This window comes from Chlorocebus sabaeus, chromosome 12 (genome assembly GCF_047675955.1).
Source record: "Chlorocebus sabaeus isolate Y175 chromosome 12, mChlSab1.0.hap1, whole genome shotgun sequence".
Taxonomy (NCBI): Eukaryota; Metazoa; Chordata; class Mammalia; order Primates; family Cercopithecidae; genus Chlorocebus; species Chlorocebus sabaeus.
The window spans coordinates 73,990,303-74,062,391 of record NC_132915.1 but is presented as its reverse complement, the minus strand read 5'-3'; the positions used below and the strand labels follow the sequence as shown (position 1 = coordinate 74,062,391).

The window sequence follows — 72,089 nt, the reverse complement described above, 5'->3', positions numbered from 1 at the left end:
TTTTTTTACTTTTTTTTAAGACACAGTCCTTCTCTGTTGCCCAGGCTAGAGTGTTAGAGTGCAGTGGCACAATCTTGGCTCACTGCAACCTCTGCCTCCCGGGTTCAAACGATTCTCCTGCCTCAGCCTCCTGAGTAGCTGGGATTACAGGTGCCCACCAGTGCGCCTGGCTAATATTTAAATTTTTAGTAGAGATGGGGTTTCACCATGTTGGCCTGGCTGGTCTCGAGCTCCTAACCTCGTGATCCACCCACCTTGGCCTTCCAAAGTGCTGAGAGTACAGGCATAAGCCACCAAACCTGGCCTTCAAACCTTTTATATAACCTTTTAAAACTCTACATAGTAAAATAAATATATGTAGTATTTTCCCAAAAGCAATCATAAATAATGCAACATGCAGGTTTGTGCTTCACCAAGAAAATTTTTGTAAGGCAGTTGGGGACCAAGAGAGTTTGTTTTCTGCTCGGGGTATAATTTTCTTTCTGTCCAGAGGGAGTGAGATAGGTGAGTGGACCATGCCAAAATTGATTCAACATTGTCTAAACAAAGTCTCATCTACTTTTCAAACTATATAAAACTATGCTGCTGATTGACGAAACTTAAATAACTAGTCACGTGAAAAGCAGCAGAAAATCTTACAAAATGTTGCCTTGAATTCTTTTGTAAAAATAATTGAATGGCATCAGAAACAAGCTAATGTTCTATTACATTGGTGCAAAAGTAATTGTGGTTTATGCCATTGAGGGGAATAGCAAAAACTGGCCAGGTGTGGTGGTTCTTACCTGGAATCCCAACACTTTGGCAAGTTGAGGTGGGCAGATCACTTGAGGTCAGAAGTCGAGACCATCCCTGGTCAACATGATGAAACCCCGTCTCTACTAAAAATACAAAAATTAGCCAGGCATGGCATGCACACCTGTAGTCCCAGCTACTCAGGAGGCTGGGGAATGAGAATCCTTGAACCTGGGAAGTGGCGGTTGCAGTGAGCTGAGATCACGCCACTGCACTCTAGTCCCGGTGACAGAGCGAGACTCCATCTCAAAAAAAGAAAAAAAGCCGGGCGCGGTGGCTCACGCCTGTAATCCCAGCAGTTTGGGAGGCCGAGACGGGTGGATCACGAGGTCAGGAGATTGAGACCATCCTGGCTAACACGGTGAAACCCCGTCTCTACTAAAAACTACAAAAAACTAGTCGGGCGAGGTGGCGGGCGCCTGTAGTCCCAGCTACTCTGCCCATTCTACTGAGACAGGAGAATGGCGAGAACCCGGGAGGTGGAACTTGCAGTGAGCTGAGATCCGACCACTGCACTCCAACCTGGGCGGCAGAGCGAGACTCTGTCTCAAAGAAAAAAAAAAAAGTAATGGCAAAAAATGTAATTACTTTTGCACCACCCTAATATGTTTACAGTAAGAGTTATAGACATAAAAGAACATTACCAATGAGAGAAAAATAAGTGTGGAAAAATGTTATGTCATTCCAATATAAATCTTGTTTGAGGCTAAAGTTGATTTGTCATGAGTGGGTTGTGAGAAGTCTACTAGAGAACTCCACTACATAGCAGGGGTAGGTCTATTACACTCTGCAGGATGCAAATAAGCAGTAGCATGCAGGATGGAATTTCTGCTGAAAGACAATTAAATAGGAAGGTCTCTTCCATAATCTCGATCAAAAATAAATGTACTCAAATACCTTTATGGTACTGACACAATGGAAAGAGAAAATTGATAATATTAATTAGGAAAACTAAAACAGAAATGGTCTAAAAGGGGTATTCTGGAAATTGAAATGTGAGTGGACAGTGGGAGGAATGTTTTTTTATAGGTATAAAATGTAAATTTTGAATTTCTTTTGCCATGCCCATGCACACATTATTTACAAGAGAATTAAAAAATATATAAAATAGGCTGGGCATGGTGGCTCACTCCTGTAATCCCAGCACTTTGGGAAGCTGAGGCGGGGTTGGATCACCTGATGTCAGAAGTTCAAGACCAGCCTGGCCAATATGGAGAAACCTGTCTTTACTAAAAATACAGAAATTAGCTGGGCATGGTGGTGCATGCCTGTAATCCCAGCTATTGGGAGGCTGAGGGGCGAGAATGGCTTGAACTGGGGAGGCAGAGGTTACAGTGAGCTGAGATTGCACCACTGCACGCCATCCTGGACAACAGAACGAGCCTCTGTCTCGAAAAATAAATAAATAAAATAATTATAATGAGGTAATTGAAAGCTTGAAAAGAAAAAGAATACCATAATAACTCTAAAATTTTATCAGTGTTATTAGTACTTTATAACTTTGTTTTATAGGCATGTAAAATACAAAAGCTATATGTTGTTTGGTGCATTTCTTTTGTAAGGAAATGGTGAATAGCAGAAGTAGTCAACATATAGCTTGCCTCATATTACCTAAATAACATGATCTACAAAGTGACAAAGTGATGCCAATGCCTCTCCAAATAACTGCTGTCTATTTATGTTGTATTCTGAATCTCACCAGTCAAAAGTAAGAAAAACTTATATTGAGAACTTTTAACACCAAATTATATATATATAAAATTATATATATACACACAGCCTATTATATATATATAATTGCATATATACAGCCTGTGTGTGTGTGTGTGTGTGTGTATAACATTGGTCCACACTTATTTTTCTCTCATTGGTAATGTTCTTTTATGTCTACACACACACACACACACACACACACACAAGTGCACAGTAAAAAAGAATACCACTTGAAATTCTGTGCTTTCATTGCAGAAAGGACTTTGAATTAAGAATAGCAATTTGGGTGAGAAGTTAAAAATTAGAACTGAAAATCTATGAAATCTATGACCATATGTTTTCAGGGAAAATATATATATGAAAACATGAAGGTTATTAATTGCAGTGTCAGTAGAATTTGTTACAAACTGCACATGGCTCAAACAGGCTTTTGTACCAACACACCGAACTGTTGTTTTTCACTTTAAAAGATTTAGTGCTAAGAAATGCTTTCATTTGTGGCAGTTGCTACGTTTATATACTTACTGTGCAACATATCTTTTTATCTGGATTATTTGATAATGTTTCCTGTGAAATGCTGGAAGTCATCAGTTTTTAAGGGATTTGGAAGTAACTGTGCCTACTTAGTTTGGTATTACTCTTCCGAACTTTTTATTTCCTTTCAGAGAAAGAAAAAAAATTACTTAAGTTGCTCACTAGAATATTTTTAGCTGAAAATATTGTAAGAGTCCAAATTTTCTTCTCTGATTAAGCAGAAGGCCAAAGGCTTAGCCTGGGCTATAGTTCTGGAGAATGAAGGCTGGAACTAGGAGTAGGGTAGAAACAGCGTTTCAGAAAAGAAATACTAACAAAAGATCTACAATAGCATGCAAGTGATTCAAAACCAAAAGAAGCTCACAGTGGTGCAGATTTGTAGTCCCAGTTACTCAGGAGGCTGAGACAAAGATCACTTGAGGTCAGGGGTTCGAGACCAGCCTAAGTAAGATGGTGAGACCATCCCATCTCTAACAAAATGTTTTTTAAAAAGACCATGAGAAAATATGAAAATTAGGTTTGTAGTTAGCTAAGACTTGAGTAGATAGGTTCAAGACAGAAGAAAAGAGGAAAGCACCTGAGGGATGGATAAAAGAATGAGAGGAGCCTCAAACAGAAGTGCTGATTCTGACACAGTTACCCAGACTCTAAGTTCCAAACATGGAATACAGGCCAAATTTTATTCCCATTGGGTTCTCAGTTAGGTCTGTTGTGGTATCCATAGGTTGGACAAAGCAAGAGGCAGCAAAAAGTGTAGTAGATGTTCATAGTATGCCTGCAGTTGAAAAATGAGTGGATTGACAATTTTTACATTTTGAATTTGAGTTTGAATATATCAGTTTGCATATTTAGCTATGGATAATGCTTTGTAACAGAAAGCAAATCAGAAGGCCAAGATAGTTTTCAATATGGTTCCTTTCCTGCTGATTTTGTCTAAAATCCAGGGAACACCTTGGATTTGCCTTAGCAGTATTTTTCTGTTTAGAAAAATTTTAATGATGTCTCTGGTTTTTGCTCTGGCTACAATTGTGCTAAATTCACAAGGTTAGATCATGGGTCCACATCCACATTAAAAAAAATTTTGTCATGCTGCTTTTCTCCTGATTGATCATTGTTTTAGGATCTTTGTTTTAGGATCTTCTAATTTTCCAGTCAAATCAGATTTGTTAGAAAGACAGAGTTTAAAGTCAAATACTTTTCTCAATCCAGTTGTAGAACGGCCTTTCCAGCTTCTTTTCTTGATTCCATTTACATAATCTATAACCCAGGCATATAGAAATATTTTTAGTCCCCAACATTTAATGTTTCATATTTTCATGCCTTATACATGTCCTTCCCTCTCCCCTGGAATGACATTGTCTTTTGCTGCCGGTAAATGTTCATTCATTTCCCACTCTCATCCAGAAGTATTAATCATCAGAGCCTCTATACGTACAGCTGTCTTACAAATAGACTACTTGTGATTTGGTTACAAGTACCGTAATGGATCTCCTGAGAAACCATCTGCTCTACCTCTTGTCCAAGTGCTTGAGATTTCCTCAATTATAAACTCATGAATCTTTAATAAAATGAAAAACTTTTTAACAAGTCTAACACTTTTCATTTAGAAATACTTGTTTAGCTAGAAGAGATAACTTGAAATGTTCCCAAAATATAGACATAATAAGTACTCAAGGCGATGGATTCCCCAAATCCTTTGACTTGATTATTAAGCACTCTATATATGCAACAAAATATCACATGTACTCCAAAAATATGTAAGCCATTGTGTATCAAGTGAAGAAAGAAACGTTTGTTAATCTCTCTGTGTCAGATACTATGTTACATATTAAGGATAAAGAGATATATTAAACATTCTCCCTGTCCTCCTTGCTTTCCAGGGGGTATAACACGGAAATAGAATATAGTAACCATCCTGAGAGGTCTTGACATACTGAAAAAGTATGAAAGAGGCAGTATCTCAAGCTATCTGCAGCAAGGCCTCAGTAGACATAGCATTAAATCTGACACTTGAAAGATAGACAAACAATTTCTAGACAGAGATTGAAATGACTTGTAGGCAGAAGAAACAGACAAGTAAAATAGAATGGAAAATTTGAGTAATGTAAAAAATATATATATATGAAAACTGTAAGTAACCAAGACACAGAGTAGGTAGGGGTAGTAGGCAGCACACATAAGGGAGAAAGTACTGGGTTGGACATTCAGAGACAAAGAAGTTCCTTGACATTCCTAAATTTAAATTGCCTCATAGTGAAAATAATTATGGGGTTGAATCAGATGAGCTCTTGAGATATGTAAGAGTGTGTGTGTGTGTGTGTGTGTGTGTGTGTTTGGGTGGAAGTGTGATTTAATTTATACAATTCTTTCCTACTATGTTTCATGTATTGTGTTAGGTAAAAGGAAGATAATTCAAAAAAAAAAGAAATCTTAAAAAACGTTTTACGACATTGTCTCATGTGAAGGTATTACACATCATATGCGAGGTGACATAAACAAGAATTCACCAATTCAGCAATTCCTTGTAGGAAAACTCCTAAGTGCTAAGCACTAGTTTAGGCACTGAAAATGCTAGAATAAGCCTGCTCTCTGAGTTCGAAGAGTTTGGTTTGTTGGGGTGACAAATTAATCCATAAGAAATGATCAAAATATGAGTGGAAATGTACATTTGGAATAGTATAGGATAATTTTGATTTATGTTAGTGGTGATAGAGTTTAACATTTTTTAGTACCTTGTATGTGTCAAGAAACTGCAAGAACATTTACCATATTCAAATTTGTCTAGCAATCTATCGAGTTGATATTATCAACATCAATTTCACATTATGAAAGGGAAAGGATAATAAATATATTACATTATATTTAGCATTTGTACAGGACTTTGAGAAATTCAGAGCTCGACCTAAATGGGAAGAGCTATTCCAGCTCGCGGTTCTTAGTCCCAAAGTCAAGAAGGGTGTTCTGAAGCTGTCACTCTTCAGGGAGATGGGGAAAAAGCTTTACACAAAGTACAGTAGAACACAGATGAGAAATATTAGTAAAAATCCTCTGAGGAAACTGTTAGTGTGGAAGAAACTTTTGTCAGAGAATAATGATCCTATATAAAAAGGATATACACTTCCATATGCTATAGTGCAGTCCTCCTCAAACTGCAGTTTGAGGATCTCTGGGGAGGGTTCTTAGGATACATTCTCAGGGGTCTGTAACTTCTCAATATTTTAAATTTGTACTTTTTCTTTTGATAAGTTTAAAAATGAATATAGGCATGTGTGAGGCTCATCTTAATAACTTGTATTCTTGATACAAGTGAGTTCATTGCTTGCCTTTATAATTGTATAACAATATCTTTAGCATGAAGTAGGAGTGCTTTAATGCAATTGGGCCATTAAATAAAAGCACAGAGATGTTCTTAGTATGTACATGGTTTTATCCTAGTAGATGATGACAAAATAGCATACTGTATAAGATTACAGTGGTTTACACTGAGAAAAGTGGTGGGAAAAATGAGTCATTACATGGTTCATAATACATGTTACATGCTCTGTATCAGATAATATCTTAGTCTCTATGCAGCAACTTTATTTCAACCCTTTATCTGCATAATGAGATGTTGAGCTACATTTTGTTTTCATGGTTGTTTGTAGTCATTGTGTATTTTTTGCTATTTCAGTTTAAAAGAATGGAAGGCAAGAGTTCATTTTGAAGTTTATGATCCTATATATTTAAGTAAATCTGTGTAGAAAGTCTTTTTTTTCCCCCCTTAAATGGTTTTTACATTATTAAATGGCATTTTAGAAACACATGTTGAAAAATCATGAACCTTGGAATTGGAAGAGATATATTCAAATTCTGATTCTACTATACCTCAGTTGAGGGGAGGTAAATTACGTCTTTGAGCCTGTTTCCTTATCTATGAGAGTAATAATAGCAACTGTGCTGAGTTGTTAAAAGGAGATAATAGATGAAACTTTGTGCAGCCAATGCATCCTTGTTTTCTTCCTTTCTCTTCTCTACCCTGAACCCACATTTTTCAATCTAAATTGTTCAGTAGCAAGGCACCAGGGTAGCATGGGCCATGAAGTAGCAACACAGTACATTTTTGGTTCATTTAGTCCTAACGGAAATTATGTGACAGACAGCGTGGAAGATATGGCTTAAAACATTGGAATTATTTATAAAAGTAAATTACCTGTGTTCTTTCTGGTCCCACAAAGCAGAGGTAATCAGGATATGTTTAATACCTGCTTCCTTATCCTGAGTTAGAAGCAATCTCAGGATAAAATTTTTTTTTCTCCTCCATTAGATTTCTTTTTCCTTTTCTTCAAATTAACATATGCTTTGAATGTTCAATTCTAAGTAATTAGCAATACAGTAGACTTCTATAGCTAAATTACTAAAGGATTTAAAAATTTATCTTTGATTGAAGTTGAAAGATGTGAAAATAAAACCTTTCACACATACAAATATAGAATAGGAAGCAATACGTACAGTACATAAAAGGGCTGATATTATTTTGTGGTTTTTTTTTTTTTTTTTTTTTTTTTTGAGACAGAGTCTCATGCTGTTGCCCAGGCTGGAGTGCAGTGGTGCAATCTCGGTTCACTGCAACCTCTGCCTCCCGGGTTCAAGCGATTCTCCTGCCTCAGCCTCTGAGTAGCTGGGACTATAGGCGCCCACCACTATGCCCAGCTAATTTTTTAAAATTTTTTACTTTTAATAGAGACAGGATTTCACCATGTTGACCAGGCTGGTCTTAAACCCCTGACCTCAGATGATCCACCTGCTTTGGCCTTCCAAAGTGCTGGGATTACAGGCATGAGCCACTGCACCTGGCCAGAATATTGTATTTCTATTCAAGGGGGAACCAAATGTTATCTTAGCTCCAGACATAAATTTAGAAGTATTTCTCACTCATTATAATGGTGCAATATCTAAGGGTATGGGCTTATCAGCTAGACAGTCTGAAATCAAACTTTGGCTTTTCTATTTTCTAGCTGTATAACTTTAGGCAAATTGAGTAACCCAACTAGAATTGAAAACAAATAGGTAGTTGGAAAAGGGAAAAATATTTTAAGTGTCTTCAAATAATGTGAATATTTTTCCTTAATATTAAAAACAAAATGTGACAATAGCTTCTTAAAATTTAGTTGCAATGTGGAGTTTGAAACCATATCAATAAAGTTTTTATACTCTGTAATATTAAAACCATTGATCATTCCTGTACTGTGAATGACTATTTTACCCACATAATGATTTTGTAATATCACATATTGGTCACTGGAAAATGCCATTCACTGAATCATGCATATCTCCTAAATGTTAACACATTTCATAATACAGTATCAAAAAAACTTCATTTGTTAATATTGCCACCATTTGTATTAGAAAAGTCTTGAAATATTAAGATATGTCAAGCTCATAATGAATACAACTTTGCCAAAATTCTAATTTTCATTTGAAAGCTACAGTTTTATTATTGGCAACAAGTATGTCAGGTTTATATGACAGGCTCACTTTGTTTAATTCTGAAAAATGGGTACCTAATACCATAAACTTAGTAACCATAGTTTGTCTGTTAGAAATTTGCTCAAAAAAGCATTTATTTCAGACTCCAAATAAAATGGCTGCATTTCTGTAAAATAACTATCATGTTTTGCTGTGCAGTAGAAGTGCTTTATACATAATTCTCATTTCATCCCACAGATTATTAAAGACATGTACTCAGGAAGTTGAGATATTAAAACTTAGCGATTATTATAGCTTTATTAAAGACAGAAACTGCCATTAAAAAATGCAAATGTGTTGCAGTGAGAAGTACAATCATTAGAAGTCACTGGGTTGCACTGCCTTGCATGGTAAGGTGTCAGCAGTTTAACTCAGTCGGCCGCTCAGTTTACCATTCATACAAATGTCAACAAGTGGGTTGCAAGAGTTCTTTAAACATTTTGGATGCAATTCTGTTAAATTTATACATTGCAAATAATTTATCCTATTCTGTAGCTTGTCTTTTCATTTTCTTAAGTGTCTTTCGAAGAGATTTTTTCAACTTTATTTTGATGAAGTTCAATTGGTCCATTTTTCCCTTGTATCTTCTTTGTCCTAAGAAATCTTTGCATAACATAGGGTCACCATGTTTTCTTCTAAAAGTGTTAGAACTTACTTCTGGGCCTATGACCCATTTGTATTTATGTTTGCATATGTTGTTGAGGGTCAATGTTTACATTTTTTTCATATAAATATCAAGCTGTCGGCACCATCTGTTAAAAACAACTCTGTAATGGCTAATCTTTTATAATATGTCATTAGATTTAATTTGATAATAGTTTAAGAATTTTTGTTCCTATATTCATGAGGGTTGCTTTCCTTTAACTTTTTGGTTTTGTAATGTCTTTGTCAGGTTTTACTATCAGAACAACACTAGTCTAGTTAAAAAAAAAAAAAAAACAGCTGGGAAGTGTCTTCTCCCCTTCTATTTTCTGGAAGACTTCGTATAAGATTGGCGTTATTTCTTCCTTAAATGGTAAAATTTATGAGTGAAACTTGGAGTATTCGTTGTAGGACTGGAGTTTTCTTTGTGGAAAGATGTTTAATAATAATTTCAATTTCATTAGTAGATGTGAGGCTATTCAGATTTTGTCTAGTCTTGCGTCAATTTTGGTTTTATTTTTCAAAGAATTTTTCTATTTTGTCTAAGTTGTCAAATGTATCAGCATAACAGTGGTCATAATTTTGTATCCTTTTAATCCAGGTAAGATCCACAGTGGCAGCTCTTCTTTCATTCCTGATAGTGATTTGTAATTTCTTTGGTTGACAGGGATATATAGATTTTGTTGACAGTTTGAGAACTCGATGTGGGTTTCACTGATTTTCTCCATTGTTTTATATATTATGGATTCCTACCCTTTATTATTTACATCTTTTTACTTGAGTTTACTTCGTTCTTATCTAGAATACAGCTTAGAATAGAACCTTAGACCATTATATTTGTGGCTTTTTGTTTTTTAATAGAAGCATATAAGTCTATCAATTTCTAATTTTTTTTAAATTGAAATGATACAAAGTATGATCCCTGACCAAACAAGAATTAGAACTCAAGAAGAAAAATATACTTGGAAAATCTCAAGAATTTGTAAGTTAAAAAATACACTCCCCAGGGCCAGGCGCGGTGGCTCACGCCTGTAATCCCAACACTTTGGGAGGCCGAGGCGGGTGGATCATGAGGTCAGGAGATCGAGACCATCCTGCTTAACACAGTGAAACCCCGTCTCTACTAAAAATACAAAAAATTAGCCAGGCATGGTGGCGGGCACCTGTTGTCCCAGCTACTAGCGAGGTTGAGGGAGGAGACTCGCTTGAACCCAGGAGGCAGAAGTTGCAGTGAGCTGAGATCGCCCCACTGCGCTCCAGCCTGGGCGATAGAGTGAGATAGATTTCTCAAAAAAACAAAACAAAAACCAAACAAACAAAAAAACACTCCCCCATAAAACCCATGATTTGAAGAAGAAATGTTCAATAAAGTAAATTTAAAAACATTTTGAATTTAAAGAAAATGAAAATGGAAATGACAAAATCTGTGAGATGACACTGAAAGATGACTTAAGAGGGATGTTCGTATCATTACATGCTTATCAGAAAAAAATTAGAGTTCTCAAATTAGTAAGTTAAGCTTCCTTATGAGACACTAGAAAAGGAATATCAAAGTAAGTCCAAAGCAAGCAGAAAAAAGAAAACAAGCTAAGAGCAGAAATCAATGAACCAAAAACAAAAAGAGTAGAGAAAGTTAATGAAATAAAACACTGGTTCTTTGAAAAGATCATAACATTAGACAATAGACAGACAAACCTCTATGTACCAAGGGTGACAAAAGTTAAAAAAAGACACAAATTATCGTATTGGAAATGAAACAAGGGATATCAACGACAAAACCTGAATACATCAAAAGGATAATAATAAGGAAATACCATGATTAACTCCACACACAAATCTGACAATTTAGATGAAAGACAGTAATTCCTCAAAAACAAAAAACTATTGCAATTCATTCTATATAAAATAATAAAAGATATAGAGTAGTCCTATAAGTATTAAGGAAATATTTACTAATAATTATACCACCCACCACCACCCTCAAATCTCAAGGCCCAGATTATTTCACAAAATTCTACCAAATATTTAAAGAATTAACACTAGGTCTACACAATCCTCCAGAAAATAGAGGAGGGAACATTTCCCAATTCAATTTCATGAAGCCAGGATTATCCTGAAACAAAGTAGAAAAAAAGAAAACCATGCCAATGCCTCTCATGAATACAGACATTAAGACCATGACCAAATTATTAGCAAATACAATTCAGCAAAATGCAGAAAGAACTATTCACACCATTCTCAAGTAGAGTTTATTCTAAGGAAAGACTGGTTCAGTATGTAAAAATCAAGCAGTGTAATCCATGATATTAACAGGCTAAGGAAGAAGTTACATGATTATACCGATCAATGCGGACAAAGCGTTGAAAAAATTCAATACTGATTCATGATAAAAAAAAAAAACTGCCATCAAAATAGGAATAGAAGAGAACTTCCTCAATTTGGTAAACAGCATCTACCAAAACCCTACAGCTAACATTATACTTAGAGGTGAAAGAATACTTCCTTCTTGATTTTGGGAACAAGGCAAGTGTAGTGGCTCTCCACCTTTTATTTTTTTTTATTTTTATTTTTTTTTTGAGACAGAGTCTCGCGCTGTTGCTCAGGCTGGAGTGCAGTGGCGCGATCTCAGCTCACTACAACTTCCGCCTCCCGGGTTCCAGCAACTCTCTTGAACTCAGCAGCCTCCTGAGTAGCTGGGACTATAGGTGCCCACCACCATACCTGGCTAATTTTTTGTATTTTTAGTAGAGATGGGGTTTCACCACGTTAGCCAGGATAGTCTGGCTCTCACCATTCTTACACAACACAGTGCTAAGAAGTTCCAGTCAGTGCCATAAGGGAAGAAAGAAAGCTGCCTATGATTGTAGAGGACATAACTGTCTGTGTAGAAAATCCTCCAAAATCTATAAGAAACCTAGAACTAAGAAGTTTAGCAAGGCCAATGGTTACAAGATAGACATATAAAAATGATTTGTATTCACTAACAATGAACATATGGATATTAATGTTACACATACAATACCCTTTATCGTAAACATATGGATATTAATGTTACACATACAATACCCTTTATCATAGCTCAAAAAATGAAATATTTAGGTATAAGTCTAACAAAATGTACAGAATGTTTCAGCGTACACATTTGATTCCTGCTACTTTATTCCTCTTTGTCAAACTTGATTTAGATATTCTAGACTGTTGCCTTTCCATATACGGTGTACTGAAAATTATCAGTATTGAAGTTAAAGATCAAAATAAATGGAGAGAATTCAGTCTGTGTTCCTGGGTTGCCAGGTTCAACACAGTAAAGATATCAATTCTCTTTAAATTAATACCTAGGTTTAATGTAATTCCTATAAAAATCCCAAGGCATTCTGTAGATATAGTTATGATTATTCTAAAACTTGTATGGAAAGGCATCCATCAAGAATATCTAAATCAGTTTTGACAAAGAGCAATAAAGTAGTAAGAATCAATCTAACTGACTTCAAGGCTTATTACGTAGTGACCATAATCAAGACTGTGAGATATTGGAAAAGGGACAGACACATAGATCAATGGAACAGAACAGAGAACCTATAATAAAAATAGACTTAAAAAGATGCCCAAATAATTTTTGACACAGTTGGAAAAGCAAAAAAACAACTCGATGATTTTCTAGGAGGAAAGAGGGTCTTTTTTTTTTTTTTTTTTTTTGAGACAGTCTCTTGCTCTCTTGCCCAGGCTGGAGTGTAGTGGCACAATCTTGGCTCACTGCAACCTCTGTCTCCCAGGTTAAAGTAATTCTGCCTCAGCCTCCCTAGTAGCTGGTATTACAGGCACACACCACCATGCCTGGCGAATTTTGTATTTTTAGTAGAGATGAGGTTTCACCATGTTGGTCTGGCTGGTCTCGAACTCCTGATCTCAAGTGATCCACCTGCCTCTGCCTCCCAAAGTGCTGAGATTACAGGCTTGAGCCACCGTGCCTGGCTAAGATAGCCGTTTCAAAAAATTGTGCTGGAGCAATTGGATATCCAAAGGCAAAAAAAACCCAAAAACCAAAAAACAAAACACACACACACACACACACACACACACACACACACAAACAAAAAACAAGTCACCTCTGGCTCCTTTCCATGCTGGGGGTACATCCTTACTCAGTAACCAGGGCTTAGGCTCAGGTTCTGTTGGTGTACTGGTGTACGTTACAGCGTTAGGAATGCTGGTGCCGTTTTAAATTAATGACCTCTGCCAAAATGTCAGAACCACAACTAACAAAACCTTGAGGGGCTGGCACTTTGACACACCTCTTTTTATTACCTGAGTAAGTATCCCAATGGCAACAACAAAAACAGGGACTGGATTGTTAGCCATCTGTGTAGGGGCTTCATGAATAACATTGCCCAAGAGAATCTGAGCAAATGGAACTATGCCATTAAGAAGACTTGGTCACTGTGGTCTGTGACAGAATGAGGTCCAGAATGGCAGGTTACTTTGCGGCTATGGCCACAGCTTAGGAGAACCTAACAAGGATGTTAGGATTTCAAGCCTTAGATGTCTCATCCCGTGTAAAAAGCATAGTGGCCAGCTAGTACCCTACTCTGCACCTCCCCTGCCAGATCTCTCAGAGTTGACCCTATCTATGGGACAGGGGTCAGGCTGAGTTGGTGCAGCAACCCAGTCTGTCTGTCTCTATCCTGAGGCCACTACCTCTGCAAGCCCCATTGCCCTTGTTACTTCACCCAGACCTTTTGGCCTCAGCGGTCTAGCCCAGGAAGGGAGGTCAGGTCCTAAACAAACTTGACATATCTGATAACATCGCCCATCACAATGGAAGGATCAGATGTCTGTGACCGGTACACAAATGTTTATAGTATTCATACGAGCAAAAAACTAGTCAACATAGATATAAACATACACACAAATATTATTTAGCATTAAAAAGGACATGTTATTTGTGACATGTATTAACATAGAAGGCATAATGCTAAGTGAAATCAAAGAGGCACAAAAAGACAAATACTCTAATGATCTCACTCATATGTAAAATCTGAAAAAGTCAGACTCATAGAACCAGGGAGTAGAATGTGGTTGCCAAGGGCTGGGGAGCAGGGGAAGTGGGGAGATGTTTATCAAAGAGTACAAAGTAATAGTTACGCGTGATGGATAAGTTCTGGAGATCTGCTGTACAGCATGGTGACTATAGCTAATACTTTGCTATATATTTAAAATTTGCCAGAATAGATCTTAAATGTCCTCACCATACACACAAAAAAGGTAATTATGTGAGATATGTTAATTAGCTTAATTGTGGTAATCATTCCATAACATATATGAATATCAAAACATCACACCATACTATAAACATTACCATATCCTGTGGTACTATCCTTGAAATGCCTCAGATATTTCAGCCTCAGTCATCCAGTCCAGGAAGGGAAGTCACTTCTTGAATGACATGTCTGACATTGCCTAGCTAAATGGAAGGATCAGATATCCCTGGCACTACTAGAGGGACTTTAGCACCCTGGTATTTCTTGGTCCTGTTTCCAACCCTGAGGGATCTCTCACAGGTAATGCACCTGAGGGAAACACCGACTCCAGATTAGACTTAGGGGGGCCTTTTGGGGTACTGTAGTAGCCAGAACTGCAAACCACTCACAGGATGTACACTGTAAAAAAAGAAAATGGCTGGGAACACTGGAATTTGGATTTCACAGGCAGAGGCCATTATCTGGTCCACCTGTACCTCCTCCAGGCTCAGTGTTTCTCAACATGTGCTGCAATCATGTGGTTCCTTTGCCATGGAGTGCAGTGTTCAGTGTCCCCATACTGCCCTATTCAGATGGGCTGCTATCACCCCACTAGTAGGTTATCCTGATGTCCTTCCTTCACTCGTTGTGAGCTGGCTTTCCATTGTTCAACAGCTCTATTGGACTGAGGATGACAGGGTGCATGGAAAGCCCATTGTATTCCATAAGTGTGCCTGCTGTCATGTTCCTTGGGCAGTAAAAGAGGTTCCTTGTTGGAGCAAAGTTTTACAGGGTATCCAAAAACATAATTTAAGTTCCCCTAAAAGGTGGCTATGGTATTCCCAGCATCCACAGGTGACATGTATTTGTCCTTTCCAGTTAGCAACCTTTGGCCATACTCCTTGTAACCACACAGATCTTTTTCCACTTGGTTGTCCTTCACCTGACCAGATAGCAAGGCTGTTCTTTTTGACAACCAGTGAGCAGTGGGGAGAAGTGGGTTAGTCCAAGGTCACCTGGAGAATGGTCTTGCCGGTAGCGGTTCAAATCACAATTCAATTTTATTAGGGTAAACTGCAAACTTCTTGTCTGTTTCACAGATTATCTTTGATGAAATTCTAGCCAGGCTCCTCTGAGCCCTTTCTACTTCTAAATAAACCTTTGCCTGTAAAGATGTGAAAAATACATTAGCAGTTTCTAACAGCTCAAAGCCACATCCACAGGTTGACTATCCTCCTCCTGAAAGTGCTTACCTGAGAAAACTCAAGGTTGCTAAGAGTTTACTGTTTCTTCCAACCAACACTTTAAGGTAGAGTCCCAGTCTCTGTGGGAGGGTAAGAGCCTACCTTGGCATTACAGCCAGTTAACAAATCCAAATGGGTTTCACGTTAACCAACTCTTCCTGTTTATATCCCTGATTCTACTAAGCCCCCACTTAATCGTCCTCTCTATTCCCTCATTCTCTAAGACACCCAGTCGCCTCAATACAAATTCAAGTTGACTAGTTCATACTGGACTCTTCTTATTGCAAGAGTATGTTACTGATTTCAATCTATCCTTACTGTTTTAACTAGTATCTGGCTTTATCTTTGATATGTTCTGTATCTGCAGAGTTCAGGGGTTAATTACTTTGGCTAACTTCATCTACTAAGTCTGGGACCACTTTCTCCAGGTCCTCGTTTATCCCTTCTGAGATTTCTCCTTCACTTTCTGGAAGCTGTGGTTAGCCCAGATCCCATCTCTTAGTTCTCCAGACCAGAAAGACCCCAGGCTTTCCACTGCAGCCTTAGCTGTCCTACAGCTGCATCATGACTATAGCTGGTACTTAGGTCAAAAACATTAACCTTAGCTTGTGCCTATCTCTTCCGCCATATCTTATCTCCCATCCAAAATCTTTCTAGTTTTTCTTCAGTTTCCTGAACTCTCAGGTAGTTGTTTCTAGTATTTTGCCCAGGATCTATATTTATTATGTGAGGGAATGTTGGTCTTTAGATTACACCACCATACTGGAAGAGAAAATTTCCTGTCTTTGCTTTGCATTTGCCGTGAGCTCACATGAAATGCCAAAACTGCCACCTCCCCAATGAATCCTCTCTTCATATGGTTGAGGTTTTTCTTTAAGATAACATTCACATTGTACATACTGCTCATACAGGTACTTTTCTTAAATTTATTCTGTACAATAAATACAAATGTTCAAGCTGTCAGTGACATAGTATATCTTAGGTTCTGGAGACTGACAAGATTTGTACATGGGCCCTGACACTCCTAATTGTATTATCACCCTGAGCAAGTTTCCTAACTTTTCTGCTCAACTCAATTCCTCAGTTACACCATGCTGACAACAGTATTTACCTCACTAGGTTACTTTGAGGATTAAATATGACAATATATACAATGTGAAAAATGTAAAGAGCGAGCTTGGTGAATATTAGTTAACTCATATTATTGCAGATGTGTGAAACAAATGTCCCCAATCCCCTTAATGACTTCCCTCTAATGAAAAAAAAATTACAAAAATTTAATACATGTTTGAGGATTGTCAAAGATCAAGATTATACAAGACAAAAATCAGGAAAGCATACATGCAGAAAATTTTTAGCAGAGAAAAGGAAATGAGTACATAAGCCAAGATAGTCAACCTCCCAAATTATTTTTTAAACACTGGCTAAAACAGCAATGAAGTTCAACCTCCCAAATTATTTTTTAAACACTGGCTAAAACAGCAATGAAGTACCACTTAATAACTATTAAATCAGAAATATTAACAGCAAGTACTGACTAATTTGTATACTATGGTATACTTTAATGTTGACTGTGTGAATTGATAACTGTTTTGGCACAGTTTGTGATACATCTGAAAGGAAAACAAAAAAACTATTTGACATTAGACTTTTTGTAACTCAACATTTACAGCATTATTTCCTCTCCCCTCCACAGTGGACAGAACTAATTCCAGATTCAATCCTTTCCAATGTGTCCCATAATATCAATTACTGCATGTTTTCTGACATCTCATATGTATGTAGAATGAAGGGTGAGAAATGTCAAGCCCAGGGCCAGGAAGTACAGCCATATATCAGGGAAAGTATGATAATACTACTAAGGAAATAGACTAAAAAAATCAAGAAGAGATGTGGGGCCAAAATAACACATGGAAGATCAGATTACATCACATCAGAGCTTTTATGATTCAGTTTGGAGTCACTGCTCTACTGATGATGTACCTAAAGATACTAAAAACTGTAGACAGTATTCTCATGGTGTTTGCTAGTGTCATCTTTCAAGTTCTAAAGGAATTTCATCCCTTTGAACTGGAAAGCAGAAGACATAAATAATTATCCAACTTTTGAGTTATTTTGGTGGAACAGATGGATCGATTTATTTATATTTATATATATGTCAGATATAAATATATTTTATATATCAGATATATATCAGATATAAATATATACATTTTATATATATCTCAAATAGATATATCAAATATATATATATGTATCAGACTCAGGGAAAAATAAATTTGGTTTAGTCTACAGGCTCCTACATTCGTGTTTACCAATAGGCTGTTGATGACTGGATTATGAAAAGGCTGACAAAAATCTTGGAAAATATTAACAGACTTCAGATAAACTTGCAGCAGATAGTACCACGCAACACACTTTCTCCTAAGCTTTTATTTAAAAATACTTATAAAGCTTAAAAAAACAAAAACATTAAAGTCACAGAGACCAATTATTAAGCATATAGGAACATGATATTCATGTATCATTAAAATAAGAAATCTTTCAAGATCTGTTTTCTATCTCAGTCTAAATCAGGGGTCTGGAGTTGTGTCGTTAAAAAACTGGCCTCAAACAGCTCTGTGCATGCATAATAGCTTTATATGTGTTCCCATTGTTGGTCCAGTTACCTGATTGATAATTCTTCCTTACCTGAATGACTTTATTAGAATAGAAAACACATTAATATTGCCTTAGGAATTAAATCAATTAAACACTGATGATCAGCTACATTTATCATGTAATTTAATCTGCTTTTTTGTATATTAGCTTTTACATATGGAATTGGGTATCTCAGGATTCCTAATATATAAAAGACCTGTGTAAGAAAAAAACATTTGATGATATGCATAAAATCACAATCACAATAATTGGACCATAATTAGACTGGTTAAGAGATGAGGAATATATGCTCATTTGTAAGTGATAAGTGATTATATAAAGAGAAAATATGGGTTAAGTAACATAGTAACATTAATTTTTTTAAATCAACAAATTACTTATCCCAAGTCCTTAAAAGTTTATGTTTAAAAAAACAGGTCCAGATGAAGAAATAAACTTGTAGTTTAAACTTCCACATGTGCTCCTTTGGGTGGTTTTGCCTTGGATTTTGCTTCCTTTGAAATCTTTCCATTTTGACATTGAGTAAATCTGGCTACTGTAGAAACACCGTCCACAAACTTGGTTTTGAAAAGAACGTTTGCATTGTTGAACATACCTTCTTTTAGTGACACCACGATGAACTTAAGGAAAAAAGAAAAAAGTATAAAAAAACTTTTTGTGATATACTTGAAGTTTACTCCTTTATACTGGGGATAAGAATTGTTTGGAGATAATTTTGATTTTATATCTTTAGTTATATGAGGCACCTAAATAAATACTAGCTGTCCAAATTGTTTTAGAAGTCTCTTAACTATGAGTGGAGTCCCCAGAGTTGTACAATGCATAATTTATGCAAGCATATTTGGCAGCCCCAGGTCCTACAGTAACACTGTAATAGAAACAAACTGTTCTTAGCTTCAGAGGCTTTGTTCGACTTTTTAGCCATGAGAAATTAAATTCCCCCATCAAGTGTCACATGATTTTGTGATACCTGAGTTAAATATCCCTGAGACAGTTTTGATTGTACATCTTTATGGCAGCTAACTAGAGAAAACAATTGTATTAACCCTAAGTTAATTCTGTATTATGACTAAATTGGAATCTCCCTCATGCTACAACCAACATTTTTAATGCCTAGGTCTTTCTTCAAAAGGAGAGTGAACCTTTTTTCCTTCTATACCTATTTAAACATAAGTTTATTTAAACAAATATACAATACTTTAGTATTTATCAACCCTAAATAGCTTACTAACATTGGCTACTACTAAAGAATGGTTTTAGAAAAATAGTCTAATTAAACTATTACTGAGACTTTTTTTTTCTGGTTCTTACCTGAGAATGTGTGAAATGAGTACGCAGCATCTGTCCAATGTTTTGGGTATGAGAAAGATCCAAGGCTGCATCTACCTCATCAAGGATATAAATTGGAGCAGGTTTGAAGAGGAGCATTGACAGTATTAATGACAAGGCCACTAAAGACCTAAGAAAAGGTCAGTAGAAGAAAAACCATAAAAATTTGATTTTACCACTTATCAAAACACTGAAGCAAATATGTGATCTTATTATTGTGAAGAGAACAGATTTATCTGAACGGTAGTCATATAAAAAAAGAATCTTGAGTTTCAAACTTTAACACTTTTGTTGTATTAAAATATTTCTTTTATTTTAGCTTTCCATTTTTCCTCTTTTCAGAAGCAGCTATTTTCAGACAATTTTAATATTGCCATATTACGTTTGGCACCTACTCTTAAGATTATGTTAGTTTTAAAAGTTCTTTTTTTTTCCTTCCCCAGTTGGCTCGTTAGAGCCTAGGTAGCAGGTGAGTAAGGGCTATGGTCATTATTTAAGACAATAACTATTGTCTTGGTAACAGTAACTGGGTGAGATGTCATTTTTCAAACTTTCATAATCTACACACTTACATAAGTATGCATATATACACATAGACACATAATCTCTCTCTATATATTTTTGGTACCATGTGTGAATAAGTTGTATGGATGATGGCCCATTACTCTAAGTACATCACTGTCAAAAGTTCAAACAATTTTATGTAAAATTCATAGTTACACCTAATCTCAGGTTCCACAGCACTATTTTCAGTTCTCTTCTTGCTTACTGCAGCTCATTCTAATCCAGTATGAAGAATCATAATAATTATTATATTTTTTCCTTAAAAATAAATAATTCATAAAATATTTATAATTACTTAATATTAGACTGAACATTAGAGTAGCATTTGTAATATACTTATTCTGTAACTTCAAGTACATCTTGGCATATAGTACTAGGATAGCCAGCTTAATGCTTGCTGCATTCTTTTTTGTTTTTTTGAGAGTCTTGCTCTGTCATCCAGGATGAAGTGCAGCGGCACGATCTCGGTTCACTGCAAACTCTGCCTCCCAGGTTCAAGCAATTCTACTGCCACAGCGTCCCTAGTAGCTGAGATTACAGGTGCATACCACCATACCCAGATAATTTTTGTAGTTTTAGTAGAGACAGGATTTCACCATGCTGGCCAGGCTGGTCTCAAACTCCTGACCTCAAGTGATCCACCTGCCTTGGCCTCCCAAAGTGCTGGGATTATAGGCATGAGCCACCGTGCCCAGCCCAAGGCTTGCTGCATTCTAATAGGGCTATTTATTAATAAATACATAAATAAGTTGGGAAAAATGTGTGTACAAGTGGAGAAAAATTGCTAGCAAAAAAAAAAAAAAAAGAATAAAACAGTATCATCAAAATGAAATCACGGTGAGACTGTTTGTTAATCACCTCTATAAAAGGGAGCTAAAGTCATTCAGCCAACCTAAAATTATGTTTGTCTTTCTCTGTGATGAGTGCCTCAAGTATTGAGTTTTAAACCTAATCTTTAACCCTTCAGCATAGCAGAATTTTTTTTTTAAACTGTCATGCTGGATAGTGGTATATCTAAAAATAACTTTATAGCATCTTAATTACGGAAATAATTTATAGGTCCCAGTAAGAAAAGAAGCACACATTTTCTCTATTTTCCTCAAAACATTTTCTAGGGCTTTGGCAAATATAGCTAAAGATACTGGCAACTAAACTGTGGAATTCAATTTTTATGAACAGGCAGCAGGTGCTGTATTTTTTATTCTTATTTACAAATTTTATAAAAATATAAATAAAATATATTTCTACTCATAAAAATGATACAAGGGGTCGTAAGGAACATTAACAGGTGTCTATATTTTCTATGTACATAAAAAAAGGGTTACATGATGGTATTACAGGACACAGAAGAACAATTCAAGGCCTATGGATTATATACCATGTTGGAGAAAAAAACAATTACTAAATCAATCACTAATTTCAATTATGTGAATATTCGTTCACAACCTTCTTTTAGGAGGTTTTAATTAATTGGCTATCTGCAGGTAAGACATGAGGACATATGACCTTTTAGATTTCTATCACTATGCTGACTTTCTGAATCACTGTGTAAGGTTGTAAGAAACTTTCCTGAACTCCAAATCCATGTTATTTTCCAACACTCTTCCTTCCTTTATGTAGATCCAAGGTTCCATCTGGTATCATTTTCCTTTTGCCTGAGAACTTCCTTTAACCTGTAGTATGGTTCAGATGTTTTTGTCTGACAAGTATTCACATTGCCTTCAATTTGAAGAATATTTCTGTTAGATAAACAATTCTAGTTGACATGTTTTACTTTGAGCACTTTATGGATGTTCCAGACTTCTGGCTTACATATGTAGCATTTAACAAGAAATCTAAAGATATTTTTATTTTTGTTCACTAGCATATAATATTGTCTCTTTTCCTCTAGCTGATTTTAGGATTTTTCTCCTAATCACTGGTTTTCAGCAGTTTTATATATCTTTTGCTTTGTTATTTTGTATGTGTTTCTGTTTATCCTGCCTGAGCTTGACAGAACTCAAATCTGTGGGTTTACAGAATTCATCAAATCTGGAAAATATGGGGACATAATTTCTTCAAGTATTTTTCCATCCTCCCTATTCCTCTCCTTTTGGAACTCCAATTACTTGCACATTAGACAGCTTCCCTTAGGACACTGAAGCTGTTTTTTTTTTCCCCCTCCAGTTTTTTCTTTCTCAATGTAGCCTGAATAGATTCTGTTATATTGCTATGTCTTCAAATTTACTCATCTTTCTTTTACGGTATCTTATCTGCTGTTAACCTCATGCAGAAAACTTTTTTAAATCTCTTGAAGATCCACTTAATTCTTTTTAGTAGCTATTTATCTCATTATGTTCATGTTTTCTTGTAATTTTTGAAAATGATTAATGTAACTCTAACTTGTTTCCTACTTTCATCAACTGTCATTTCAGTCTGTGGTTATGTTGTTTAGTATCTCAATTTTTTTTTAACCTTCTTTAAAGAACACTGGCCTTTGTTCTGATAAACAAATAAGTAACAGTTTGATCCCTTCAAGAAATCTGTTCAGTTTCTTAGGATATGTGTAGATTAGGCTTCACTTCAGGGACAGAAGAGACCTAATACCAAGGTGTAGCACTCTAGGGCTTTGCAAAATTCTGTCTTTTTTAACTTAGTGAGACTACTGACCTCTGTTTGGGCACCTGAAGTCCAAAAACTGCCACTAGAGAGAAAGCCAGGGTGAACACAGGGCTCAGCATTTCTGTTTCATCTTGTCCTGGACTATTCATTTTTTAATATTTGAAAATACACTTTTAAAAAACATATTTTGTCAACTTTGTCGCCTATTTTAATCAAATGTTTTAACAAAAATGTTTAGTCATATATTAGGCTCCTTAAATTCTACATGCAAAGGTAGTTTACAAGCAAATTAAAACACAAATACAATTGTTAAGGTAATGAGATGATGAATTAAAGTAAGAAGAATGAAAATTATAATACAGCAAAGTGATTCCTCACCTCTGACCACCACTGAGTTCAGTTAGGTTTTCTTTCCACGTATTTCCTAAGGCAACCTTGAACTCCAGACCATCCAAAACAGTTTGACCCTCTGGTGGTGCAAGCATAGCATTAGCACCAGGCAAAAGAGTAGAAAAAATAGAGCCAAAGTCCGTGTTCACCTGGATTTAAAAAATAAAAGAGTTAAAACATCAGGATGCTTTCCAAGAAGAATCAATTGTTGATATATGTATATGCAACACAGCAGGTCTACTTTGTCTATTACTGTAACTCGGAGACTGACAAACTATGGTCCATGTGAAAAATATGGAGATGCTCATTCATTTACAAAGTGTCTATCAATCATTGCTAGTGATACAACGAAATCAGGTAGTTGCAACAGAGACTGGATGGGCTCCCAAGCAAAAAATATTTATTATCTGGGCCCTTTACAAAAATGAATTACTGAATCCTGCTCTAATTTCCAGGGGAACTAGAAGGCACACCTCTAACTCTACTCCAAAGTTTTGACACTTTTGTAGAACACATTGCAGGAATCCTCAAGATACACACAATTGTATCACATGAGGAAAAAAACACAAAATAGAAGCAAACACAAAACTTTTTGGAATAAAATATTCTTTTATAAAACTTTTCTTTTTCCTGTTGACTGATACAATAAGATGGGTCTAAAGGCCTAAGCAGATCAGTGTGAGGCCCAGGAGAAAAAGGGGCATGAAATCAAAGGACCAGATCTGTTAAAGGGTTCTTTTCTATATGCCTCATCTCCTGGCTGAAGAGGATAAGCTGTTGAGGGCCAGAAAATAGGATTAGATCCCAAGAGAAAAGAAAGCTGTTTGGCCTGCTCCTGTCTTGCCACAGAAGGAGACAGAGATTTAGGGCCAAAATCCTAGTTTGTAATAGGGTAATTTTTGTTCATATGCACTTGATTGATGATTTGGGAATCTGGCCATCTGTCTTCAAAGACATGACTAATATTCTTAGTTCAGCAGTCAAACTTGAAAGTCTCACACACACACACATACACATACACACACACATACACAAGGACTTGACAGCCAAGTTCTCTAGAGAAATCTCCAAATTCAAATGCAGATATACAATATTCAAATGTAAATATACTTTTTAATGAATATAATAACAAGAAAATCTCATAGACACAAGCAGTGCTCCTAAATATAGATTTACTAAGTAACACACATTTTACGAACAAGTACACAGCTGCTGAATAATAGTCTACAGAATGGAAGCAGGTTCTAAACCAAGTGGGGGAGAGGCAGCTCAGGACCAAGAGAGAGGAATGCTACAACACCTGAACATAACCAGGGACCTAATGTGAAACTTCCTCCAAAAGAGAACAGACATAGAAGAATACAGCCCTATGCTACACAGAAAATGAGTTACATTCATAGATTGACATAAAGATGACATAAAAGAGAATTCTGCAAGTCCAATGAGGCTATGAAGGAAACAAATCAAAAACAAAAGAAGCCTAGAATACTCTGGCTTTGTCACTTTGTCAATCAAGTATGCCTGAAGCCAGAAGGAAGAATATAATGCTGATAACAGTACCTACTTCATTAGGCTATTGTGAAGATTAGATAAGAAAATTAATTTGAGAATAGTGACTGGCATATAATAAGTGACTGAATAAATGCTACTGGCTTTGGAAGAACCTTGGAAATTTGGGAAAAGCAGGATATGTTTACACAATAGATTCTGATTTGTACTAAGTCCAGGAACCCTGGTGGGAAAAAAGAAAACAAAAACTTCTCAGATCCAGTGTTAAATCGACACGCTGTACAACAATAATAGGGTCAGTCTTTTGCTTTCATTTTTAAGAGAAAAATAGTACAGGGAATAGAGCACTGAAAATAAGTCTTAGAAAAGAAAAAAACAAGGTGACTAAAAGGGATAATTGTGTTGCATTACTGAAGATAGAATTCCTACAGAATTACAAAGAGAAAAAGAGGCAAGGTGCCCCATTAAAACCCAGAAGGCACAGGTTTGCTAAACTACCAAACAGCACAGTAACTCTATGTTTGGCATCTTTGAAGTAAGAGTCTTCTGTGACAGTAAAAATGGAAAAACTTCCACATGAGAGGTTAAGGGATTATCCTACAGCAGACAGATACATGAAGTCAGGGAAGTAGAAGTAACAGTAAAGAAGTCTGACATCTGCCAAAGTTGTCATAAAACAAAATGGAATTGGGATTTTGTTGAGTAAGCGTCCTATAAAAGAGGCTTGTTTACTGTCCAATTCTTAAGGAGGACAAGAATGCCAGGATCTGGTAATAGTCAAGTCTGAAAAGAAAAAATGCATTTAAAAGTCTGAGGTTTTAATTAAAGCGTGAATATGTGCCTCATTCAAACACAGATCGCCATTTCAAATTTCTCAGAGTATAAATCCACTGATAATATTTTTTTCATCCTTGCCACCTCATATAAAACAAAACATAATACTCTGGGGTTAAAATACCTTTTGCCATGCAATATTTAGGGCTTGGTTTTTCTTCTGGTCTAGGTCTTCTATAGTTGTAAGAATTTTGGATTTGTCATTTTCTACAATTCTCTTCTTCTTCATCAAGTCATTATACTGTGAGATAAAAAACATGGTTAACTGGGAAAATATAAAATCTCTTCTATATTCCAGAATTCAGTCAGAAACAAACAGGTTTTGTTATTTTGACATATAACGCATACATTCCTATTTACCAAAAAGATATAATGTACTAAGAATGATATATACTCTTATAAGTATATACTATACATGTACTATATGATGTGTGTATATACATACTCTTAACAAAATTAGGAATAAAATCATCCATATGTATATAACAAAATTAAATTGCTAGAAGAATTTATAAGACAAGTCCTTAAAATATTTTGACTCCACTAATATTCCCTTATCTCCTTAGCAGCCAAGGCAAAAAAAAAAAAAAAAAAAAAGTGTTATATATAAACTTAAATAAAAGTAGCCCTGAAAGCTCTCCTCTTAACGTCAGCCTTAGCAGCGACATGAATAAAATTTTGATCCTTCACCATGATGTATAGGTCCCACATAAATTGGACCTTATTATTAATTTTTAAAAATTTTACTTTAAGTTCTGGGATACATGTGCAGAATGTACAGGTTTGTTACATAGGTATACATGTGCCATGGTGGTTTGCTGCACCCATCAACCGGATTTTAAGCCTGTATGCATCACGATAAAGGGAATTGGACCTTATTTATCCCTTGACTTTATGGCATTAAACTCCTCCCCAGGTTCTGGCCATATGGTCTTTTACAGCTCCTTTGAACATAATAAACTCACTATTGTCTTATGGCCCCTGCACTGCTCTCCCTTCCTGGAATATTCTTTTTTCTGATATAATGGTTGCCTGAAATTTCAGCTTAAATATCATCACTTTAAGAGTAGTATTCCTTTGAGCAAGGCTGTAGAGAGATAATCATACCATCAACAGCAGTGGGACTTCCTAAAACTCTTCCTTACTCATTTCTCCTCAAAGCCCTGCATTTCACATTCACCTTTAACAACTCTAGCCAGTCCTGATGTCTTCCCTGCTGTCCCTCTTTACAGCCACGCTCCCCAAACCTCCTCTCACCTCCTCTCTATGTTTTTATCTTATTTTTTCATGAAAATCCATATAATTGCTTACGTAGATGGATATAAAACACAAGAAAAAAAAGGCCATCTGCTGATCAACAATACAGGCTTCTCCTCTGGTAACAGGATGGGAGTTGATAAATTCTTTTGAAAAAAATATTAGACTCAGGTCTCCTCTAACAGAAGTGAACAAGTTTCATCATGTTATGCCGATCAAATTCAGACCAAAGTTTTCCTTCTATAAATATGCCACATATATGCAAAGCTTTAATGTAGAAATGAAAACCAGCAGGAGCATTTTATAGAGAGATCACAACACCTGCATGATTCATCTGTTTGGTATCTAACATAATCTAGACTCTCAGTGCATATTCATGCCAATAACAGTTTAAAAAAAAAGTTATGGTAAAATTTCTTAAGTAATTGTGCTATTATCAGTGTTGCAGATTTCTCATGAATTTTACTCTATGATTTGCAAATTCAAACAGAATTTTGCAGAATTAAGGAAGGTATGGGGCATTAATATAAAATTTAAGATAGCCATTTCTTATGGCTATCTTAAGAGTAGGGAATGCTTCCCCCACTGGGTTTTTCTAGTGATAGGTCCTCCCAAGTTCATCACTAAATGACAGTAAACTCCCTTCCCAGACTCAAAGTTTTGTCAGGTTAGGGGAGATGGATAACTTTATTGAGTAATTAAGAGCATTAAAACTGAGAAGAGGTTGCAGGATTTACAGATTAGTGAAACAGTATTTATGTATATAATGGCTTTAGTCATTACTTATATAATAGTTTCAGTATACAGTAGAGTCAAGAGAATGACAGCGCAGCATACCCTATTCAAGGCTTTTCAATGCAAATGAAAGAAATGACAGAAATGTGAGGAATTATGTTTGACAAAGAACAAAAGCCGGTGGAAAAGTCATTCCAGGTGTAACAGAATGTAAAAACCACTAATGACGCACAAGAGTAATAAGAAAAAAATGACGAAAAGAGAAAAAGGAAAGCAGAAAGAAAAGCATCAAAGACATCTGCAAAAGGTTAACTCTAATAACTCCATCAGGGGTCATACAGAGCTATCAATGCTGGTCATGTTCTAATGTGGCCAGATATTCATAGGAAATTGACTTACCCGCTCTTCAGCTTCTGTCAATACATTCATAGCTCTCATATTGACATTTCTTCCTAGTTTCTCCTTCATTTCTTGCAACTTCTGAAGTCTCTGACCAGCTTCTTTAGGGTTGTTAGTTTTGAAATCATAGGCACTATTGGGTTGGCCAAAGAGGTGTCTCTCTGCATTAATCCAGTCATAATCTTTCAACATTTTGGATACCTAGCCACATATAAAAATAGATGGAGATCTATAAATGTTTACAAACCAATATGTAAAAGCCAGTTTCTTAAATATTTAATACTTTTTAATCAAATACTGAAGAGGAAAAAACCTTCAATGACTGATTTTTTTGTTTATTTGTTTGAGATGGAGTTTCGCTCTTGTTGCCCAGACTGGAGTGCAATGGGCAATCTCGGCTCACTACAACTTTGCAACCTCTGCCTCCCAAGTTCAAGTGATTCTCCTGCCTCCGCCTTCCGAGTGGCTGAGATTACAGGTATGCGCCACCATGCCCAGCTAATTTTGTATTTTTAGTAGAGATGGGGTTTCTCCATTTTGGTCAGGCTGGTCTTGAACTCCCGACCTCAGGTGATCCACCCAACTCGGCCTCCCAAAGTGCTGGGATTACAGGCGTGAGCCACCATGCCTGGGCGACTCGTTTTTAAAAATGAGTTTCATTACCGACAAGAATAAAGATGAATATTCTTATGCGGAGCGCCGACTACAAAAACAAGACAGTGCATAGCAAAAGATCTTCCTATTACTTTGGCATTAGAAGAGCCAACTCAGAGAAATTTTTACAAAGTGTACACAAAGCACCTCCATTAGAATGAAATGGAAGTCAGATAGAACTCCTTTAGAATTTACTAAATTCTATCTATTGCTTCAAAAAACAACTTGTAATAAGTTAAAATTCCTTTAATACTTAAGTCATAGATTTGGTAAAATCATGGAAGCCTAATGCTGACTGAGACCTAATGATTTTTCTCTCAGAACTATATTCTAAGAAACTGCCCTAAACATTGACTCTATCCCTGCTCCCACCCCTCTGAAAAAGGCACAATATAATACTTCATGTAATATAACTGATTATACAGTTCAAATTATAGTGCTTAAAGAAGACTTTCTTCTACTAGAATTATGATTCATTCTCACTGGCAGAATCCAATCCTTGTTAATTTGTTGACCTGTATTAATTCCATGGATATGGTCTCAAATGTAGGCCCCGAAGTAGAATTATCATTTCAAGTCTATCTTCCTCTTGACCTGTAAACTCTTTGAAAGCATTCTATATTATTCATTCTGTATATGTGTTGCTCATCCTTATATTGCCAGTGCCTGGCACAGGATCTGATACTAGTAGGTATGTATAAATCTCTGATAAACTATGTTTTTCAAAGAATCATTGACTTCTTAGCAGACCCACTTGCAAGTCCCTCCTTTTACTCTTTCAATTGTAAATAAAATCTCCTAGCAACCCCAGTACTAGCATTTTCAGTTACCAAAAAACTATTAGCAGTAACATTGCCATTGGTAATATTTCAGTCAGTTCACTATCACTAAGCTAATGGGAAATCAATAGTAATAAAGTGGGAGATTATAATGTAGCCATAAAAAATGTTTTTTAAACCAAGTTCCACAGTTCTTTCAGAAGAGGGGAAGATTGTTTTGTATGTTCTTGATCTTTCTGAAGTTAAAGTTCATGTATTTTTAGGATGCTTAAAAAAATAGTATCCTGGACATTAAAAAGGTGCCAAATTGTTACACACTCATAAGAAAACATGCTGGATGAATTATTAACACCATGTGAATGCAGCTTCTCAACCAAGCAATGAATTTCTGCAAAAGCATGTGTTCTCTTTAAAGCACTGAAGTAAAGGCGCTGTGACACATGAAAGAAGGAAACTGTGGGGTAACCTCAAAAACATAGCTGCTTGGCAAAACATCAGATTTTTATAAAGTGGCAAATACTGACAGCAGTGACACTCATAAAGATATGTGGAAGCCAATTCAGTCCTTTTTTTAGGTTACCTGTATATATAGTTCTATGAGTTCTTTAAATTCAATTTGAAATAAGGTAGAGAATACACATCATTATTACTAGCACATCAGTAATTAGTTCTATCAACATTTGGAGGTAAAAAGTTATTTCCATGAGACACCACTAAACATTTGGTAACTACATCTTGTAGATGGGAACAAATATCTAAAATTAAATCTAAAAATAAAACATTTGTGCAATTTGTTGAAAATTAGCATTGTTGAAAAGCAGTTAATAGCTGCAAGCTCAAATTTACGTCAGACTGTAATTTTGCCATTTATATTTATAGATTTCTCCATCAAGCAGTTTTCTAAAATTTTTCAAGAGCTCAGTAACAAAAATTTGATTAAGTATAAAAAGTGAACACAAACGTACCTTTCCAGCACCATCTTCAGCCTCCCGTTTATGTTTGCTGATGTTGTGGTCTAATTCCTTAATTTTAAGCTGAGAATCATTGTTTTGCTCCTTGTGTTTTGCCACTTCTGCATATTTAGCTTTAATTACAGTGTCTTGGGCTGTTATTACCTCTTTTTGCTTGGTCACTTCTTCTTGAGCTTTATTTACTGACTCCTAAAACAAAAAATAAAAGAAAATATGTGGTGAGGTAACATGTAAATAATTTTAATTTACTAAACAATTATCTGACAGATCCCTGGGCAAGATGTCAATGTGATTGCAGGCAGAGAGAAGATCACCTAACCGTCTATTTTATATCACCATTGAAAGGACTAATGAATTTATACACAGAAGAAAACTTGGATTACCCCTAGAAAAAGGGTTGGGGTACAATGCTCATGCTGCAAATGAGAACGTTTCTGCTGGATGTAATGTAGATGGAATCAATTGGGTGAGGAAGAAGAGAGACTGCTAGAAGCTGACTGACCTATGAGATCCCCCAACTGGCAATTCTGGATGAGTAAAAGCTATTTGTGCCTCATTCTCTCATGACAATGAGTGAAAAGACTGAGAACACCAAAGTCAAACATCTTAAGCTAATGTTTCATAAAAAGATTATCATTTTCACCTTCTCCAATTTGATAAATAAATCCTACCTTATTTTTAGCCACCTCAGCTGCCATTACTTCAATCTGACTTTCATAGGATTTGATAGCTTCATTTACAGCTTCAAGCTGTTGTTTGTAAGATGTATGCTCTCTCTTGAGCTCTTCCAGTTCCAGAGTGATAGCTTCAACTTCCTGTAAAAAACACAGTATTCGGGTATTCACATAGGTGATTAACTACTCAAAAACAAGTATGTACAGGAAAATTAAATAAACAATAATCTCATGCAAGTAAGACCCACAGCTTTGTTACCACTCAGCTACCAAAAGTACAGGTTAAGCTGCTTCCCCAGAAAAAGGAAGTTTATTTTCTCATATTAAAAAAAAGTGTAATTTGTATAGGCTGAAAGAACTCTGCATAAATTATATCCTTTATCATTTATTCCTACAGGGAAAACAATATAATATTCTACATAACAGATGAATTAGTGGAAGTAAAGTTTAAAAACAAAGCTGTTCAATGTGTAAAAAGTTTCTCAATATTATTCTTTCCCACTGTAGCCTTCATTTCATTAGAAGAGCAGTCCCCAACCTTTTTGGCACCAAGGACCAGATTTGTGGAAGATGATTTTTCCATACGGTGGGGGCAGGGAGAGAGTATGGTTTCGGGATAAAACCACCCTATCTCAGATCATCAGGCAATAGATTCTCATAAGGAATATGAAACCTAGATCCCTTGAATGCACAGTTCACAAAAGGGTCTGCAATCCTATGAAAATCTAATACCACTGCTGATCTGACAGGAGGAGGTGGAGCTCAGGCAGTAATCCTCATTTGCTTGCCATACACCTCCTGTGTTACTGGTCTGTGGTCTGGGGGTTGGGGACCCCTGCATTAGAAAATACTTTGCACAGCTATTTAATGATGAGAGTCTTAGAGTGGGCTTAAAAAAAAATGTGAGGGAAATATATTTAGGTGAAATCACATAAAAGTGATTAAAAACCTAGGTTCAAATTCCAGCTTTGATATTAGCTAAAAGATATAATAAAGTATCATCAGTTTACAACTGAATGACACCTTGTAAATATAACATGCTTTGTCTTCCATGATGTTCTCACAGGGCACATTCATTTAGGTGCTTACCAAATTAAAATGTCAACTTGCTGAATCTCTGATATGACATCCACAGTATCAAATAATCCACTCCTGAAGAAAGGCCATCCGCTCTTGAAGGAAGCATTTACCAATGGTCAACTTTGGCCTTTCCTTAAAATTAGCATCCCCTACACACAACTATGAAATACTAGATTGCAGTGTTTTCAGAGAAAAATACAGATTAAATATCCCTTATCAAAATGTGTAGGACCAGAAGTGTTTCAGACTTCAGATTTTTTTTTTTTTTTTTTTTTGGATTTTGGAATATTTGGGTTATACTGACTGAGTATCCCAAATCAAATTTGCTCCAGTGAACATTTCCTTTGAGCCTCAGATCAACACTCAAAAAGTTTCTAACTCTGCGGTATTTTGGATTTGAGATGCTCATCCTGTATATTCCTTTGACTTGTAAGAAGCATAATTTGCTTCCAAAGAACACTGCTCCTTTTTAGATTTTGAGATCAGTTCTGATGACTAAGGTCAACCAACGATGCTCTACCACCTTCAGCTCTATGCTGACTTTAAAAGGTTGGTTCAGTTTCAAAAAGAAGTTATTACCTGTTGTTTTTCTTTCATCTTCTTGCTAGATGCATCTGCCTTTGTTTTGGCACAATCCAGTTTTTTCTGAGCATCCTTCAGTTCTCGCTCTCTCTCAGCTTCTGCATTTTTCATTTTATTTTCCAATACTTCATATTTTTCTTCGGCTTTTCTTTGGATTTCTTCAGTGTTTTTCAAAATCTCCTCACTTTCCTCTGCATCACAAAGTAGGCAAATGTTGCTAAATTAAGTTATAGGTAAAGATTTACAAATTCAACTTTTAATAGAAGAAATGGTTTAGAAAATTACAGGCTACAATTTAAGAAAATTATCCCAATGATATTCTAGAAATGGTATAATGAAACACAGATCCTACCTAAAAGTCATATTTGAATTATCTAAAAATCTGTAATGAAATCATTTCTTCTGCTATGAAATTGAACTTCACCTACAACTATTCTTTTACAAAGGTATTGAAGCAACCTATTTTAAAAAAAAAAAAAAACACGGATCATATTTTTAACGCAACTGTATGCTTCCTAAAACCAGAACAGTATAACTATAGTATTTTTCCTGTAGTTGCTAGAAAGTGTATAATTTCATAAACAAGCTTACTTTATGTTCTTTGCCTATTTTATACATATTCAGGGAACTTCTCATTAAAGTTGACAAATAATGTGACAGTAGGATACAGCAAAGGAAAAACATCCCCAAATTTGTGAAAGAAAAAAATAAGGCCAGGTGTGGTAGTTCACGCCTGTGTAATCCCAGCACTTTGGGAGGCCAAGGAGGGCAGATCATGAGGTCAAGAGATCAAGACCATCCTGACCCACATGGTGAAACCTCATCTCTACTAAAAATACAAAAATTAACTGGGTGAGGTGCTGCACGCCTGTAGTCCCTGCAACTCAGGAGGCTGAGGAAGGTGCTTGAACCCGGGAGGCAGAGGTTGCAGTGCGCTGAGATCGCGCCACTGCACTCCAGCCTGGGGACACAGAGGACTCCATCTCAAAATAAATAAATAAATAAATAAATAAAAAAGCAATACTGAATGAACACGTGTTGCTGTAACAACCGAAGTATACTGTTAGTGTTGGAACCCAGGTGCAAATAACCTTAGAAGTCGTTACCGCACAATTTCTTACGCTACTTTTCATTGCGGAAAATACTATTAAAATATTAGTGGAGATAAAAACTTTTGTATAACAAAAATATTATGAACACAAAATTAAAAGACCAGCACATAGCCAAAAAAGACAGTAAAAGGATATTTGCAATGCACATAACCTACAAGAAAATCGGACTCTTAAGAATGAGAACAGTGGGAAAAAAACCATGAGCAACCCATGGGCAAAAGAAATAAATAGAAAATTTACAGAAGTATAAACCCAAAGGTCCAATGAACATACAAAAAAGATCCCAAATTCCAACAGAAATTAGGGAAATGCAAATTAAATGCTAATGCATGCTATCTTTTCACAACCAACAGATTTGGAAAATTTTAAAAGTCTGGAGAAGAAAAAGAACTTGGAGAAATGAAAACTTTCATATGCCACTGGTGGAAATGAACATTGGGAAAAATGAACAGACCTTTGACAATATATAATAAAGATGAAAATAACCATACCCTAAGACCTAGAAATCCCATACTTGGATTTTCCCTAAATAAACTTTATCATATGTATCTTAAACATAGCACAGGTAGAGAAGATACCTAAGGTAAGGTAACAGATATGAATAAAACCAGAGATTAAGCATGGGCTGTTTTCATCTTACCAATGGTTTTTTTAAGGGCATCTAATTCTTCCTGTTGCTTGTGATATGAGCTTTGCTGGAGCTTGGTTTGTAATAAATCTGCCTCTTCAGTTTTCATCTCCCACTGCTGTTTTAGTTGGCGATACCTTACAAAAACAGAAACACGTAAGAAATGACTGTAATTTCTCTGGTATTTGAGAAATACATTCAAACTTCAGATTCTTACCTAAAATAAACTCATATACATTATAAACCATATAAGATGCTACTGGTTACAGGAATAATTTTGATGACTTTCAAGTTTCTGAGGCACCAATTAATTCAAATTTAGATATGGTCATTGAAGGTAAATAACTCTAAATGACTAAAATCCACAATAACTATTTACACTAGAAATATTTAACAGCTAGCTTTCCTTAAAAATAATCCCTCTTGCTAACTAAAAAGGAAAAAAAAAAAAAAATACTCACCACAAAAAATGATTGATTATAACAATTACATAAAATTTCAAAAATTTAGTTATCTATTAACCTCATTTTCAAATGTTACTAATAATGTTCCCTACTTTTAGTGTAAGAAAAATAGTTTTGAACTTAGTTGTTTTAAAATGCACCTTCTTGAAAACTTTGTAATTCAATCCCAATTCTGGCTGCTTAGTCATTTCTTTGAAAAGTATTTAGCTAATTCAGTTGCAGTGAAATTTCAAGTTAATATAAATTCACAAAGTACCTTGTCACTAGAAATTCATGAGGTTTGAGGGAAAAAAACACAAAACTTATCAAATATAAATACTACCTTGAGTATTCCTGCCTGAAGCTATGCTTGACAGTACTTAATAATTTTAACTTCAAGTTAATTTAAAAACGTGGAGTACAGAAATATTTGTTTAAAAGATGTTACTTTCCTGATATGGTGTGAAACAATGGCTTTAGCTGATCCTTCCACCATTCTCATTTTTTTCAAAATCTATTTTCCTTCCTTGACCTCAGTGACACAATTAGGAAAGAATTCAATTCTGCAGAACAAATGATCCAATACTACTGAACAAAATTAACAGTTCTAAGCCAAATGTAACTAACTACAAACTCATTACCTTGTTAGAGCTTTCACATATCACAGAAAAAATCTGTTTTACTCTTCTCACAGAAAATAATTCATTTACTCTATGGTTAATTTATATTCATGAAGGTAAAATGCAGGCCTTTACATGTATGTGATGCTTGAAAGTAAACAGGATAGAACACTTGAGGCCAGGAGTTCGAGACCAACCTGGCCAACATGGTGAAACTCCTTCTCTACTAAAAATACAAAAATTAGCCAGTGTGGTGGCACGCGCCTGTAATCGCAGCTACTTGGGAGGCTGAGGCAGAGGTTGCAGTGAGCTGAGATCGGGCCACTGCACTCCAGCCTGGGTGATAGAGTGAGACTCCATCTCACACACAAAAGAAAGAAAACAGAAAAACTTTGATTCAATTTGTATCTTTGAATGGTCATCCTGACTATGAAAATCTTGTCCATATTTAGCATCCTCAAAAGTCTTGGTGCCAATCTAAGCTTTCATAACTACAGAATTTGAATGCTAAAAACGTACCCAAAAATAATCATTTCAACATTTAGATTTTTTAAATTGTAAACTGTATTCAGTATTGCGAATTCTGAATAAAATCTTTTTAAATCAGTCCCTATTTGTCATCTTCAGAAATACTGGAAAAAATTACAATTAAACTTTAAAAAAAAATTTTTTTTTTGAGACAGGGTCTCACTCTGTCCCCAAGGATAGAGTGCAGTGGCGCAATCTCAGCTCACAGCAACCCTGAACTGCAGGGCTCCAGCAATCCACCTACCTCAGCCTCCTGAGTAGCTGAGACCACAGGCACATGCCACCACGCCTAGCTAACTTTTTTTGTATTTTTAATAGAGACAGGATTTCTCCATGTTGCCCAAGCTGGTCTTGAACTCCTGAGCTCAAGTGATCCACCTGCTTCAGCCTCCCAAATTGCTGGGATTACAGGTGTGCACACTAGGCCTGGCCAAACTTTCAAATGATGCACTTTGTTAAGTTTGTAGCTCTTTTAACTCATGAAGCTTTCAATTCAAGTGGGGACTTATTTTCCCAGATAACCACAGAGCCAGTTCACTCACTCTTGTTCACTCATTCACTCGTGTGTTTACTCAACAATCATGTCCTCAGTGAGGCTTTTCTTGCTCACCCAATATAAAATTTTAACATGTCTTTGCCCTAGACGGTTCCTATCTCCTTTCCTGATTTACTTTTTTCTTCTTAGAACTAGTAACATGTTTTACCAATTTATCTTTCTTTATTGTCTGCTTCTCCAACAAGAAAAAACTAGATGAAGGCAGGGATACTTATCTGATCCCCAGCCCCTAGAAGAATATGTGGCACACAGGGAGCACTCAATAAATGTTTACTGAGTGACACAAAAAGGTTACATTAGCATGATCCCAATATTGAAAAAATAAAAATACACATAAAACTCTATTGTACTAAATAGAAACGATGTTGGAAAGTATTTATGTATCTTATCCATACCTATACAGAAGAAATACTGTAAGGAAACACAGTACTGATATTCGACATGAACTTGTTTACCTGCTCATAGGCAACCCAGCAGATCCTTGATATAGGAAGGACAGTCACAATGCTATTAAACTTACTGTGGGCACCTGATCAATGCTATACTCTATCATTTTAACGTCAAATCAGGAAATCAAGTAACCTCTGGTATCAGACACCAGAGTATCTAAGGGTTTTCCCACCAACCCTAGCCACGTGCTAGTGTATTTCTCAGCAGAAAGAATGGAATATTTGAATGATTGTTTTGCTTAAATAGATTTTGCTAATTTCTTAACAAAGACATCTCTCTTATGAGAAAAAAAATGGATAAATGGTTATCAACTCACAATTTAATCAAATATTTTAAATAAACCAAAAATATGAGAAAAGTCAGAAGCTGTATTTCTGCAAATAAAAGTAAATTTTCTATCATTTTCTACTATGCAAATCTTTAATTTAGAAAATGTATATACAGTTCTTACTTTTCAGCAGTGTTTTTAAGACCTGCTAATTCCTCCTCTAGAGCCCGCAGCTCATTCTCTTTGATTCTCAGTTCATCCTGAACATCTTTGAGTTCTTGAAACTTGGTTAAAATAGAAGCCGCCTGGGATCGAGCACCTGATAGAGGCAAATTCAAACAGATCTTCCACATTGAGTTACCAAGTATACACTACACAATAAAAAATCTTCTAAGACAATTACATTCAAATCGATATTCAATAGTAAATATTTTAGTGAGCTTATGAAGCCATGGAATTCATTCCATCACCTGAACCTTAGAATACAGAGAACTCATAACAGATCCAAGAGGTTGTAGTAGGTATTATTTATTCAAAATAACCACTGCCTTGTCTACTGGGCCCATCTTCCACCCTCTGACATTGGACTTGCCTATGTGATTTGCTCTGGCCAATGAAATGGAGAAATGTGTCCCTTCTGAAAGTAAGCTTTAGGAGGCAGTACATAATTTACCATTCGCTTTCCGTTTGCCATGAGAAAAATATGTTCAAGACAGAGACTGCTTCTCCTTCACAATGAGTCCCAAAATGAGAACAGCACTGAGCAGAAAGGCAACTGATCTGCAGCAGATATAGCATTCACATGAAATAAACTTGTTGTAAGCTAAGACTGGGGGGCTGACCTAAGTTCTGACACAGCGCAGCAAACAGAATAAACTGATTTCACATTATAGAACTATAATTATCTGGCAGTGACAGGCTGAGGTATTATGTTGACAAAGAAACTCTGCAGATTTGATGGAAGAATGCTAAGGTCAATTAAAAATGCTGTTTAAACACTTGGTAATTAAGATATGGGCTTATTTCCTATCCTGTAAGTAAAAACTTCAAAAGCATCTGAATCAATAAAATCTAAAAAGTTTCTTCCCTTGTAGACATGTAAAAACACATAGTCTCTTTTTATCTTCCATTTGCAGATACTAGTCATTTGACTGTGTACTGGAGAACCTAATACCTGGTCATGGAAATCATTGAACTGGCTATTGTTTTCGTGGCTTAGAAAGACATTAAGTCACTTGATACCTCAAATGGCTTTATGCCATTTACTGGGTTAAAAATACAAACCCTGAAATCAGACTGCTGGGATTCAAATTCTGAGCTCTGCCACCCTGTAGTGAGTTATTTAACCACTCTGTATCTTCATTTCTGCAACTGTATATTAGAGATGATAATACCATGCCTACCTCATCGTTGTTATTAAGAATTAATTCTTATTTAAAGCCCAAAGAATAGGGTTTTATAGAATGATAGACATGTTCTATATCTGCATTGTCTAATTATCCATTAATCATTTGTGGTTATGGGCTCTTGAAATGTGACTAATGCAACCAAGGAAATTACTTTTATTTAACTTAATTAAATGTAAAGAGTCACATATGGCTAGTGGCTACTGTATTGGACAGCATAGTTGCAGAACATTGGTATATAGTAAACATATTCAGTGTTTGTTATTCTATTGTCTTGACAAAGATCTGCAAACTCAGTGTGGCAAATACCAGACCAAGAAGAACACGATCACTGTCTAAGAATTCCTTTAAGACATTAAGGTACCATTTCAAGAGCAGGTTTAATTTTTGTTTTACTTTTGACAGGAGGTAGGTGGCACTGGCAAACACACAAATGAGAAGTTAATATGTTTCCTGAAGAAGTGGGTAGTTGGGCTAAAAATGTACTTTAAAAAGGCCTCTTCCTATTTACCACAAAGAATTGTGAGGACAAAAGGCTATAAAACTTACCTCCACTCAATGTCCCATGAGGATCAAACACATCCCCTCCGAGAGTTACAGTTCTAGTCATTATCCTCTTATCAAAGGCCACTTTTTTGGCATTATCCATATTGTCACAAACAAATGTCGTTCCAAAGACAAACTCCATTGCTTTCTGAAGTTCTGGTTTATATTCAACCAGGGAAAGAGCCACATGAACGCTGTCAGGGCCAACCTGTGGGACAACAATAGATACGCCACAGTACATACTAGTTTTTTTTCCTTTCAGGTATTATTTTATAAACTAGTAAGAACTGCTGTAATGGAAACTTAAGTAATACTTACCTAGCATTAAAATTCTTTCTGAACTTTCTAAAAAGCTATGTAAAACCCAAAGTTTTAGGAAAAAAAAATTGCAGGTTTAAATACTGAAAGATCTATTGCTAAGTAAAATATTGATTAATAGCTAGTACTGGGCATTATGAAAGTTTCTATCAATAAGGAGCCATCACCATGTTTCTAAGTGTCCATTATCAAAGTTGACTGGACACAACTTTCTTAATGATGGTACAGATTGAGTATCCTTTATCCTAAATGCTTAGAACAGAAGTGTTTCAGTTTTTAGATTTTGGTGTATTTGTACTACAGTGGTTGAACTTTCTAAATCCAAAATGCTCCAATGAGCATTTTTTGGGTGTCAGAGTTTTGATTTTTGGAAAATTTCAGTTTTTGGACTTGGAGTGCTTAACCTGTAATTCCCAGATCAACACAACTATATGAAAATTTTGTTTCAATAATCAGGAATTTGGTTTCACAACAAATATTTTTTCATACAAATGAAACATGCTAGAGCAGTCATCTGCCAGTTACAGAAATAAAAACACAAGTAATAACTGAGAGAGTAAAAGTAATTTTAAAAATCCCTCAGTCCTCTATTTTGATCACAATGCTTTTTCTCAGCCTTTGTTTATAGACGCTACCTCTGCCATCATTTTAAGAAGAAATAAGCATCTCTTTTAGAGCTTAGTATCAGCAGTGGCAATCACAACGAAGGAAGCTCTATGTAACACATGTTCAGTACTGTTCTTTGATGTGGCAGCTACCATCAAATAGGTCTGGCTAAGGGATCTGAGGCAAAGTATTTTTGCTGTTACTTGAAATCCCAATTTCCTTCTAATGCTGGGACTTGATGTATGGCTGAATTAACTTCCTGATGCTTCTGGACTTAATGGTGATTCTTCAAGTAAAGAGAGTACCAACCAAAAACACCACCTTTCAGTTACTCAGCACTCATCCTCCCTCTCCTGATAGTATACATATCAACACAACTATATTTTGAAATCCTTTTCATTGAAATCTTCTGAATTTAACTAAGGATACAACATCCAATTAGTTACAAGTATATTTGTAAGTTTCATAGATATGTCTTTTCAACTCATGTACTTGGAATGTCCGCTCAATAAAAAAACTGATTACAGCTGAATGTTACGACTGACTTCATGTTTTCACAGTATTACACAGCTACAATAACTTTTAAATGTATTTCCTTGGACTGATCTATTTTCTTACTAGCAAGCATGTCACTTTAGATCAACGTCAGCAGTTGAATGAGATCCTGGTCACCTGCTATGTACCTGCACAGGCTGAATAATAATCTAGAAGAACTCTAATAAAGAAGCATCACTGCAATACTAATGAAGGCCTCCCACAATGGATGTCACTGTGGGCAGTTTAAGTATGCCTGACATAGAAACAAAAACAAAAACTTGAAGAATTTGGGGTATTTCTCTAGAAGCTCAATTCTAACCATTCAGGAATCAGGAGTGTAATTTTCACCATCACCTGATAGTCATGCGACTTAAGGTTAAAAAGGACATTCTAATACCACAAAGTGAAGTATATGAAAGGGAGTTCAAGTCTTTCAACATTTCTCTTCTCTTGTCATCTAATTGCATAAGCCAACCCAATTTTCTTGTATTTTAATTTTGTGGTTCTGTATATGATTATGTCCCTCAAAATTAATGTCTTCTAACTTAAAAAAAAACACACACCCACACAGATGAAGACTAAACATATAAATAAGACAAAATGAGACTTACAAGATTCTGAGCCACTCTCAGAGTTTCTGGTGCAATACATCTGGCTGAAATTTTATTGAGTGGAATTATGGTGTATCGACGTTTCAGTTCCCCCCTTTCGAGTAGCTTTTTACCAGTAACCTACAACACACATTAGAATTTAAAAAACGCACGTTAAAGAAGACAGAAAATTGAGAGAATGCAAGTTTAGTAGTCTATAACAAATGTTTAGTGCCACTTATCCCAAACAATCAAGCTATAATTATATATGCAATGGAACATCATTTGACCTTGAAAAAGGAGATGCTGACATTTGTGACAATATGAATAAACCCAGAAGACATAATGCTAAGTGACAATATCAGACAAAGAAAAAAAAAATACTGTATGACCTCACTTGTACATGGAATCTTTAAAAAAAAAGTTGAACAAATAAAAAGAGTAGGATAGTGGTTATTAGGGATGAGGAGGGAAAGAAAATGGGTGGAAGGAGGTCACAGGTCAAAGGGTACATATTTGCAGCTGGGTAGGATGGATAAATCTACCTATTCAGAGATGTAATGTATAGCATGAGGACTATAATAATAGTGTATACTGAAAATTTGCTAAGAGTAAATTTTAGGTGCTATCACACACAAAAAAGGTAACTATGAAAGGTGAATGGCTATATTAATATGTTTGACTACAACAACCATTTCACCATGTATATGTATCAAAACATCTTATTGTACATTTGTTTTCTTTTTTTAGAGATACAGTCTTGCTCTGTTGCCCAGGCAGGAGTGCAGTGGTGTGATCTCAGCTTACTGCAACCTCCACCTCCCAAGTTCAAGCAATTCTTGTGCCTCAGCCTCCAGAGTTGCTGGGACTCCAAGTGCACGCCACCGTGCCTGGCTAACTTTTGTATTTTCAGTAGAGATGGGGTTTTGCCATGTTGCCGAGGCTGGTCTTGAACTCCTGGGCTCAAATGATCTGCCCACCTTGGCCTCCCAAAGTGCTGGGATTACAGGTGTGAGCCACCGTATCCAGGTTTCTTGTACATTTTAAATATATATAATATAAATTTTTTAAAAAAGGAAGTAAATTTGACAATGACTATGTAGCATTTACAGGAAAAAGTAAGAGCATTTTACAGAAGGATAACAAGGAGAACTGAAGAAATGTAGATATATTCAATGTTACCTTGATGGGAAGACTGACATTAAAAACAGGTCATTTGTTCTCAGATTATTTTACAAATTAAATTCAACTTATACAGCAAAGAGATCCCAAAAGTTTCAGAATGGTAATATGCATTCTGAGTTTCTGAGTAAGCATGTGCCTTCCTTTGGAATAGCTGCCAAAAAGTTATGAACCAAACAGTTTTACCCTGTAAATATGTCACCTTAGGGGAGAGCCTTAAAACATCAAGAACGTATTCAATTCTTTTAGCAGCACATGACTTTTCAAGCTAACCAAATTAAAAATTTTTTTAAATTAAAATCGACTTACTTCTGTGTCTACTACAACATTGTAGAGTCGTTCTCCAGCCACTAATTCTAAAGCTGTGGTTGCAGAAGTATCTTTCACACTAATCAGAGAAGCCACAAGTCCTTGCACACAATTTCTATTCCAGTTCTTCTCTGGATCCCTGAAATACAACAGTTGACAAAAATTTATCTTAGATAATAAAGTAGAAAAAGTTATACTTTACTCATCAAGAGCTCTTTTGGACAACACATTAAAGTGAAATGAAAGCAGAATCAGCACATGGTTTTAACAAACCAAAAATTTAAAAATGTCCCAAATGACTAGCCAGCTGTTGTTTTTACATCAATCAATAGATCTTTCAGTATGTTTCAATGTAATAAGAACTCTGATGTTCTAATCCCTATCATACATATGATTACTGTAAATATTCCATTAAAAAACCCACATAGCAAAACAAATTATAAATGTAAACGTGGATATTTAACATTAATGACAGAATAACTTTGAAGACATTTTGAACTGTGATTAAATTTCCCTGATTTTAAGATTAGTGGCATCATTAGCCATTAAATTTCACAAGAATTTCCCTGCCAACATTTAAAACATTTCAACAAATGCTTAAAGGAAAAATACCAATGAAAGAAAAGCAGTTACAACAAGTTTCATACAAAAATCTTGGTGTCGACAAAACTTTCAGACTGCTTCCAGCTTAAATAAAAATGTCTTGATTACTTCTACCTTAAAATTCAAGGCTTAAGTCTCTTACTTGTATGCAAATCGAAGATTGGGAAATCTGGCTAATAGAGCTTCATATGTTTCTTTCAATCTACCAATATCACGAGACAGCTGCCTGCGCTTTTCCAAAAGGCTTTCCTCTTTATTTTCTGAAAGATAAATCATAATAAAACCAAGTTTTAAAAGTTCAGTCTACTGTTTTAAGGAAAATATTAGTAACCACTATTTCCAAAACATGCAAACAATACAAATTTCTGTTAAGTATTACAAAAGCAGGCTGAACATTCCAATTTCTATCCATTGTCAAACATTATTTCCAACAGCAAATAACAATTTTCATTCCAAAAAATAATATACAAACTGAATGCCTACTAATGTAGAAATACACAAATGACATTTTTGAGCTTTCAAATGATTGAAGCAGGAAATTCTCAATACTGAGTTTTCAAAAATTCAAGAGTTGTTTTATAATTAAGTATTTTTTTTTTTTTACTAACAAACACTTCTTATACTAACGCTCATTAATAGGCTAAGAAATGTTTCCTACTTGCTTGCGTTCTTTATTTAAATTAGCTTTTTATCAAAAATCACTACCTCCTCATGATCTGATTATCATGTTTTTAAAGGCAAACCTTCATAATTTAGCTTTTTCATTTCAGCTTCAAGTTTTTCTTTAAGTCTTTTTACAGCTTCTAAAGCTTCTTGATCCTTCCTGTAGCCACTATCCATCTTCTTAACTTCAGCTTGTTTATTCTTTAATTCCTGTTGAGCATGCTTCAGCTTCATCTGAGCCTGTGGCAGAAAAATGCAACAGACTATAGGATGTATGAGGCAGACAGTGCTAGTAATTAAATGGCCAGATTCAGATTGGTTTTACTAAGAGACCTTAGCCTTAAAAATTTAACTGTTTGGTCTCTTGGATTAGTATTTCAACAAATTAGTCACTTCCCAGTATTTTCTCCTCAAAAACTACTCAAAATATAAACTAATATATGATTAATATGTTGTTAAAGAATTTGAAATTAAAGCCCATATTTTTAATAAGATATGACATATTAAAATTGAAGAATTATATCAAATAACTGTCAGTAGCTGGTAATTACAGCAAGCTAGAAATCATAACTCTCCTTCCTTTTCTTTCCACTTAGTTGTTTATGTTTGTATTTGTATATATTTGTGAGTGCTGTCTAAAAACAGTTAAGAAACTGAATTGAGCAGTAAGATCTAAAATTATACAGGAAAAGAAGCTAAACTGACAAAGAAACTTAAATGCTGAGAGTCTAATAATTAAATGCTAGAACTATTTAAATTAAATGTGTCAGGCATTCAAGAGTTTATACAATTGACCACTGCTTCTTAAAACTATGAACTAGTATTCTAAAACCCAGATGGGGGTATCCTCCAAAACTGTGTATTTTTTCCCAGTTCCCTTATAAAATAATAGACAGAGTACTTTAAAGATTTTCTACTGTTGAGAGTTCTTATAAATTTGTGACTGTCATCTCTGTCATGCCTGAATGAAAAAGTTGCAAATATATAAAGAGGAAACCTGAGGATTAATGCATAATCACACACATTTGTGTACCTGTTTTAAAATCTGCATCTTCCATTAAAAAAGAAACAATGATATGCCTGTGTACATGTATTTTTTCTGCTAGCAAAATTCTTGTGTTCATAGGACTTGAAGTTGCACTACTATGTAAAATCTGAGAAACACTGTAATAGACTGACAAGACTTTTAAGATTATGAAATCAGAGTAGGGAGAACAAAGACTAGAATGTGGCTAAATGTGAGGTAGAGATACTTCCTAGAAAAATGTAAAGCTTCAGAAACAAGGTTTTAAGAACTAGGTATGATAGGCAAAGCAATGGGGAGGACAATCCTGTTTTCCTGTTAAAGCTTAAGACTTCAACACTATGATATTAATAAAAAACAAAAATAGCCAAAAAAAGAATGGATTAATCTCTAAAATTCCACACAATGCTGCAAACAGAACAAAGCATTTATTACACTTACATACTGAATTAACGTAATTTACGTTGTACAGCAACTTAACAAATTAAGTTCATCAATATTTAGCAATAATATATTTGACTTTTCCTGCATTAGGCATTAGAGTTGCAGAATAATGTAAATAAACAAGTTCCTTGACACCGATTATTTTCAACACTATGTAACAATTGCCAAAGCATAATGTGAAAAGAAACTTCTTGAAAAAAAAAGCAATCATATAGTGCTTAATGTCTATATTTACCTGTTTGGCTTCTGTCTGAGCTTTACTTATATCATTTTTACAGGCCATCATTTGACCAGCAAGAGTTGCTTCTGCTCCATCTTCATTACTGGACAGGCCAGCGGAAACAGCATTGAAGTGCTGCTGTGCAGCCGCCAGAGCTTCAGCATCTTTATTACTTGCTTCTTGAAGGGCATGCAGTCCATCTGTTATCTTTTTAACTTCTTTTTCCTTTGCTGCTAAAGTTTTAGAGTCCTTTAGGAAGAGTTTCAAATGGAAAAATAATGTATTTCAGGAAAAACATCCAGTTTCTTATACGCATATACCCTTATGTAATCAAATTCCATAGCAATTTGGAGTGAGCATAATAAAGTAATTTAACCATCATAACTGTATATAAATACTGAATTATCATTTTGAAATTACAGTTTTTAGAATAAATATAACTCTTATACTACTTGAAATATTTTCATTCCATGTTATAAATTAAATCCATGAGACACTGGGCTAAATAATAATTGCAGATTTAAACAAATCTCTTGAAGGGACTAAAAATGAATTTCTAAAACTGTAAAACTGAAATAACAGACATCCTACACTAAGCTTAAAAGTAGAGATTTTAGAATTAAGAGTATGTATATGAAAGTATTTTATAAACTGTCAAGAGCCATAAAATTTGAGCACTAGTTATAGAAAAAGTATTACTATTATGTAACACCTTTTCGGTAATATTAACCAGATATCTGACACTACACAAGATACCAGCCCTGAAAAAAGAAAATCTAACTATCTTATTTACAATTAAAGTGACAACAAATTTTGGTCCACTTGATTAGTTCATGATTCATCATTTATGAAGTGCTTACTGTATAGTAGGTCCTGTTCTAAGACATTAAAGACACAGACTAAGTCGCTGTTCTAAGGGAGCCTATATTCAAGGTTAGAAGACATGGTAAACAAACAAAACAAGGTTGGGGAATAGAGTGATGGAACTCTTGCTTCAAGAAGAATGAGAAGGCCTTTGAGATGCCATTTGAACGGAAGACTGGATGAAGTAGGAGGAGTGACCGTGCGAATACTTGTGGGGCAGTATACTTGAAAGCCCTGAGGAACATGTTTGAATATTTGAGGAACTGGACTAGGAGCACAGTGAGTAAATGGTTAAGGAGCCAAGAGTCATATCATGAAGCACCTTGCAGGCCATGGTAAAGACCTAGATTTAATTATATAGTTGATCCTTAAACAAGATGGGAGTTCGAGTACAGACCCACCATACAGTCAAAAATCACATATGCTTTTGATTCCCCCAAAAACTTAACTACTAATAGCCTACTGTTAACCAAAGCCTTACCAATAACACAATTAACTTATATTTTGTATGCTACATTATATATTGTATTCTTGCAATAAAGCTAGAAAAAAGAAAATGTTAAAAGCATAAGAGAAAATACATTTACAGTACTGTAGTGTATTTACTGACACGATAAGTTTACATCATCTGTTTACAAGATAAATCATCTGTCTGGAAAGGAAGGCAACCACAGCTGCACACCTCAATCTATGGTATATTATCAAGCAACTCAACTGTTTCTTGTAGCATCCTGACTTCTCTCTGCTTTTTGGGAGCATTTTCCGTATCACTAGTGCCACTTCATATAGATCCCATGTTATTCGGGTTTATGGTATTGCACTAAACATGAAAAATACACAAGAACCACAAGACATCACTTTCTACCGAGCTCTGCAACTTACTGGAAACGTGAACTACTCAGAAGTAAACGATTAATGCCACACTGAGTTTACTTGAGCTCACCACCATAGCAACAGGAGGTGGCTACAAAAGTATTACAATAGTGTAGTATGTTCTATAGTTTTATGCAGTTATTTAATATTGCATCTTTACATTTGTTTACATTTCTCTGAACTACAAATAGTGCCAAGTATGGTGTTTAAGTTTTGAAAAACTTTAACTTTTTATAATAGATTTTTGTATATTTTATGGTAGTAAATGATAAAATAGACTAGTACCTACATATATTTTGGGCATTTATGACATACTTAACTTTTTCTTAATTTTTTTGATATTTCTAGGCCATATGGTATTTGTCTGCAAGTTTTTTCAAATTGTTGCAAACCTTCACATAATTTTCCAATATATTTATTGAGAAAAATCTGCTAATAAGTCGATCCATGCAGTTCAAACCCATGTTGTTCCAGTGTCATACAGCGTACATGTAATCTGGAAACCACTGAAGGATTTTAAGCACAGGAGTGATGTGATTCAATTTATATTTTAGCTTCTGTAAAGAACAGACTATAGAGTGGCAACAGGAAAAAAGTAGGGCCACTAATAAGCACATTATTACAGTAGCCCTCATGAGAGGTGATGGTTTGAATGAGGTTGGCAGTAATGGAGGTAACAAAAAGTGGCTGTATTCTGAATACACTTTTAAAGTTAACAGAATTTATTGATAGACTGGATCTAGATATCTAAAGAATGGCGAGAATCCAGAGGACTCTTAAGATTTCTGGCCTCAACAATTAGGTAAATAGTGGTACCATTTACTGACATAAGGAAAATTCAGTAACTCAGGTGGGTCTGGGTAGATGAGGAAAATTCCTAAATTCTATTCTGGAAATGTTAAGTTTTACACTTTTTAAAAGTCATCCAAGTAAAAATGTTAATTAAGTAGCTGGACGAAGAAATCTACAGTTTGTTGGACAGTCATCTGGATATCATTAGACTAATCTTGTTCTCCCTTTCTCAGTTGTGGTTCTCAAAAATAGCTGTAGAATGTGCTAGAAAATGCAACATTCTGATAGAGGGAATGGCCTGAATAATCCATACTCTATTTCAGTTCCCTCCTAGAAATATGCATGTCTTTTCATGCTTTAGCTCAGCAACTCATGTAAACCAGTGCTGACCACCCCCATTTCTCTATTTCTGTGGTATAAACTCAGGACAGGCTGGGTTTATAGCCTGGGGTATAAACCCAGCGCAAGCTGCTTTCTGGGGTCCCTCAGCTGTATGGGGAGCACACAGATGAAACTCCATCCAACACTTGTGGGAATGGCCCACCATGAAACCTAGGCTTTTACTATTACTGCCTATCTGTAGGAAATAACTTTGCTTCATATAACTTGTGCTGTATAAGTGAGTTCCATTAACACTGACAAGTTGGTAACTAGTACATAGTGAACTTGTTTCATACCATCAGTGCTGTTAGTAGGGTCTGCTCTGACAGAACCATGGCTTACTGATAAAGCTTGAATGGCTTCACCCCTTTGCCTCCCTGCCCCCAATACCCAGCCTAGGGCAGATATATCACCCTAAAGGGTTGAGGGGCTTGGATATGCAGCTGGATGTTTTATGGAGAAGGAGCCATAATAAATGGAATATAGATGACCCCCTCAATGAATGAGCTGGCTGCATGAATTGAGGCAGAGCAAGAAACAGAAATGGGGGAGCTTGGCACATGATCCCCTGGTTGTTTGACACATGTAATTGCTCATTCCCAGGGCCAGACAGCTCAGGAAGCGGGTAGTCAGATGGCTCCTGAGAGGGAACAGGAACGAGGTACTGAGACAGTCCCTGAGGCATCTGAGAGAACCAACACACACAACGCAGGCCTCATAGAAAATGAAGCTCACTATCTAGAGGATGAGTATACAGAAAGGCCAGGAAAGGCTTATGCAGCCTGGTTGAAGTGTTTTTTTGATAAAGGGACACTGTGGATCCAAATGGCTAAATGGAATAGTTTAGAGCAGGACCAAGGTCTCCAGGTCCCCACCAGAGATGGCCCTATACTCCTGTTAAGATGAGAAAAAGAAATGAAAGTAGGCTTTTCTGGAGTTCTTGGATGCTGGAGCCCACAGGACTTATTTCCAGTTTTCCTAGGGAAAAGTTAAACTGATGACCATGGGAGGGTTTTGGGCAAATGTAATGACTCACCATGCTTACGTGCTGTGAGTAGATACTTTGTGTCACTTTGGGTGCTGGTGACCACAGTTCCCACCACTGAGTATGGATATTGATAGTTTGGTTGCTTGTGGTGCAGAACATCACCACCACCTGAGGAAGTATGCCCCTCGCTGCTAAGAATTGGAGCTATACCCGTGGCACATATCCACCCCGGCCTGCCACCTAACACTTCATGTTATTCAAGACTTACCCAAGACCTCATAAGTTACTCAATGAAAGCAGTACTGCATATCAAATGGAGAATAAGACACTACTTTCTTAATTCAAAACCCACTATAGATAAAAATGTCACAATGCATTGGCCTAGTCTGGCTGGTCAGACAGGCCTTTGGGGCATGAAGACTAATGGATGGTCATAAGCTGAATGTCAAGGTCACTTGGACAGAAAGCCAAGGAAGTATCCCAGATATAGTCAAACAAAAATGGTTGGTGCTGGTGACACTTACTAACAAAAAAGAAGCCCCACAGCTGGTAGGTCTCTTGGGTACTAAACACAGCATATAACCCATGTGGGTGTTTTTTTGGCCCCCTTTAATCCTGGTGACCAACAAAGCTGCCAACTTTGAACAATGGACTTTGCAGTAGCAGGCCTTAGAAAACAATGTAAAGTGGTGGCCTTGCTGCTGCTTTTAAAACATTTACAGTCTGTTAGTCTGATGCAATGACAGGTGTCCACAACCACCATGCATGCTGACTGGAGTCTATGGCAACAGAAACTTGTCACTGGGGAGACCTAGCCTCTTCGAAGTTGAACTTTAAGTTGCTTGAGGCAGCCACCCGATACAACTCTTGGAATGTAACTTTTTGCTTGCTGTTGTGCACTGGTGGAGACTGTGTGTCTTAAGGCTAGAGCACTACATGTGACTCTGTGACTTAAACTGCCCACACTTGGGTGCTAACAACAACAAAAAAAACCCTATTAATGAATTGGAGCAGACTCAAAAGAGCTTGATTATCATACAGAAATGGTACATTTGAAATCAAGCCCAGTTGCAACCCCAAGGGACCAGGGGGCTTCATGAAAAAAATGGCTTGCTTATTAGAAGGGTCCAAACAACCCACAGGGGATGCTTTGGCTTCTCCTCTGGCTCCCTGGGTCCTAAGATTCTGAGATGTGCCTACCAATGGTATGGCGTGATTTACTGAAAGTTCCATCAAACAAAACAGGAGGGATCCTCTTGACTGTAGCCACCATCAGGCCAATAAGTGGTCATCTTTTGACTGAGGCTGAACATGGACATTATGATCAATGGGTCAAACTACACGCAGTGATGATGTCCATTTGGGCCATCCCATCGCCATTATCTTGCTACATTTCACCAAGTCATAGGCTGTTGCCAACAGCCTAGCCATCTGGTCAGCAGAAGGGCAACTTAGTGACTGGACTGTTAAAAAAAAATCCCCTATGTGGGCCGGGCATGATGGATCACACCTATAATCCCAGCACTTTGGGAGGCTGAGGCAGGCAGATCACCTGAGGTCGGAGTTTGAGACCAGCCTAACATGGAGGAACCCTCTCTCTACTAAAAGTACAAAATTAGCCAGTCGTGGTGGTGCACTCCTGTAATCCCAGCTACTCGGGAGGCTGAGGCAGGAGAATTGCTTGAGCCCGGGAGGCAGAATGCAAGGTGTAGTGAGCCAAGATCGCACCATTGCACTCCAGCCTGGGCAACAAGATCAAAACCCTGTCTCAAATAAATAAATAAATAAAATTAAATTTAAAAAAATCCCCTATGTGGAAACAAGGACATGCTTTCTGAAAGCGACAAATATATGTCACTCATATGGACCCTGATGCTACCCTTGAAAGAAACATGTCATTTTTTTTGATACTTCATCATACTTCACTCTGACCAAGGAACATCTTTCACTGCCCAACCTGCATGACAATGGGCATTCTCTTGTGGAATACAATGGAGTTTCCATGCACCCTGTTATTCACAAGCCAATGGAGCTAAAATGAAGCAACGAAAAGGAAACAATGAAATAGCCTACTCATAAAGTAACTGAAGGATATCAAGGTGGACTGTCAGTGAGGTGGTACCAACATCTGACTAGGGCATTATGGACCTAAACACTGTACTTTAGCACAAAGGAAACACAGCACTGCAACGTATAGCCCAATCCCTATGATAGCTCGGGAACATCTGAGATCGCAGGAGAGTGTTAGGTGGGAGCATCTGAGATCGCAGGAGAGTGCTAGGTGGGAACATCTGAGATCCCAGGAGAGTGTTAGGTGGGAACATCTGAGATCGCAGGAGAGTGCTAGGTGGGAGCATCTGAGATGCCAGGAGAGTGTTAGGTGGGAACATCTGAGATCGCAGGAGAGTGCTAGGTGGGAACATCTGAGATCCCAGGAGAGTGTTAGGTGGGAGCATCTGAGATCGCAGGAGAGTGCTAGGTGGGAGCATCTGAGATGCCAGGAGAGTGTTAGGTGGGAACATCTGAGATCGCAGGAGAGTGCTAGGTGGGAGCATCTGAGATGCCAGGAGAGTGTTAGGTGGGAACATCTGAGATCGCAGGAGAGTGCTAGGTGGGAGCATCTGAGATGCCAGGAGAGTGTTAGGTGGGAACATCTGAGATCGCAGGAGAGTGCTAGGTGGGAGCATCTGAGATGCCAGGAGAGTGTTAGGTGGGAACATCTGAGATCGCAGGAGAGTGTTAGGTGGGAGCATCTGAGATCACAGGAGAGTGCTAGGTGGGAACATCTGAGATCCCAGGAGAGTGTTAGGTGGGAGCACTAACCTGTCAATACACTTTTTCCACAAGGATGTGGCAGCAAAGACCTGGAAGCAACACACCTCCCAAGCTGTGGCCATGGCGGGTAACATAAGATGTTAGACATGACATCCAGGAACTTTCTGTCATAGCCCACAGTGACAATCTGGTTCTGCTAGCACTGAACTACCCTAGCATTCCTAATGTCACAGTGTACATCAATAGACCCCAACCCCTGGCTTACACGAGAGGACATAGCATCTGTCACATAAAAGGGTGCTAAAAATGCCATTTTAACTTAACTGTGGCAAAATGTCATGATGAAACATAACCTCACCTCAATGGGTGTGTCCCATTGGTGACGAAGGAAACACAATGAACTAGTGCAAGCCCTCTGTGTAGGAGCTTCATGAACAATTTTGTATGGGGGAAATTGAACTTATGCAACTATACCACTAATGAGATTTAGCTGGCAAACGCTAATGCCTCCCTACCCATGAATGGGGTCACTGAACAGTAAAACGGGGGAAACGGTGCTATGTAAGTTTATGTAAAAAGGCTGAAGCCCTGGGATACTTTCAACATTTGAATGTTAGGATAGTTTAACATTCAAAAGAGATTGAGTACTGTGAGGAAAATTAGGCCAGTAAGTTGTCCTGGAGTCCAGGTAAAAAAGATGTTTGCCAAGGACTACATCATTTTCCATGGGCAGTGTAGGAGTGACCCAAACAGAAGATGGGCGATGTCAGGCCTGGAAAGCTGGCAGACGGTGGGATCCTGTACGTTGGGCATGCTGGGGGATGCCCCTACGTATCACTCCTAGAAATGAGATGCATCCTAGGGCCAGCAGCCTAAAGGTGTACAACAGATTTACTCAGGACCTACCAAGAGGTTTTACTGACTCTCGGTTTAAGTGCTTTATAAAATCTTCGGTACCATACATAACATTGCTTTTCAGCTCAGCAGATATCCCTTAGGAAGGTTGTTTTAGACAACTACTCTAAATCTGTTAGCACAAGTGGAAAGAGCATATGTGGTTGCCAACGCTTCCTGCTGTATCTAGATAAACACCTTAGGTACTGCAGAGCCACAAATACAGATCTGGAAGCAGGTCTGAAGGATCCTTCTTTGACCTCTTTAACAACTTCATATCTGGATTACTGGGATCCTGGGCTGAGTCAGTGCTCCAGGCAGGCCTGATCATCCTGCTTGTAGTCCTCCTGGGCACAGTGAAATGTATTCTGGCTATGGCTCAACAATACTGCAGTGAGATTACGTCAGTCACAGTGTTATATCCATCTAAGACAAACCTCCTTCTCCTTCAGATGCAGAGAAGTCTGTGGGCATAATAAAAGGACTAGCTTTGCTAGTGTGGGAACCTAGATTGGAGGATAAACTACAAGACAACTCCTTAGGTGGCACTAGACTAAGCCAGTTCTTCCCTCTCTGGCTTACAGTTCTCAAGAATAACTGTAGAATGTGCTGATAATGCAATATCCCGAGAAAGGGAGGCAATGGCTGGAACAGCCAGGACTGTTCCTGTCTGCTCCTCCAGCTGCCCTAAAACAGAATCTCAATGCTTCAGCCCAGTGTCTCATGTTACTCCAGGGTATAAACCCAGAGCAGGCTGTTTTCTGGGGTCCCTCAGCTGCTGTGCAAGTTGGGCACAAATGAAATTCTAACCACCTTAGGCAGCTTTTCTGAGCCTTGGGGGATCGGCTTGCAATGAATCCTAGACTTCTGTTTTCCCTTGTTGCCTATCAATAAGTAATAAATCCATTTCACATAAAATGTTGTGTATGAATGTGTTCTGTCTGCTGTCCTCAGACAAGCTGGTAACCTGCATACCATAAACCTGCTTCAAAGAGTTCAGGGAGTTAAGACTGCTTAGAGATTTGGAAGGTATCAACATATAGATGATATTTAGAGTTACAGACCTGGATGAGACCACCTATGTCATGAATGTTTATAAAAGATATCAGAGTGCTAGCCTTAGGGCATACTAACATTAAGAGATCTAGAAGAATAAGGGATACAGAAAAGAAGGATGAAAAAGGAGCAATCAGTGTGTGAAGCTTAAGGACATGACAACACTAAAGAAAAATGAACCCAAAACAAGGCAGGCCCACACGTTTAGAGCTTTACAAAACCTTAAAAAAAAAAAAAAAGTAATTGGTGAATTGATTTCAGTTGTTGGATGTCACAACACAGACTGCTACATCACATTCATATTGCTTCAAAATTTTGTCTAAATTTTCCTCCTCTGTTTCTTAATTCAACCACTGTATTTCTCTGCAAAAATATCTAACAGGGCAGTATAAAGAAATTATTTTCAAAAAGTTAATTTTTCTTCAGTGAAAAGGCAAATGTATATCTTCACTGGGACAACAGAATCACCCTCAAAAGAAATGCCATAAGCTCCAAAAACACACCTACTCATCTACCTACATATGAGACTATATACTTGATTCTTCTGTTACCATGGATGACCTATTCCTAGTTCTCATGAAGGTGACCTCTATACGTTAGTTCCTATCCTACTTTCAGCTACTAAAGGGCCCTATTTTAACAACTCTTCCATCTCTCTCTCCTGAATTACAAATGACGCCTTTTCTACCGGATCTTTTCTGTCAATATAGAATTGATTTATCCCATGTAAAATCAAGCCAAAAAAACTCTTTCTTCTGTATTACCCTCCAGTCAGCTCCCTATTTCTCCTTCTTTCAGAAAACTTCTCAAAAAGTTATCTATAGTCACTTTTCTTTTTTCTGCTTTCATTCTGTCAGAGTATGAACACAATCTAATCAGGTACTCATGGACACTTCTCCTTGAAGTATCTTTTTTACCTGAACTCCCGGACAACTTAACTCGCCTAATTTTCCTCACGCTACTCAATCTGTTTTGAATGTTGAACTATCCAAACATTCAAATATTGAAAGTATCCCAGGGCTCCAACCTTCTTATATAAACTTACAGCCTTGATCATTTTATCTAGTCTCATGGATTTAAATAACACCTATACATTGATGATCTCTCCAAATGTGTATTTTTGCCTGGATTCACTATTCATATATTTAAGTACCTAATCAACATCACTACTCAAGATGTCTTAACAGGCTCCTCACGCATATTACATTCACACTGTATTTCTTAAGCTTATCAAACCTGTTCTCCCTACTCTCCACCTTACTTCAATGGCTACCCAACTTAAAATCCCAAACTGTACCCTTTTTCCTCTACACTCCTAATCCCCTTCCCTGCTTTACTTTTTTTCCACATCAGTTATCACTATGTAACATGTTACACGTTTTATTTATTTTCTTTATTATCATTTCCCCCAATGGAATGAACGCCCACAAGGCAAGGACTTCTGACCATTTGGTCCAGTTGTAACCCCAGCCCAAACAACTGTACTTAGCGTATAGCAGACACTCACTAAATATTCATGGAATAGATAAATGTACACTAGTGAGACTATACACTTGTCTACAAGTGGCACTAGTAGCACATTAAGCTCACTTACCTCAATGATATTTTTTTCCAGCTCTTTGCGTTTGCTTTCTTCACATGCCAGATTTTTCTTCTTGAGATCAAATGCACTTTGAGATTTAGTATTAACTCGCTGAGCCTCTGCAAGAGCATCTTCTAAAGATCGAAGTATACCTCCAATTTCCTGTAATAAAATGCAGTCGACAGTAATTTATATAAAATTTGTTCATGTTGTCTTTTTATTGTATGAGTTCTGTATCAAATACTTTTTTATAAGTGATTTCATTATCTTACTATAAGATTAAGAAATCAATACAACAGACAATGCCCACTGAATCCTAAATAGTTACCACAATGTAGTACGTTTTCCACAGAGTATATTATCGATTCTAATACATATGTTCAAACCTTATCTTTTCTTTTTTCCAATTCTTCTATTTCATGATTAAGTGCTTTTATTTTTTTATCGTTCTCAGACAATTCTTCCTGAAGCTTTATAACTTTATCTTGCATTTCTTTTAACTCCTCAGCTGAGCGTGCTTTGGTATCTTCAGCCAGCAAAAACTGATAAGCAATATATAAACGACTCAAATGTTCTATTTCTCTCATCACTTTTTGGTACTCCAAGTAGGAAGATCTTTCCTGAAAGGGAAGTCGCAAAAAAATAGTAACTCAAAATTGTATTTAAAAAAATTCAATTATGCAAGATGTATCAAACTTCTCATTACATGATACAATAGATTTTGTCCTGTATTAAACAATTATAACATCTTAAATTGTAGGATACTTTACACAACATTAGAAGTCAGGACTTTCAGATAGCATTATAACTTCTCTAGTGAATCTTATTTGGCTACTTCTTCTAACATATAATTGGGCAGCTGAGCTTAACAAAGAAATATGGACATAAAGTTCATAAGCTAGTGTTAATAAGTCTGTTAAAGACAACTTACACACCCACCAATGATACACTATTACACAGATTCTGTAGCAGTATTACCAAGATGCCTATTCTAATATTCGTTGAAGCACTACTATAAGCACTTGCTCACATCATTACTAAACATGATTCCCATAAGGACCTAATGGGACCAGACAAAGTAATAACTAAAATCCTTAATTTACACATAAAAATCAAATTCAGAATGATGAAATGATCTGTCCATGTTGTTAGATTTAGGAAGAAACTGTGGCAAAATCAAGTCGAGGACCTAAGTTTAAATTCCTGATCTAGTGTTTTCTACTAAATCATGCATACAAAAAGGGTACCTTTAAGACCACAATTTTTCCAGTAAAATCTACACTACTACATGGATTCACAAGACAGCTCTGAGTAGTACCAAATTTCAATGATCATTTAATAAATTCCTAAATGGATATCTTTAAAAACGTCGTTTGGCTGGGCACAGTGGCTCACTCCTGTCATCCCGGCATTTCGCGAGGCCGAGGTGGGTGGATCACTTGAGCCCAGGATTTCAAGACCAGCCTAAGAAACGACGAGAAACCCCATCTCTACAAAAAAAAATAAACTAGCAGGGTGTAGTGGCATGCACCTATAGTCCCCAGCTACTCAGGCTAAGGTGGGAGGATTCCTTGAGACTGGAAGGTGGAGGCTGCAGTGAGCTGTGATCACACTACTGCACTCCAGCCTGGGTGACAGAGGGAGACTTGTCTCAAGAAAACGAAAATGTAGCTCATAAATGTATTCTTTCATGAAATACTGCCATGTCTTTTGATATCAGGAGCAGCAAAGATGATAGAGAAAACCCAATCCTCTGTTTCAACACCTTCTGCTTACAAAATACCTTGACAGCAATAATTATAGTGATAGCCCCTCTTATCCTGGAAATTGTTCACTCTACCAATGAGGGTGTCTAAGGGTGCCATTATCTTTAAGAAATGTTATTCCAGTCAATCCTATTTATCTAAGAAAATCCAGACTTGCTTAGCTTCAAGGAAGTATTAAAATTCAGCATAACATTTTCTGAAACTATAAATATTACTCTCCAATATTCTATGACTCAGTAGGTAAGTATATATCCTCTGCAAGCAGAAGGCTCAATTATGGACTGCCAACTCTAATTCCTTATCTCATCGCAGGAAAAAAACCCCAAGAAATAGTATCACCATGTGTATGATTTTGGATACATCGCTGACTTTGAAAGACATTCTAATAGATTATCCTCAAATATACAGAATATACCTCTTTTAATTTTTGAATGGTTGGAGTAATCTCTTCTTCAAGTATCTGGAAAACAAAGAAAAATCAGTATTTTCAGCAGGTAAAGTACTATTAAAATGTATTTGAAAGAGAAGTAGCATGGATGGCTATGGAAAACTGAACCAAGAAAAAAAAATTTTCCCTCTTTACAGCAAAAACTCTACATGCAAAATTACATTCTTCTCCAAAAATGTTTTATATGAATTAAATTACCGTCTTAATTTCTTTCAGCTTAGCCTCCTTTTTTTCTATAGTTTTCTGTGCAGCTATTTTTTTGTATTCATACATCCTGGTTCCAGCTGCTTCTTCTATCATGGATAAAATCTGGAATGACAATTTTATTAACGTTTAGTATCCAAGACAATGTGTCCAACTGGAATTTACATTAAATATAACATTTTTGCCTTGACCTCACTAAACATCTTATCAAAATTTGGCCCAAATGAACCATTAAAGTTAAATACAGTAATTTCACACAAATCTTTCCCTGTAGGCTTATTCTGTATGAATGAATTCTGACATGAAACACCAGTTGAGTAAGACTCCTTTACACGATCAAAATCAATTTTAATGTCTGGGCATAGTGCCAAACATTACACAAATATACAACTGTCTTTACTAACCATTCCTAAACAATGTTTCCAAAAATTTTAATAATATTTAAAAATTGTCTGAAAGATTAAATATCTATACCAACTATTTTTAATGTCCATAAATAGTACTCTTACCTCTGGAGGTTTCATATTCAATACTTTTGTAATTCGGCCCTGAAAATAAAATGGAAACTTACTAAGATAACAAATTACAGAAAATGTTTATCTGTACTGCCATTCATGTTTATCTAGACTGAAGCTGCTTTATCTCATTATGCCAATCTTTGGGGATCTTTCCTTTGTAATTCTTCCATGATTCTAGAATTTTGGAACTTTACTATTAACTTTCCCACTTACCAGTGATACAAATTATGGAAGTTAGGAAATGATACAAATGAAATAATTCATTAAATGATACAAAGTTAACAAGGACCATGTTTCTGAGACAGTTAACATTCATAAGTAGAAATATTCAATTTTAAAACAGGTAAATATAAAAAGAAATTGTGACATAATTAATAAACTTTTAAAATTTATTTGAATGATAACCCTCCAGGATAATTCACAAAACAGATGACATACTTCTAGGCTTCAAATAAAATAAAATATCAATGCCAGTAAACCATTAAATTCATTCATTACCAAAAACAAGTAAAACAAAACACCTGCATGCCCAGGTCTCAGAGAATCGTATTACTAGAATGTAGATTCACTTAAAAGTAAGTTTTCAACTCTGAAGGTATGTAGTGGAAATATTTTTATTTTGGTCCCACTGAGATGCTCCCATTGACTTTACTGTAATTCTCTCAAAGGATAGCTGGATGGGTCAAATGACATAATGTAAATGTAAGATAAAATCAGCCTTTACTACTCATTTGTGTCTCTAAATAAGCAAATTATTCAAACTTTTATACTTGAAATATTAAGATGCATTAATCCAATAATTTAAAAGGACATATTATGGCTTGCTTTCTTCGTTTTTTTTTTTTTTTATAGCTAACATGTATTTTTCTTTTAGTGACAACATAAAAAGTCAAGAAAAATTACTCCTAAACATTCTAGAGGAGTCAAAGGTCTATAACACAGTAGAATATATCACTGCAAGTAACTAAACCACATTTCTTAACAGATGGCCAGACACAGCACAATAGTAAATAAAAAGTATAAAATCCAAAACATACGGTACTTTCATTTTAACTGCTTAAATGTAAAACATGTCAACACTATTACGAAAGTGACATAAAGACCTCAAACAAAATACCTGCATGATGAGAAAGTGAGGGTTGTTAACATTAAGGCCAACAGAACAGAAGAGATCCTGTACTCTTGTGTTGTTAGCATTGACTCCATTGATTAAATATTTATTTCTACCACCAATAACCACCTATAAAAGAAAGCAATTTTTAAAATATTCATGTACATGCACACCTTGAGCTAGGGTAAATTACTAAGCATATTAGCTTACGTTTATTTGTTCTGTCCAACTAGCAGTAAACAAAACCAATTCTGCATTAATAGTGGAACAAGTATGACATGGCTAAAAACACTAACTTGAGTCAGGACAACCGGTGTTTAATGCAAGTACTTTTGCTAACTAGTTATGTAATCACACACAAGCCTCTTACCCTGGCCTGCACCAGACTAGGTCTCCAAGGTTACCTTCTAGCTTTATGTTTCCAAGTATATGTAAAACATACTTTCCTTTCCTAGTTACCTTCTTTCTGTAACTTTTCTACAGAGGCTAACTTTCTCTACTTTTCAACAGGAACAGACGTCAGACAAAGTAGCTTGACATCAATTCTTGACAAGATTCAAAATGCTATTAATAAAGATATGCTTTGTGACCATTTAAAAGAAAGGGTAATCACAGAGCTTCAGTATGGTTTCATTAAGTCATCTCAGATACCATACTCTACTATCACACTTAAATTGTCATTGATTGGGTATGACTGTCTCATCTACCAGACTGAGGTCCTTAAAGACAAGCTCTGTTTCTCATTCTTCTAACTACATCCCAGTACATTCAAGAACACCCAATATACATCAAGTATTTAATAAATATTGAATAAATATTGGTTCATTTCTTTTCCTGACAGGATTACTAGGTTGGTAGTTCATATATTAATGTATTTGAAGAGACCTCTCTGACAAAAACTTTATAATTTTGGTGAAGATACAAGTTTATAGCTTGAATGAGGACAGGAACAATTAGGTAGATTATTAGTAAGAGACTTAGTGACAGTTCCTAAAGGATAAATATTTGATGGATGCCTAACGACATAGAACAGGATTCTGTCCTAACCTAGCCTATATTTCTTTTTTTTTTTAAAATCAGAGGCTTCCATTAAAATAGAGGAGAAAATTTGTAAGTGATAAATGCTAAGATGGACAGTAAATGGGAGTTGACCACATTTTTAAAAACAAAACCTTGGGCTGGGCACGGTGGCTCACAAGGCCGAGGCGGGCAGATTACAAGGTCAGGAGACTGCGACCACCCTAGCCAACACAGTGAAATCCCGTCTCTACTAAAAATACAAAAAAAAATTAGCCAGGTATGGTGGTAGGTGCCTGTAGTATCAGCTACTCAGGAGGCTGAGGCAGAAGACTCTCTTGAACCTGGGAGACGGATATTGCAGTGAGCTAAGATGGTGCCACTACACTCCAGCCTGGGTAACAGAGCAAGACTCTGTCTTCAAAAAAAAAAACACAAAAAACAAAACAAAACAAAAAACCTTGACAAGCTGAAAACACTGCCTGACTATATTAATAACACACATTAAAAAAAAAGCTCTACTGAGAAAAATAGAAGTAGAATACCTAAAATGAAAGAATAACTCTAACTAGACCGATTTTAGTACACTCAATCTAAGGTGTCATTAAAAGATAGATAGATGAATGCAGGGGCAGGGAGGGAAACTGGAGCATACCTGGTATAATCAGGCAAGTGAAGGAACTAGGAACAAACATCAGTGAAAGACCTGGCAAGATTTCACTTAGAACTAAAACACATATACTTGCAGATCACTTGAACACTGAAGTAGGGAATAAGTCAGATTTGCTCTTAGTGCTCTCAAGAGGACTAGGATTAATGAATAAAATTTGAAGATAGCAGACTCTGACAAAATTTATAGGGGTAACTTTCTAGTAAGACCTGTCCAAAAACAGAATGGGTTATCTCAGAAGACTGCAAGATCTCAAGTACACAGGTGTTCAAGAACAGCCAGAGAAGATTCAAGTATGGTTTAAGATTTCAGCATAGCTGAGTGCTTATACCGGATGAATAACTTTTCAGTTCTCTTTCAGTTCTCTTAGTGATAGAGTGTACATGATCAAAATTTTAATGTAAGGAAAATATTAAGGAATCTACTCAGAATTTAAGGCACAAATTTTGCTCATCAACTTTCTCTAGCACGTTTTGCAAAGGCATAGGGCCAAAAACCACATCAGACATAAAAGGTCTTAAGATATCGAAATGTTTAATAGCCACTCACCTGCCTTGTTACTGTGATTTCATCATGAACCTCAAATCCTAAAGGACTTTGCTTTTTGTCAGAATTATCAAATGTGATTGACACAGAGGCTTTGGTAATACCAGCCTGCCCATTTTTGTAAACTAAATCTTGTAAATTAGAAGCTCGAACCTAAAATAAAAGAAGAAAAGTGTATCAATTACAAAACTCCCTACTGTACAAAGCAGCACTAAAAATGAATTCCTTGCTGTTGGAAAATCCACCAACATAGTGTCCACTAAGCAGACAAGGATAGGTAGCTGCATACTCTGGCAAGGAAAATACGTAACAACCTGCAATGGACACTTTTCTCTATAGAACCTTTTCAACTCTGAACTGAATTGTTTCCTATTCATTTTTTAACAAAAAGTTACTTGGCAAGATATAAGGAAAGACAGTACCAATGATTTTCACTAGTCATTCAATCCATTAGCAGGATTTGAAAAGGCATTTTCAAACACAGGGTTGAAAATACTCTGGAATGAGACTACTTTAGAGTCAGAAAGCCTGAGTTTTGAGGCATTGTTACTTATAAACATCTCTATGTTTCTATTTTCTCATCTAAAAGAGTAATAATAGTTTCCTTAAAAGGTGGCAGTGAGGTGTAATTTACAAAAAGTATAAAAACACAAATGAAGAGAATATTGGTAAGTCTCCAAAGTTCAGGGAGGATTCTCCTGCCCACTTAAATTCAAATAAATCAGAAAGTTTACACCTTACCTGAGACAGGTTGGAGATGCCCAGCAAAAAGCAGATGGAGTCCAATATGTTTGATTTTCCACTACCATTTAAGCCAGTGATAGCATTGAAGAGGGGGTCAAAACCATTGACTTCGGTTCTCTGAGCATAGGACTTGAATCCCTCTAGAATAATCGACTTAATATGCATTTTCGATACTGTCTTGGGTCAGCAAACCTCTGACAGGAATCAAACAGGCCACAAACCAGTTCTGTACGAAACAGAAATACCACCACCTAAGTGGAGTGTAAACCTGGAATCATAATGAACACGAGGCACAAACGGTAATGATAGGGTAATAGAAATAAAACAGCCACTTGACAAACTATCTTGTCTGATGTAAAGACATCGTTCATCTACTCAAAAATATAACAGAGTTAGCCACTATCTGGAAATTAAACCATTCAACTGGGAAGTCTTAACTATTTCTTACACCTGTTTTTCCAGGCTTGCCTTCTACTTTTATCATACTCTAGCTAACAAAGACTACGGATTATTTCATATCCCATTATCTTTGCCCACAATGTGCTTTTTTCTGATACTGACATAGCTTACTCTCTACTGCACTCACGTCTTTGCTCAAATGTGTCACCCTACTGGAGTCCTCCCTGACCTCCCTGTGTCACCTCTCCACACTTCTTCACTCGGCTTTTTCCTTCATGGTACTTAAAACTGGTATTAGACGGTCATTACTTGTAAGTTCCTGTAGTATCTTCACCTACATCCATCATTGCATCCCCGAATTGTGCTTGACTCCGGGAGGAGGGGAAGTCATTTAAGTATTTACTAGGGATGAGATGTATCTCATATTCTCCAACGTCTTGCTTTTACTCAGGCTGTTACTTCGCTTCTTCAGGCCTGTCTACACCTCTTCGCCCTACTCCAAGGCCGAATAAGAACTAGCCTTTATTTCTAAGGATCACCTAAGGTCCTCCTCCCCATAGGCCCCGCGTCCCGCCTCCCGCCAAGATGTCTGGCCGGGCCCAACCGGCCGTGCTCACGCACACGCCTCACCGCTGCCTCAGGCCAGGGCTTGACGCACCCCAAAAGCTCCTCCGGGTCACAAAGGCGGGGAGCAGGCCAACTCTCTAGCCGCGGCTGCTACGAAAAGAACTTCACCATAGCGGCTACACCACTTGCCGCACCGCTCTCAACACCCGCGCCGGAACTATTTATTCCTTTGAATTTCGGCGCGAGCAAAGGACCCCACCTCCTTTGCTTATTTCCTGTGCTGGTGCCTAGGAGCTGCCTGTCTTTAGGCATTTTTCCCCTACACGCGAAGGATTAAAGCTTCAAGGCAATAGGACTCAGAGTCTCGATAATGGCAGCTCCGGGGACTCCCAGGCGCGGGCCTGGGCACTACAAGAGCAGGTAGTATATGTTCACACCGGCGTCCGGCACGCTATGGTCAGCCCCACACCTCGGCCCCGGGTCCTCGCTTTTCGTCAGCCCCGCCCCTCCTCGGGCCCTCTAGTAATCGTTCGGCGCCCTGCAGACTCCGCCTTCTCGAGTCCTGGGCGGTGCTCACCGCGGCTTACTACTCTTCACGCAAAGCGACCGAGTCAGGAGGTGGAGAGGCATTCTTTGAGTGTTCTTGTGGGTTCTGTTTTGGAAGCCTCAGAATCTTCTCGGGTTGGCTCAGATTGCTGCAAAGTAAAAGCTGTATTTCGTTGGGGCCGGAGAGGCACAGTCTTTAGGAGGACTCTGGCCCGCGTCCTGGCTCCGTCCCGTGCTGCCTTCTGACCTCGCCGAGCCTTTTTATCTGAAATTTTCACGTCGGGAAGGGATCGTAGTCGACTGAGAGCTGTTCTGAGCCCAGAGGAGGAGTTGTGTGGTGCTAAATAGCTGTTCACCTCCCTTACACTGGAAAGCGTTGTAATGATAAGCCTACCTAACCTGTCAGGGATTTTTCCTGGAAACCTTTTAAGACAGTTCATATTTATTGAGTTCTGAGTGTTAGGCTATGTTCCAAGGGGCTTTTTAAAATCGTAGCAATCCTGTGAAATCAGAAATTGCCCTCGTTTTACAAACGAGTTAAATGAGTCCAAGTAAAAGGTTAAGCAGTTAGTCTAGTAAGCTGGGATTTGTTCCCAGTCTAGTTCCAGATTGCATGCTTTTAAATACATACTAGGCTCCATGCATAGAATCTAGTAGTATTCACCGATCCTGTTAATTGGTATGTATTGTTCTTTAGAAAAAAAGGTGTCAGCATTACTTACGTTTCCAAGCACGTTGATACTAAAGAGTTAGGAAGGATTTAATTCCGAATGGGTATGGTGTTATTCTAGGTGAAGTACAAAAACATGGTGTGGACAATGCCATTTTGGGATGGCTTGATCCTTTTGGGCTCCCATAACAATATCATAGACTGGGTAGCTTATGAACCACAGAGATTTATTCTTCACATTTCTGAAGGCTGGAGTGTCACAGAACAAGGTGTGCCTAGGAAGGAGTGATTTCTGTTTAGTGGATAGCACCTTCTGACCCTGTCCTCACATGGTGGAGAGGCAGAGGCCCTCCCTTGGGCCTATCTTATAAGGGCCTTTCCTTTCTTCCCATTCCTCACTTCCCAAGAGGCCACTTGCTAAAACCATCAGTTTGGGGGTTAGGATTTCAAAATGTGAAGTTTGAGGGACACATTTAGACCATAGCATAGGGCGTGTTTTTAAAGTTGCTTTCTTGGCCCTGGAATGGCAATGCAGTCATCTGAACTGGTCTTAATCTACCAGGAATGGGCCTAAATTTTGAAAATATTTCTCGTTAAGGGAGTAAAATAAGTTTTATGGGTTTTTTGTTTAAGAAAAGATTCATTTATTTACTCTGATATGCTTACCCACTTCTGTGATGTCAACCATGGGTAGTGACCTAACATTAATTTACTTCAGCAGATATCTTTGTCTGCCTTGATTCCTGCATCCCCTAGGCTCCACAGCTATTCAATTGTATTGATTCTGTTAACTCTTACACATTTACTTTCAGCCGTGTCTCCTTCCTTTTATCATTTTGTGAGTAGAGAATTTTAATTTGCCAACAAATCCTAATGTGGACATAGTCAAGTTGTGAAATAAAGTGATTTTTGGTATGGAAATATGTGTGAAGACAGACTGTTAGTCTTTGCACTTTAACAACTAGCTGATACACTTACGTCAAGTGGATGAAAACATACAAATGCGCTGTTGTTGGATAAGGACTTCTGGGTGATTAGAAGAATGTGCAGATCTAACTACTCTCATTAAGACCATTGATCAAAATGAAAAATGCTTATAAAGGTGGAGATCTCTATCAGTTTTAGTCTTATTGCATGCCAGAACCACTAAGGAATTGCTGCTAAATATAGGACAAATGGACTTGAGGAAATCACTGATGACTAACTTCAAACTCTGCCTCCTGAGATCACAGGTGAGTGGAAACAAGGCGCAAAGCCGGTAAAGCCCCCTGATTTGGAGATGTGAGGGGTAGAAACAGAGATAGAGTATAGGGTACATGCAGTTAAAGAAAACACTGTTCTTGCTTCATCACCATGGATTAAAATCGTTTGAAAGCTTCAACGCTAACAGGCAGTGTTTCAAGCGGAAATCTGGCAGCTAGTGGAGTCTGAGTCCTTATATGGAAGGCATCAGTACTAGCAAGGACACACATACAGACCTAAAGCAAGACCTAAGAGAAAAATTCGGTGCTCTACTCTCCTAGGGAACTAGAAGGAACCGGCTCTGTCCTGGGTATACTTTTCTAATTTTAGAGTGCTAAAGAAGCTCTTCTCACAGGGACCTGAGTGAATCCTTTCTCCTTGGAACAAAGGACAAGAAAAAAAGAAAGGACTTTCCCATAGAAGTAAGGAAGACTCATTTTGTTGAGACACTATTTTTAGGTTCAAGGGAATGAATTGATAATGACAGTTTATATTTTTACACTGTATTGACTAGCAGCACTTTTATTTTTTTAGAGAGGGAGCCTCACTCTGTCTCAGGCTGGAGGGCAGTGGCCTAGCAGCACTTTTTGAATACAGTCATGCACCACATAATATTTCAATGTCCGACTACATTGTATGACTATGGTCCCTTAAGATTATAATGGAGCTGAAAAATTCCTATTGCTTAGTGATGTTGTAACATCATAGTGCAACATACTACCCTTTCTGTTTAGAAACACACAACATTGAGTTACAGTTACCTACATTATTCAGTACAGTAATATGCTAGAAAAGTTTATAGTCTAGGATCATAAGGCTATACTATCTAGGTTTGTGTACGTATACTTTATGATGTTTGCACAACAATGAAATTGCCTAATGAGGCATTTCTCAGAACGTATCTCGTCGTTAGGCAATGCATGACTCTTTTATTTCTAACGCCATATTATTTGAACTGTGGGTTCACCAAATATAACCTGTTTAACAAACTTGCAAAGAAACCCTGCTAAGTACAATTTAAAATGAGGAATAGAAAAGGAGGTTATTATATTCATTCACTGGTGGGATCTGGTTATACCCATTCATTTTCATTTCAATGACAATATTGTTTTCCAAAATACATGTTCTGTTGGTTTTTTGTGAATTCTGCCTATTCTTTCATTATGATTTCTATTATTTTGCCCTTTTAATCAAGTTATATATCTTTATTTTATTTTATTTTCTGTTAGTTCTGTTATTTTTAGCTTTTCAGTTCCTAACTCTTGTTGACAACCTCCAACTGACTCTTACTCAGTGATTTATTTCCTCATGTAGTGCTCTTCTTCAGTGGGTGGTTTTGTTTATGGGACTCTCTTATGCCCTTAGTTGCAAAAGAGTCCCTTTAGAGCAATTATGCATTTCCTTCTGCCAGCATACTGTAGCTCTTAAAGATCCGAAGCATTTTCAAATGATAATTTCTCAGTTTGTGGCTCCTGACTTATGCAAATATTATAAATTTATATCTCTTGCAGGGCTGCGGTTTTGATTTCTCATAGGTACCTTATGTTTTTTCTTTTTTTCTCCCTATCCAATGCCCCAAAGAACAAACTTCTTCATCGCTTCCCCAAACTAGTAGATTACCTTTTTCCAGTTCTAGTGGCTGGCTATTCCTAAGGCTCCAGGTTTTACATAAGGGCTTAGTTCCAGCTCACCTGCCTCATTAAAGCTCAGCCTTGTGCTTGGACATTAAAACCCAGCTACTGGCTCCTGAGGCATATAGCCAAGTTTAAAATTTTGGAGGGCTACTGAAGTATCAGTTCTGCTTTCTGCTATTCGATTTTTAACATTTATTTCGGGCACTGACAATTTCCTTTGTTTTTTGTTTTTAAGGTTGTATATGGTTTATATAACAATAATTATATTTTATCCATTATTTCTATGAGTTTATAAAGGAAAGCTCAGTCGACCATGTTGGAGGAGGTCTTCTCATTTACTTTTCGTGAAGAACTTCAGCTATCTTTGTTTTGCTCCTCCTGAGTCTTCCTTCCAGAGCTCACATTCCATATTCAAAGTCACTTTTCCTAAAAACCAGTAATTACTTCTCTAATGAAGTCTGGTACTAGGTCTTAAGAAAGTATTTTCGGCAAGGCGCAGTGTCTCATGCCTGTAATCCGAGCACTTTGGGAGGCCAAGGTGGGCAGATCAGGAGGTCAGGAGATCGAGAGTATCCTGGCCCCAACATGGAAACCCCATCTCTACTAAAATACAAAAATTAGCTGGGTGTGGTGATGTGTGCCTATAATCCCAGCTACTTGGGAGGCTGAGGCCCAAGAATCGCTTGAACCCAGGAGGTGGAAGTTGCAGTGAGCCAAGATCGTGCCACTGCACTCCAGCCTGGTGACAGAGGTTTTTTTTTTTAAAAAAAAATTTCATGTACTACTCATAAAGTAAGTTCTATTCTTACTTGTTTCATATTCGTTTCTGTTTTTCCAGCTATCCTTGGCTTTTATCACTTGCATGCTGGTTAATGGCCAGAGCTACCTATCTCACCTCTTTTCTGCTTTGTCATACCCCTTCTTTTATGGGGATAATTATTGGCTTCTGTTCCTCAAATGTTATTCTCATTTCATAGTTCTCCTTGTCATGGTGGTCCATTGTTACTTTTTATTTGAAATCCACACACATCTGCCTGATCCTCCTCCAACTGGTTCCTTTTTATTACCAAACTCAATTCTTACTAGATTCAAAGAGAGTCTTCATTCTCAGAAGTTTTGGTTTACAGAACAAAAACTGCTTCTGCAGTTAACATCTCCACTACCTCTTTTACCACTCTGCAGTCCTCTACAGTCAACAAATATATCCTAACTTAATCTTCTACTTCAACAAGACTCTGCCCTCTCTAAAGTTTATGTGTATATATATATTTCTATATAAAAATGGTACCTCTTCCCTCTGTATAAACCTTTGGTGAAAATTACACACAAAGTTAATTCTAACCTCTCTTCCTTGGATTACCATGTCCTTTTTTTTTTTTTTAAACTGTTGTGAACTTATGCATCAACCAATGACAAAAGAAGGTGCTCACTAACTTTGTTGGTGGATAGATGAATCAATGGATTCAATAGGCATTTATAGAATGCCTGCATTGTGCCAAGAATTGTGTTATGTGCTGGGAATCAAAGATGAATAAGATGTGTGCCTGTCTCCAAGGAATCCATAGTTGAGTGGAGAAGGCTTATATAAAGACATTACCCAGGAGAAATGAAGAGTGAAAGGCAATCATCTAAATAGAGTAGATTGCACAGGCAGTGGCACAGAAGATAAACATAACATATGATGCAAGAAGTATCAAGATTTAGTGTGAGAGATCCACAGAAGGCAGGTTATGGAGCATTTTATGCACCATCTTAATTTTTCATCATTCCTGAAGCATCGGTGTTCACTTCTCCATCTCTTTCTTTTCACATGCTGAACTTGAAATATCCTTTAACTCTTCACTTCTCCCCCCTTGTGTATTTCTACATGTATTTAAACCCCAAATCTGATCCATTTCTTAAGTTACTTACAACCTCTTCCGTAATCCCTTAACCCTTTATCCACACTTTTCTTCTGACCTCCATTCCCATTGTGACGTACCTTTGTGATACATATTGGTGCTTGTCACATAGTAGATACTTAAAAAATATTGAATATGAATAAGTTCAGGGGTTTCATTTTCTGCTCGCTCATTAAGGTACAAGAAAAGAATAGTTTAAAAAAGAAAAAACTACTTGAAAATATACAATATATTTCACAAAATAGTATTTTAAGGTTCAGTGAGTTCATTGTAGTGATCATTTCTCAAAAACCTAATATTGAAAACTTAAAAAAAAAAAAAACCTGTTATCAACGTATTCTATTTGTATAAGATCGTCAGTGACCACTGTGATAGTAGGCTAAGGAATGTACCACAAAATATTTATGCCAGCTGTATGCTTCAGAGGGCTCTCAGCACCATATTATTTTCCTCTGGTTGCAATTTTTTTTGCCAGTAAAGTAAAAACAAGCTTCTGTGCTTTATGAACAGCTGCAGTTTTGGGTTGAAAGAATCTAATTCAGCTACCACTTTCTTAGTTGCTGTCGAGGTATAATTACCAACCCTCCTTTGTATTATCTTATTAATTACACAGACTCCTGTTACATGCATTTATTTATATGTTTGTCTCCCACTGTGAGCACCTTGATGTCAGTGGTCTTGCCTTGTAAGTGCCTATAAATCCAGCATCCAGTTCAATTCTTGATACAGAGTTGTGCTCCATAAGTGTTAATTGAAGGGATGAGCAACTACATGAACATACAAAGATTATAAAAATGGTCATTCTCTCCAAACCAGAAACTACTGTTTTCCAGATTTTTTCAGATGAAAGTTTGTTGTTGTTTTGTTGTTATTTTTACCCATATTTAAGTTCCTAGGTAATTACCTGCATACTTCATCAAACATTAGTGTGCATAGAAACTCAGGAATTACCTTGATCACTCTCTGTCTCTTCCCTTTCCCATGCTGGCCTTATCTCCACACATTGACTTCCACTCCCACTTCTATCCCATTATAAGTAGGTGGGAAATGGGGAATTCATAGACTTCTGTGCATTCTATTTTGGTCTCCCCACTCCCTATAGTCCATTATCCCCAAACTCCACCCCACCGTAAGAGTGTGGTTTTGTGCTTTCGTTCCTGAGGGTCTTCAGATCATGATAATGTGTGGCATCAATACATTTCTGAGAATTAGATGATGTGTTTTTAAATAACAGCAATTGTAGGAAATCCACAGTGGAGTTCAGGTGAGGCTTCAGCAGTCCAAATCATGTTCTCTTTATGTCCTTTGTCAATAGATGATGAAGATCATGTCTCCAAGTCTTTTCTACCATTGCCAGTATCCTCTCCCAATCTCCTGTGGGCAACTTCTTTGGGAAAACACTCATGCAATTTCATAAGGACAAGCAATAATGTAAGGCATGGAATGGTCTAGGTACATACGTAATAAAAACATCTTTCTGTCCTTACGCTAAGAAAAGAAAGATATTTTAAAAATAAACCTGTTTACATTAATGTCACTGTGTTAAAATATAAAGCAAAGCAGTTCATTTATTTGCTGCTACATGTCTAAAATATGTATATTGCAACTGGGAACCATCATTCTACATTTGTGTAAATAAATATCCATTCAGATGACTTTACAAAAACAAAAGCTTTTTGTGCCTGAAAATTTAATCCTTCACATTTTAAGAGAAAGAAAATGCTTGCAATTTTTAGACAACAGTTTTCCCCATTGTTGCCTTTCAAGGATTTAAATAATCTTTTATTTTAGACTTAGTTTGAATTATTTATGATTATTAGAAAGTAATTTTATTGCTTAAAATATTGATTTATACTTGTGCTATACTTAGTTCCATACACATTTCCTAAGTTACTTCATGTAATACATGTAATTTCCTTTTCATAGATGAAGAAGGTGGATCTTGGAACTAGGCTTTGATCACAGAGCAGAGGTGAGATGAAAGTCCATCCACTCATTCAACAAATAATTGAGTGCTTACAAAAATTTCTGCTGTATGGAGCTTATATTGTAGTAAATATCAATTCTTATTTTATTGATTATAAAGCAGAACTTTTTGCAACAATTTTACACTACCCTGGGAGTACCTATCAGTCTTCATGCCTCAAGTAATTGTCCTTTCC

General features: G+C 36.7%; 1 protein-coding gene across 5 annotated transcripts; it reads right to left on the bottom strand.

Annotated features, from left to right (window-relative positions):
* Positions 1-16,567: 16,567 nt before the first annotated feature.
* Positions 16,568-64,396, bottom strand: SMC2 (structural maintenance of chromosomes 2). 5 transcript variants are annotated; one of them, XM_007968542.3, is made up of 25 exons: positions 63,989-64,396; positions 62,966-63,194; positions 62,228-62,377; positions 59,998-60,120; positions 58,872-58,910; positions 58,357-58,467; positions 58,126-58,170; positions 56,331-56,564; positions 55,957-56,106; positions 45,755-45,988; positions 44,132-44,291; positions 43,531-43,648; positions 42,786-42,924; positions 41,316-41,435; positions 39,247-39,451; positions 37,475-37,610; positions 34,439-34,563; positions 32,684-32,877; positions 31,022-31,165; positions 30,345-30,539; positions 27,947-28,147; positions 25,680-25,796; positions 23,201-23,361; positions 19,640-19,787; positions 16,568-18,948 (listed from the first exon to the last, which is right to left on the bottom strand). In XM_007968542.3, the coding sequence occupies exons 2-25, from the start codon at positions 63,131-63,133 to the stop codon at positions 18,772-18,774; spliced, it is 3,594 nt and encodes a 1,197-aa protein (XP_007966733.3). In that variant the 5' UTR covers positions 63,134-63,194; positions 63,989-64,396; the 3' UTR covers positions 16,568-18,771. The 5 variants fall into 5 exon arrangements, with proteins under 5 accessions (XP_007966733.3, XP_007966731.3, XP_007966732.3 ...); XM_007968540.3 differs by having other exon boundaries at positions 62,966-63,236; positions 64,026-64,383; XM_007968541.3 differs by having other exon boundaries at positions 64,026-64,181.
* Between the last annotated feature and the right edge of the window lie 7,693 nt (positions 64,397-72,089).

Excerpts from the sequence above, each read along its gene's own strand:
- SMC2 (XM_007968542.3), bottom strand. The coding sequence starts at position 63,133 with ATGCATATTAAGTCGATTATTCTAGAGGGATTCAAGTCCTATGCTCAG. Across the intron at positions 60,121-62,227 it reads AAATCACAGTAACAAGGCAG|GTGGTTATTGGTGGTAGAAA; the intron begins GTGAGTGGCTAT and ends TTTCTTTTATAG. Across the intron at positions 43,649-44,131 it reads GAAAAAGCTAAATTATGAAG|AAAATAAAGAGGAAAGCCTT; the intron begins GTTTGCCTTTAA and ends TTTATCTTTCAG.